This window comes from Durio zibethinus, chromosome 24 (genome assembly GCF_047325235.1).
Source record: "Durio zibethinus cultivar Kanyao isolate XHJ-2024 chromosome 24, ASM4732523v1, whole genome shotgun sequence".
NCBI lineage: Eukaryota > Viridiplantae > Streptophyta > Magnoliopsida > Malvales > Malvaceae > Durio > Durio zibethinus.
Genome location: NC_143185.1, coordinates 15,282,214 through 15,353,008, shown reverse-complemented (window position 1 = coordinate 15,353,008; position 70,795 = coordinate 15,282,214). Strand labels below are relative to the sequence as shown.

The following is a 70,795-nucleotide window of genomic DNA, read 5'->3' as shown; positions in this document are numbered from 1 at the left end:
TTGAGGGTAAAATAAAGATACATTCAAGAGACCAACTTTAAGAAAAGTGAAAACTTCTAACATACCCTTCGGAGATGAGAATTTGGGGTAAAAAATGAATAAAGTTTCAATTGAAATCCCAAAATTTCTAGAAAATAAATAGCTAAATATGAACTCATGTGTTTCCAAGAAAGAGCAAAGAAAAAAAAACATGCACCTTGGGGATAACAATATGAAGCTTTAGTTAGAATCTCAAAAAAAAAAAATGAAACAAGTGAATAAAGTTACTGAAGTTAAAGCTAGATATTTAAAAAAAAAAAAAAAAAAAAGAGAAAAAGCAAAAAAAAAAAAAAGCAAAGAATGCTCCTTAGGGTCTTTGGCTTAATTACCTTGAATAACATATTTTAAGTCTATTTATCTTTTTTTTTTTCATAACCTAAATCTCGGCCTATATTATATACCTTGAAATTTTCATTTTGATCAAATGTGGACACTTGAATTGAAGAGCTATGTCCTTGAAAATTTATATATACTTGTTATTAATTTGGCAAGATGTTACCAAATTCTTCAATATTAGAAAATATAGCTTTAAGATAAAAACTCCAAAATCAAAATTTAGAGCTATAGTCATTCTTGAGGCCCCAAAAGAATTTTAGAGTTCCAAAATTTTATCCAGAATAAAAAAAAAAAGCTTAACGCAAAACCTTTTAAAGGATTAGTACCCATTAAAGACTTTGTATTTAATCAAATGATGAAAATAAAAGAAAATCAACCTTTTTCTCTTCCTAAATCTTGTTCGGAGAGTAATGGCTAGTTTTGATACACATTGAAGTATCACATTTTCAATAAAAGAAAAATCTTTTAGAAAATTATCTCTTTTGTACACCCAAGAAAAATCCTTACAATCCTTGTCGATTTTTCTATGAGATATGCCCACCAGTGAAAAGAATTGAATTGTCAATTACCCCATATCTACAAGTATTTTAAATAGTAATCATCAATTTTTAAGAGATTCAGATATCATCAGCTTTAAATTTTATCATTGATTGCAAATATACTTTATGTAGGGTAATTTTATGATCACTTTTAAAAATTTCAGAGATTATTTAAGCATTTTGTACGGAATACTAAAATCATTTTTTTATAAAAAATAAATATTAAAACCTTGAATAGAGATCTTTTGAAAAAAAAAAGCAAAAAAAATTTTTTCATTTGCATCATGAGAAAGACATTTGACTTACAAATGAAAAATATAAAAAAAAAAAAATTCACTGTTGCATCATTTGCCTGTACATCATGAAAGGGATATTCACATTTGCATCACTTGCATTAGCTTCACTTGCATGTGCATTATGAGAAAGATATTCGCATTCGCATCATAAGAAAGACATTAGCATTTGCATTATGTTATTTGCATAATAGAAAAAGTATTTATAAGGGCATTTACATAAAAAAATATTGGCATTTGCATTCTGAAAAAGTCACATATATCTACATCAAACATTCGCATAGACATTCGCATTCGCATCATTTGATATAAATAGACATTTGTATCATGTTTGTTTTTATCAACTTGTAAATATTAGAAAAAAAAAAGAAAAAAATAGCAAAAAAGAAAAAAAAAGGTAAAAAGAAAAAAGAGAAGTTTGTCATAAAAAGATGAGAAAAAGAGAATATAGTTTGACAAAAGATAAAAATGTCAAAAAAGTTTGAAGAGTTGAAAGAAAATGAATTTGCAAAAAGTGGAAGGGTTGTGGAAAATGAGTGAAAAAAGTGAGATATGATGCAAGATGAGATTTTAAGCCCAATTAAACTGGCACCTAAGACATTCTGTGAGACTTTTGAGCAAAATATTTTAAATTCTCAAAGTTTCAATGCCTCTGATATGATGAGCACTCAAAGATATTGAGATTTGTAAGACCTCTGAGCATCATCTTTAAAACTTTCGGACATAATCTCTAAGTCCTTCGAGTAAGATTTGTAAGTCTTTTGAGTTGAATCTATTTTAGTTTTAAGATTTGTAAAGACATTCGACAAAATATTTTAAATTTTTAAAGTTTCAATGCCTCTGATACAAAAAGCACTCAAAGATGTTGAGATTTGTAAGACCTCTAAACATAATCTTTAAGACCTTCGAACATAATCTCTAAGTCCTCTAGGCAAGATTTATAAGACTTCTGAGCTAAATCTATTTTAGTTTTAAGATTTGTAAGACCTCCAAACAAAATATTTTAAATTTAAAGTTTCATTGCCTCTAGTCAGATGAGCCTTTTGAATTTAAAGTTTCATTGCCTCTAGTCAGAAGAGCTTTTTAAATTTAAAGTTCATTGCCTCTAGTCAAAGGAGCCTTTTAATATTTAAAGTTTATTGCCTTTGGTTAAAAGAGCCTTTTGAATTTAAAATTCGTTGCTTTTGGTGAAAGAAGCTTTTTAACATTTAAAGTTCATTATCTTCGGTCAGAGGAGCCTTTTAACATTTAAAGTTTCGTTGCCTCTAGTTAGAGGAATCTTCTAAATTTAAAGTTTTGTTACCTTTGGTAAAAATGCCTTTTAAATTTAAAGTTTCATAGCCTCTGTTTAGAAGAGCCTTTCAAATTTTTTTATAAAAAAAATTAAAAAAAAAACTTTATGTTCAATGTTTCATTTTTTGTATGTGTTTTTACCCGAACAAAATTGGTGTCTTTTTGTTTTTACTTTATTTCTTATTCTTAGAAATAAGTAAAGAAGGACAGTTGTACGCACCAATTTTGTCCTATTTTAACATAAACATAATTTTGTTTATATTATTATTATATTAATTAATTAATTAATATAAAAAAAGCAGTAAAAGTAAAAAAAAATTGGTTTCAACTTTGACAACTAAAATCAAGCTGTTATAGTAGTTTGTTTTTCTCCCTGACATTGCTTAACTTGGCAACATAAAATTTGGTAACCAAAAGTCATCGAATATGATCCAAAATTTTTTATACAGAGATCCCAAGAGATTTGGGATTTGAATCCCAGAAGCTTTATAAATAGAGCTAATTTCTGCAAAACATGAGAAAAAAATATAGTAAACCAAAACAAAGAGAACAGAGAGAAGAAAAAGAAGGGGAAGCTTAGGGGTTCTGCAAAACAAAAACAATAACACTTCTCTTTGACAGAGGAACTAGCAGCAAACACAAAAAAAATTAGAAACAAAAAAAAATCCTTGAGAATAAAATTTTCAATTTAGGGGGTTTGAGTTTTTTTTTTTTTTTTTGAAAAATCTAGTTTTGAGAGAATGTTTAGAAAACAAAAGGGATCAATTTGGGGTTTTTTGAGAATTTTTGAAAATTTTCAAAAAATTGAAAAAATTTAAATTTTTTGGCAATAGTTGAATTTTTTTACCACCAAAAACTGAAAAGTTGATCGAAATTCAGGAATTTTGAATTTTTTAGCCCCAGTTAAAGTTTTTGGCCATCGGTGCATAGTGACAATAGGTGAAAACTGGATAACTATGACGATCGACAAAAAAGAGTTTAGGTTTTAAAGAGGGAAGCTCTGGGGTAGAGAAAAAGAGGGAAAAGAAGAAAATGAAAAAAAAAAAAAGATTTTGGTCTTTTATAAGTGCCCCAAAACGATGTCGTTTTGGGCATCTGACCCGTGCCCGACCCGCTTAAGATCTGAACATCAACCTGTGCGTCTACCCAACTTGTTTGGTAGGTTTTTCGTTTTCTTTTTCTTTTCTATTTTTTGATTTAATTTTTATTTTATTTATTTTGTGTATATTTTTATGTTATTTTTTATGATATTATTGTTATTTTATATTATTACTAGTAATAATTCTTTTAAAAATAAATAAATAAAATAAAAAATAGATCTAAAATAAAATACAGACCTAAAAAAAATAACATGCAAAATAATAATAATAATAATAATAATAATAATAATAATAATAATAATAACAATAATAATAATAATAACTATTTAAGGAAAATAAAATGTTATTGTAAGCAAAAATGTTATTTAAGTTTTACCAAAGTATTGGGATAATTTAAAATATAATTTTTGCTAAAAAAAACAAAAAAATGATAAATTTTTTAAATGAATCTTTTAAATGTAATTTTTAGATAAAGTTGAAAGAGTTTGATTTTCTTTAATTATTGCAAATAGAAATAATTTTTTAGATTTCACCATAGAGTTGAAATAATTCAAAATTATTTTTACTAGAATAAAAGTTTATTTAAATAATATAAAAATAAAATAAAATAATAATAATTGATGTTTTGAATAAATTTTAAAAAAATATAATTTTAAAAAAAAAAATTAAAGAGTTCGATTTTTTTTAATATAAGTAAAATATTAATATTTTTTAGATTTCACAGATGAGTCAGGATAATCTAAATTTTTTAAATAATATAATAAAAAAGATAAAAATAATAAATAGTTAATAATAACAATAAAATAATCGCAATAATCACAGTAAAACTTAATTAATTAATTAAATCTCTTAATTATCATAAAAAATTATTTTTATTTAGGATTTCATCAAAAAGTTAAGATGATCTTATAACTTGTTTAAAATTTTTAAGATTTTACTAAAGAGTTGAGATAATCCTAAAATTTATTTAATAAATTTTGAGATTTCACCAAAAAGTCAGAATGTTTAAAAAATCATATTATTTTATATAAAAAAATATTATGATAAGATTTCAAAAATTTTGTGACTGATTAAATTTTTCAAAATATTTTTTAAATAATGATTTTCTATAAATTTCACCAAAGCGTTGGAGAATTTATAAAATATGAAATAATAATATTATTAATTTCACAATAGAGAAATTTTTTTATACATAAAATTTAGGAAATTAAATTTAAATATAAAAAATATCGCATCATCAAAATTAAATAATTACACATGTTTAATTGATATTGTTCCTCAGATGGGCGATGTGAGGGTATCAATACCTTCTTTACTCATAACCTTACTTCTAAATCCAATCATGATTTCACAAACCTAAACTTTTTTTAGAAAATCTTAATTAATTTTAATATTTTTATTAAAAGATGAAATCTTTGGGTGGTTAATCACATCTTACAAAAAAATTTTGGTGGCAATTTCAAAAATTTTCAACCAAGTCTAATGATCAAGTACCCCTGGATGAAAAATCGTTATGACATCCATTGTGTTACCCAAAACTCTTTAAAAAAAAAAAAAACCTTTTTCAAGACTACTAATGAGAATGTATTTTTTACAAACTTTATCAGCAACCCAGTTATCCTTCAAATATTCCAGTTTGTAAAATAACTCAAAAAATTTTAGTATCATCACTTCCATAAAAAGATCGTGTTGTTGGTTTTGATGTCATTATCAGTATACTAAGTTTAAAACTTAGTGAAAAATGTATAAAATTTGAAAGTTATTTTAGACATTGGAAAAACTTTCCAAACCTTTTCACCCTAACCATTCAGACAAATTTGTATCAAGAATTCAAACAAAAGTTCATTCAAATTTCATGTGTAGAAAATCATTCAAACTTCCTCCAGAAATGTAACCATCCACTTTGGAAAAACCTTGATTTTTTCATTACCCTTTCCTTAAAAAAAAAAAAGAAAATGCCAACACAACAAAAACTAGCCATTCAGGCATAAACCCAAATCACTTCAAGTTAGCAAGCTAAGAATGTTCATAACTCCAAGCTCAAGGATTAATTGAACCAACTTCTTCTCCATAGGTGTCTGAAGCATTTTATGTCAATAAATATTCAAAACAAGTTCGTGAAAAATTAAGATTGGTGACTAATTATAAGCCACTTAATGTTTTTCTTGCAAATGATAAATTCCCTCTTCCAAACAGAAAATCTTTGTTTGCAAACCTGTCACAAGCAAAAGTCTTCTCTAAGTTTGATCTAAAAGTAAGATTTTGACAATTAGGTATACATTTATATGACAAATACAAAATAACGTTTTGCATCCCTCAATATCATTTTTAATAGATAGTTATGCCTTTTGGTTTAAAAGTTACTCTCTCCCTATTCCAGAAAGTAATGATGAAGATATTTGCTCTCATTCTTGAAAATGCACTGATATTCATTAATGATATCTTACTGTTTTCTCCATATGTCATATTTTATACACAGTTATTGGATTAGTTCAGCAAATTGTTCAATAATATGGAATAATGCTCTCAGAGAAAAAAAAAGATCGTTGGTGCCTCAAAAATTAATTTTTTAGGCATGCATTTGAAAGATGGATAGTACATAGCTCAACCTCACATTGCTAAGACACTTGCAGAATTCTCTTATGAAAATCTCTCCATGAAGTAAGTAGACAATTCCTCAACGTAGTCAACTATATGAGTGAATTCTCTCAGATCTTGCATAAATAACTCATCCTCTCAAACAAATATTGAAGAAAGAACCACCCAAATGGTCCTAGAAGTAGACAAAGTCAGTACAAATGCTGAAGATAAGAGCACAGTCACTTTAAACTTTAAAGATTCCTTCAGTTGGCAAAAAGATATTGCATATAGACACAAGTAATAAATTTTGATCGATAACCTTTTTAGAAGAAAAAGATGAAACCAGATAGATATGTGGTTACAAAAGTAGTAGATTTAAAGATTTAAAACTCCATTATCACTCTACACTAAAAGAGATTTTAGCTATAAAGTATGAAATCTAAAGATTTAAATTTTACCTCATTGGATATCACTTTCTCATGGAACTAGATATGTTAGCTTTTGATCAGATGTTTAATTTTTTTTTAAAAAAAAGATGTTAAATGCATAATTGCTCAGACTCTCTTAATGGTTCTCAAAGTATTCTTTTACCACAACACATATAAAAGGTAAAGATAATGTTTTCCTAAACATGTTATCCAAACCTTCTTCAAATTTCTTAAAAATTATTTTAATAATCTCAATAATGAATCTTTTACCCTCACCTTTTTTTTTTTTCAGCTCATTAAACATTAACAAATCATTTTCTCTACCCTTATCTTTACTAACCAATAAATCAACCTTTCATCCCAGACATAGATTTTAAACCTATGTTTCTAGCAAATAGTCTCTTTCCTGAAATCCAATAAATAATTGTACAAAAAACCATTGAAACTCATGCAAAGATCTCATTTTCACAATGCAGGCTATCCTTATCAGAAAAAGAGCTGACCATGGCCTCAGACCCATTGGACGTTATCCCAAGTATCTTTTTCTTCATCTGTTCCAGATTCCCTATACAGCCAAGCTATTGAAAGAAGCTTTAGTGCTTCTATGGCACTTATGCCAACTTTACACCATCGCCATTGAGTTTAATTCTTTTGAACTCAATTTTGCTACTTTGATCTTAACCACCACTGATTATCTACATGAAAAAGATATTATATTTAGAAAATTCTTGAAATGGTTCATCACTCTAAATAAATGGTTTAACCTCACCAAACACATTCCACAATCCTACTATATCATATTCATGTTTCACAGAGCCTGTTAGATTTATGATGGCTTTGCTATGTTTTAGAAACATTCAGACATTTGTGCATACAACCCATATTCCCTGCACAATCAATCTTCTTATTTTCTCATGAGTACAAACTTTTAATGAAAAGACTGTAAAATAAATCAGACTAAAATCCCTAAAGAACTTTCTCCTTTAAAAAAGAAATCATTGTATTGGTACCCCCAGAGCACATCCAAGAATTATATAGTCACTTTGCCCAATAGACTCATGAACCACCCTTCAACAACCAGTGGAGTGATCTATCCCAAAGACTTGTAAACTTTGATCTTCTTAATCCAGCCATATTAGCCTAACTTTCAGCAAATCCTTATTGGTAAAATTCAAAAAATGTTACGAGAATAAAAAAAAAGATTTGAAAATAGAATGTACAGCCAGCTGCTCCAAAACTATGACAAAAATCTTGAAGACTTTGAAACAGAATTATTTCACTGAATAGATAACTATTTATCCATCTAATGTCTTGAAGATTTTCTAGGATGATCCCGTCAGAAATTCAATCATGGTGTTAAAATGAGAAAAATTTCATGTTCCAATCCAATTATATTTAATTATGTGTGATGATGATTTTCATATTTTCTCCAAAAACTCAAAGACAAAATAATGGCACATCAAGTCAACTTTGGTTTCTACTTTATGTCAGCCTTATGTTGTTTTCAAGTTACGTCTACTTTTCTAAAACTACTTTGATAAAGCAAAAAAAATCTTACCTTTATTTTATTGAAGTTACTTTAAGTCAAGTCAGTTACTTTATGTTAAGTCATGGACCTTATGTCATTATTAAGGTCCTATTAGGTTACTATTTATTTACTTTTTTCTTGTATAAATTTGTAACTCCTTCTCTTGGAAAGAACAAGTTTTAGGCTTCAAGTTTTGAAGTCATAACTTCTCATTTGTAAGAAATTCTCTCTTATAAAATATGTTTAGCTAAAACTCTCATGTCTTTTGGTAATTTTTTCCTTATTCTCTAGTAGTTAGTTTCAAAATGAGAAAGCTTTCTTCTATATTATGATTTGTAATAAGACAAGTTAAGCATGCTCTATAATTGTTACAGTATTGTGGATCTTTTGCATTAAAAGCCTTGTAAAATTATCAAACAAATTATTGATCCACTCTCTCAGCTTAAAAAAAATTACTGTACCAAAATCTTACTGAAATAAATTATCATAGTGAAAGGTACATCTCCATAAAAGTCAGGTCACCAATTCAATATCATACCAAAAGAATGCTTAGTCTTGAATACTAACTAAAATACCTTAATTATATATCTGAACTATGAACTACTTATATTTGATATTATCTTATTAAGATAATTGATCTTCATAGTCAGTTTTATTTTTTATAAGGATAGCTTGCATTGTGAAAATAAGATCTTTTACATGACTTTCAATAGTTTTTTATGCAATTATCTGTTAGATTTCAGGAGGGAGACTATTTACTGGAAACACAAGTTTACTATTTATTGATGGCAAATACTTTTAAATGAATTATTTTTTGCCTTTTTTTCGTACCAACAGCAGACATTTGTGATAGGTTTTTCTACAGCAAAAAGATTGGCTTTGGGGTTAATGGAATCATGAAATGAAGAAAAAGTTGAATAAAAAAAATTACTTACTGCTAATAATATATTCCTTTCCTACTATATCAGAAAAGAAAGTGATGGTATAACTCAATCGGTACATAAAATGATGTATTTTTTTTTTTTATAGATTTATATCTGATGCGTGTACAAATTTTATCCTTTTACTATAATAAATGTATAAATCATTAATATTTTTAATTAGTCCTTGGAAGAGATTTCTATCTGTCATTTTAAAATACACACACTATAAACGTATAAATCATTAATATTCAAATCAAACTTTTTAGCTTCAATTCAATCACTTATAAAGATGAAAAATTATAAATAAATAAAACACCGATAAAACTCATATTGGATTTTACCAACAAAAGTTGTTAAGACATTTTATATATTTTTTTAAATACGATATTTGACAGTTAGTGTTATAAATTTTAATATATTAATTTCGTTTTTTAAAAAATGTCTTTTAAACTTTCATTATATTTTTTATCTTTCCGTTAAAAAAACTGTTAAAAATAATTGGGCCATGTGGCCCAAAAAAGTAATTGGGCCAGATGTTGGAGACCAATACACCCACCAAGTAATCTCTATATTTAGCCCAACCCAAAACAATAACGGCCAGATCAACGCCCAGTTCTATCACAACTTATTGTACTACTACCTTCCTTTTCTCTGGTGGCTTCTTCTTCTTTCTCCGTCCTCCCTCAAGTGGCACGAACCAACCCGTCACAACCCAGTCGCCGCCGTCTGATCATCGTCATCTTAATTACTATCTCTCTTCTGTAAATATAGTTACTGTCATGCAAAAGATCAAAGACATTGAAGATGAGGTTTTTCTTTCCTTCTCTTCTTCTCCTTTATTTTCATTTTTTACTTTTAGTTCGTAGAACAATCTCCTAGTTCCGTTCGGCTGCTCGTAATTACTGATAATTCGGAATGAATTTTTTATATATATTTTTGAGTGCTTGTCTTTTACTTAGCCTAGTAGTTGCTCAATTTTTGAATATCTTTCCGAGTAATTTAAAAGTCGAATTTGTATTATTGATTTTCCAGGTAAAAATGAAGATAGCTTCCAATTGTTCTTATATTTCTCTATTTAAAAATTTAAGCTTTGAATTATTATTTAAGTATTAAGTTTTGCTTTTTTTTTTTTTTAACAAAGGAGTCGCAGCCAGAGAATAGGGGAAGGGATTGTAGATGCTAGGATTTGAATTTTGGACATGTTGAATGCCACTCTGGGTTTCATAATTTGTATTATAGTTATATAGTTTTTCGGGTTAATATGTTGGAAAAAAAATGAATCTCATTCTTGTTGTGCTTTGAATTTTAGCTTTTATAGGTATATTCATTTAAACATTTTTTAGTGGAAATGAATTGATGAATAAGTAAGTCTTAAGAATTTTTTTTTATTTTCTAAAATTTCAAAGCTTTATTCCCAAAAGCCCAAATGTTTCCTTGAAACCTGAGCAACTGCTAAAGTTCTTCGCATTCCGTTTTCCTTTTTTTTTAACAGATGACAAGGACTCAAAAAAAAAAAGCAACAGCTCATCATCTGCGCTTGCTTAAGGTAAACATGTGCTTTTTATTTTTGGAGTTTTGTTTTGGTTCATTTGTGAAATTATATGTCATTGCATTAAAAGCACTGCGATTTGCATTTTCTTTTTGTTGGTGTTCATTTTCATCAATGGAAATTATTTATGTGTTATTGGCTATTTGGTGCTAGACTAAACTTGCAAAGTTGTGAAGAGAATTCCTTACTCCTTCTTCAAAAGGAGGAGGTGGTGCCGGTGAAGGTTTCAATGTTATTAAAAGCGGTGATGCAAGAGTTGGTCTAGTAGGTTTCCCTTCAGTGGGGAAATCTACTCTTCTTAACAAATTGACATGGACATTTTCAGAGGTATGAATGGCTGTTTTTGATGTCATAATGGGGCTTATGCCACCTATGGATGTCTTCTGTTATCACAAATGCTAGAGTTCGATTTTTTATCAAAAAAGTGTTTTACTGCTTTGCAAAAGACTTCTGCAATCTGGTGCTTTTCTTCTCTACAAAAACATGCATTTTAGAAACATTAAAGATTCACAAATTCTGGAAGGGGATAGAGTTAACCCAGTCTGAAAAACTAAGAAATTGTTTGTAATTGAAATCACAAATTCTGGAAGGGGAAAGAGTTAACCCAGTCTGAAATATTAAGAAATTGTTTATAATTGAAATTGTGAAGTATATTATGTTGCTCTAAATCTTCATTTACCATGAAGTACCAATGTCCTACAAATATTGGGTAGATATATGTATGAAGGTCCAACCAAGCAAATATATGGAAAAACTTAGAAATAATTCAATGTACCCTTTTCAAACACATATCCCTATCCGATACACACACCCAAGTCCAGGAACGTACCATTCCTTAGTTGACATTGTATCTAAATTTATTTGTCTGTGTGGTCTTATTGTTCACGTGGTCATCTCTTTAATTGACTGAAAAGAATGTTTAGCGTAATTTTTTTCTTAAATTTTTGTTGGGGGATGACAGTCAGGGGATGGGAGGGGGGAGTATAACATGTTCTCTCTGGAAGCTTCTGCTGAAATACTTCCCAGGAACTTCTGAAGACTGATGAACTTGTATCTTTGTGGTTTGTAGGTTGCTTCCTATGAATTTACTACATTAACTTGTATCCCAGGCGTGATCATGTATAGGGGGGCTAAAATCCAGGTACTATTTTATTTAACAAAGTCTAATTTGAATGTTTATTTTTTGCTGCACTAAGGTTGATTAAATTTTGGTAATAGTATATGAATAATTGATGCTGCCCTTTTTTCATGCATACTATTTTACCCTCCGGAGGGGTGTACAGCATAACATAAGGCAGGATGCAGTGGTTCATTCTATGTTGTTATACTGTTTCTTTAGTTGTGTTTAGACATTCCATAAATTTAAATGATCAAGGTTTGCAAGATTGAAGGATCATGTTGTGAAATACCTTTTAAATTAGTGCTTTTAAATTAGTGCTTTTAAATCAGTGTCTCCTGAAATGCTTTGGTTTTCAATTATTTGCTATTTTCTGATCCCTTAACTATCATGAGATCTATATTATTTGTGTTGAATTTGTTGTTAATCATAATGTGGCACCAGGGTTTTAAATAGTGGTGGTGCCACTATTTTGTGGTTGCACCACCTATCACTACTGATATTGAGGAAAAAAAACGAGAAAATTTCAATCTCAATGGTAGCGGCCGCAATCAGCCATTGCAAAATGGAATAATGGAGAATAGGCGAAATATTAGCCTGTTATTCCCACTACTCAGTTTTTGTCTGAAAATGGCAGGAAAAATTTTGATTTCGGTTGTTCGAAATTGACCAGAGAGAAGCCCAAAAACAGAAAAAAAAATCCTAATTTAATTCACACACCAAAATTTAGAATTTCAGCCTCAACTATCAACATCAACCAGCACAACACAAGTAATTGCTTTGAATTTTGAAGGTGCATAAAATTGCAATTTTTCTTGATTTTGTTTCTCTTGAGCATTCCGTTCTTGAGTGACTGTCTGGCCATCCATGTTCCATGGTTCTGCAGCTAGGGGCAGGGGCTGGCAGGCTACTTGGCTTGCTGGCTGCTAGTGCATAAGCCTGGGGGTCAAACTGTTGATAGGTGAGGACTAGAGCTTTTTGCTTGTGTCGGGGGTTTATGGTTTGAGTGTGAGACAAGATGAGAGAGACAACCATGCAGAGAAGAGAGAAGTAGAGAATTGAGAAGAAAAAAGAGAGGAAGAGTGGAAAACAGTGAGGACGTGAGGGGCTGATGGGAGAAAAGTAAAAGTAAAATGTGTGTGGATTGTGGGTGACTGGGTGGGGAATTGGGTGAGGTTCTGGTGGGGCCTGGGTAAGGGGTTGGAAGTTTATTGTTTTAGTGAGAAATTTTGATTTGGGGAAATGGATAGAAAATTTTTATTGTTTTAGAGGGAATTAATTTAGGGGAAATTTTAAGAGGAAAATTTTGAATTGTGACTAAGCAAACATTGCTGTTTTTGATAATTTCATTTTAGATGTTCACTTTATGACAAATTTGTTTATGATCAAGGAAATTTTATTTTTCACTTTATATTACTTTATTATAATCTCAAAAATATTGTAAATAATTTTTTTATCAAGGAAATAAAAACATGAAATGTCATAAATTATTTTAAAATTAATAAATAAGAGTTTTTATAGTAATTATAATTACTTCATTTTACAGTAAGTTGTGCAAAATTTAAAAATATTAATGACTGCGATGACTGCAATGATCACGATGATCTCCGTTATATCCATAACCGTGATAAATATGACGCAACTGCAATTTAAATCCATGAGTGGCACTACATCGTCTAGGGAATAGAAGAAATCCTCCTTGATTATATAAAAGAACTGTTCCAAATATTTTGACTGATATTTTTTTCCCACTTACTACATCCTGATGCTCAATTACTTGTTGAGCTAACCTTTTTCTTGAAGATAACAAACTAGTTATAATGCCTCTGTTATTATGATTTGCAGTTGTTTGGATCTCCAAGGTATTATCGAGGGTGCTAAAGATGGAAAGGGTAGAGGAAGACAGGTCAGCACTATTAGTTTTGTCTGATATAACAATAACTTATGGGCTGCTTTTGACATTTTTTTTACTTGCATGTTCAAAGTGCTTGTTCTTGATTAATAGTTTTGCATTAGAAAATGCTTAAGCACAATTATATCTTCACTTTAAATAAATCTTTGTTAATCATTCATTTCTATTGTTTAATGTTTATTTATTTTTAGTTTCCATTCTCTTAATCTGCTATTTATGCAATTATTGCTTGTATGCTTAGCATTTAGTTTTAATTTGATTTTACAAGTTAGAATGGTAATTTTTCATTTCTGTTGTTTAATTCTTATTTGTTTTGAGTTTTTATTCTCTTAATCTGCTATTTATATTGTTATTGCTTGTATGCATAGCTTTTAATTTTAATTTGATTTTACAACTTAGAATGGTAATTTTTCATGTTTATGCTATTCCTACCAAAGTATCAGTATCATGAAAGATTATGCATTTGAGCAGAGTGGATATCTTCAATCTGATTTTATTTTTGGACATGATGCTATTAATGTCATAGAATTACAATCACCTTAGTATAATTCTAGGTCAAACCTTTTATGAAAATTGTTTTCGCCTGTAGCATAATTGCTTTAGATGCTACTGGTTTCTGATCTTTCTTGTGATGCTCATCCATTGTTGCAAGTATTTTAAAGAAATGCCATTGTTTATCTAGGTCATCAGCACTGCTAGGACATGTAATTGTATATTAATTGTACTTGACGCAATAAAACCAATAACTCACAAGCATCTCTTTGAGAAAGAGCTTGAAAGATTTGGTATAAGGTAACACTGGTAACTTTCTGTTGCCTCCTTGTGGTTTCACCTTTGATGTTATTTTTGCCTGTCTTGCATTTGCATGTCATTATGTATTCCTTAGCCATTCATAACTTCACTGATCTTACTTGTCATCGAAGTGCTATCAATGTGGATCTAAGGGTATTCTTTTTGCTTGTTTTTTATATTTTTCTTTCTAAGCAAGCTTGAGTTTCTTACCTACTTACTGCCCATTCACATCCTTGATTTTAGTTTTCCCCAACAACAGTCTGTTACTTATCAATGTTCGCCGAATTTAAACTGATCTCCCAATTATGGCACAAAGCAGTTACTTGAGTGAGCGTTATTTTTGGTTCTTCAACATTGAGATCACAGAGCACAGGGAAATTATAATAATGACATTTTAAAACAAATATACATGCCTGTAGAACCTTGATCTTGAGATGGTTCTGCCAATGCTATTAGACTTTATCCTGAAGGACTTCTAGTTCTATACAGTAATGTTTATGTCAAAATAGGGCCAGGTAGGATTCCCTACTTCATTGGAATTTAGTAAAACATGGGTTGCTTGCTCTGACTTTTGAACTGGTGGTGTCATTTATTTTTTTGATGGAGTGATAATAGCTGTGTAGAATATCCTTGACATTAAGGTTTTTCCTTGTCAATATTATTCTTTTAGTTAATTAATATGGTATACATCTAGGAGCATCCACATGTCCTGTTGCTACCATTCTTGAGCTGTATCTGTGTAGTGGTTTGACTCCTTGCCAATGCTTTCGAAAGTGTAGTATTTTTCATTAAGCACCAAATAATCACGAGTTGAGTGGATGTATGATGTGACAAAATAAAAGGAAACAGAATAGGGTCTCCAATTAACTGAAGAGGATCTAAATCTTTTAATATCTTTCTTTATATGCATCTCTTCTTGCTGTCTAACTTTTTTTTTTTTTTAATTGTTGGTTTGTTGGGACAGGTTGAACAAGGAACCGCCTAATTGGACATTTAGAAAGAAAGACAAGGGTGGTATTAATTTCAACTCCATTGTTGCGAATACTCACCTGGACCTTGAAACTGTAAAGCCAATATGTAGCAAGTACAGAATACACAATGCTGATATCACTCTAAGGTATGATGCGAATGCTGATGATCTAATAGATGTCATAGAAGGCAGTAGGATATATATGCCTTGCATCTATATTGTCAAAAAGATCGATCAGATTACACATGAAGAGCTGGAGATATTGGATAAACTTTCTCATTACTGCCCAATCAGGTAGTTTCTGCTCCTGGTCCTTTGGAAAATTGTCCAACCCTCTTGCTAACACTTTTTTCATTCAAAGTCAGCATTATGAATTAGGCCTGCTACATTGAAGTATGTTAGTTCTAAGATGCAATCTTAAATTTTTTTGTTGTGATTTAAACTTCATATAATAGTTGTTCCTTTGGAGCCACTAAAGTGTTTTATAACAAGCACTCAGGATATAGGAACAAACCATATTTAGATTAAACAAAAACCATCAAATTTGTTATCAGATGAACACCTTCAAACAATGACTGCACAATGCCTGTTGTAGCTTTCGGATAACTTAAAGATGAGGATAGTTGTGCTTTTCCTTGCCTGGAGTAGGGTCACCAAACACTGATTTTAGGGCCATAGTTTTTCGGGTTGAGCCAATACTAATAGCTTGAAATAAATTGTAATGACTAGCCTATGCTTGGTTTCTGATTGTGCTCCTAAGAGTCATTTTTACTCCTATTGGATTTCCTAAGTATGATTGAGTGGTTTACTGCAACTATTTTTTCTTGGTCTAATTCCTGATCATTTTTTATATAATTTCTTTTTCTGACTACTCTAAATTGCTCACCTGGAGTGGAACCTAGATGGTCTCCTGGAGAAGGTATGGGAGGATCTTGATTTAACTCGCATATATATATATATATACACGAAGCCAAAGGGGATGAATCCAGACTATGAGGATCCTGTTATCCTGTCATCAAAGAAGAGGACGGTTGAGGACTTCTGCAACTGCATCCACAAAGACATGCTTCAACAATTTAAGTAGTAAGTATCCTCTCCAAATCTTTAATGCAGTATGGCGTCAAGTCATAGGCATTTTCTCTACTTGAATAATTTGCAGGTGCAAGGTGTTTTAGAAGTCTGCCCTGGGATTTTGATTGACAATACCGAGGGAGAAAAAAAACTAAATATCATATATATTTGCATGCCCGCTTATACTTTTTATGAGTGCCCTGCTTATTTTTTAAGATAGCAAATTCCATCCAATTTCTGCTATTAGAAGGTAAAATCTCACAATAATGTCAGAATTTTAGGTTGCACATAATAAAACACTAAGAAGAAATGTGTCGCCTTAATTGCTTTCTTATTTTGGACTACTAGCTTCTAAGTGGGGTGTGTTCCTTTTCCTTTACCCTCTCCAGTAAATCTAGTAACGAATAAAATAACAAGGATGGTTAAGTTTACAGCTCTACGATTTTGGCCATATTTTAACAATCTGTAAGAAGTGTAATACTTGTCAAAGAACATGGTATATCCAAGCATATATCCTTGCTGTTTGCTTGCATTGTTTTGGGACAGGCTAATAGCATAGCTTATGTTGGCATTGTCTTTGACTTTCAGTCTATTGGTTATTTTGGATTAGTCTTTTTTTTTAATTCTTAATCTATCTTTAAACCACTCTACCCTTAATACTTATTTGGCTGAAGAGAACATTACACGCATAAGCTCATTCAAACCCCCAACCTCCAAGTGCCAACCCCAATAACATAGTTGGCTAGATTAGTCTATTGTGTCGGAAGGCATACTGTTTGTTGCAAGTCACTGGTTTCTTGACAAGTGAAATATGCAGCAATAGACTTTTCTATTTGAGATGATATTTTAGAAACTATTTTCTTTTACTTTTTTATCATATTTAGAATGTAAATTTTAGATTTCAAATTAATAAGTTCTGATTCTGGACAAATGTTACAGTGCACTTGCATGGGGATCAAGCATAAAACACAAGCCGCAAAGAGTTGGCAAGGTTTGTTCTAAATACCTGATTTCTCTATTACTCAGATTTAACATCCCCTATCCGACCATTTTCTCCCCATTTCTTTTACCCTTTTTTTTTTTTTTGTTCTATGCTGCTGATTTACATGGATAAATCATACTTCTTATGCCAGGATCATGAACTTGAGGATGAAGATGTCGTTCAGAGTATCAAGAAAGTGTGACTACAGAATATGGAGTTATCAAGGAAATCATCAGTAAGTTCACGTTTTCAATTGTCAGCTACCAGTGAGGAACCTAAGCTGGAAATTAGGTAGAAGAGACAGCTTGATGTGTAATTAAGCCATTTTGTTGTCAAGCTCGTTTGTTCTGATTATCTCATTGCATGTTTTGCTTTGATACGATAACATTCCACCTAAAACCTAGTACAAGATTAAAATGCAATAGAACTTGGTAGCAAAATTTTTGTCGACTTCTGGGAGAATTGGCATTGATGACTTTGATAATTGAATTCCGTTCTTATATTCGTTGTTTCATGTGGTGCATGCAGAACAGAACTATTAGTAGCACCACATCATCTGATTTTGCGAATGGTCAGATTTTTTGGATGATTGTTGTTAGCGTCCGAGTTTGTTTAATATTGCATAAATAAATAAAACTGGAGTTGTCGTGACTGTTTTGTGTGGTTTTGCAGAAACAAAGCAAGGAGAAATACGGAATGTCTTGGTTATTGCCTGATCTCGTTGGTTTATTCTATGGCACTCGTCATCTTTTTGGCTTTTTTCTTCCTTTCGGTATTGAAAGCGGATATATCCATCTGATTCTTAAAATAAAAAAAAATAAAAAAAATCAGAAAAAAAAAAAAAAAATCAGTAATGTTACAACTCCTGTATATACCTTTTATTCTTGAAGAACGGTTTCGGAGGAAGTAATTGGTTAACCAGCTTTTGCCAGTTTTAGTGGCAGTAACAAACCAGCGACGACAATGGTCAAAGCAAATAAAAGATCCTCCTTAGAAAAGGTATGCATTACATTTATTTCTGATTTGGTAGGTAAATGTCACACAACTTTTTTCAATTAATTAAGCTGTCCTTTCACCGTTAAGATTCAAAGAAATGGACCAGAAGATAGGCAGGAAGGAAATGGTCCCCCCATCCTCTCAATTGTTTAGCCACAATACCTTCATTTACCCCAACCAAATTTTCATTCATGTCACATCCTCGGGACATCAGCCTAATCATTTATCTGCTAATTATTTCTAAAATTCACGTTTCAAGACTTCAACTCCCCTTTTTTTTCTCAAAAAGGTCAGCTTGAAATTTTAAAAAAAATTATAGATTCTAATTTCAAACTTTAAATTTATTAAATATCATTCCTTAAAAATAATTACACGAACTAAACTCCTTTTTTACTTCCCCATTAGTTTTGATTCAAATTACATCAGTTCTCATGATATAGCACTCAAGAAAAGAGGACGCTGAATGAACATATCATCTATTGTAAAAAATGAAGAGGTGATGAAGAGAAGCAGAAGAAAAAAGATTAGAAAACAAAAAAAAAAAAAAAAGAAACATACAAGTGAAAGAGAGAGTGCTCTTTTGATACATCGTCGTAACATTTAGCTTTAAAATCATCTATCATCAAGTCCATGAACATTAGGCCTTGACACAACAGTTGAAGCAGCTGAAGATACTCCTCCTTGTCTGTCAAGAGAAACAACAAAAGGCAATGAATTGAAATGACATGAAAACCACCATTCGAGGATTGTTACAACAAAAAGTGAAAAAGGTGAAAAGGAGGTAGAATTAGAGTGGAGCTTCTGTGTTCTTGAGCTATAAGCTTTTGGCACAAATCTCCATCATGCATTCATAGTGATCAACCATTAAAGACATTCGCAACAAATATGTTTTTCTGGATAATGTTGTACCATTATCAGACCCCATAAGCATTCAAACTCACAAAACCATTAAGATCAGTTTTTCCGTAAAATGATTCTAATTGTTCATTGATGCAATTCTAACACTAACTTTGCAAGTTTATTTCTGTCATCGGAGGAACAGAACCACGTGCTCTTAAAGACATGCTCATCACAAATTTGTCAAAGTGAGAAAAGTATGCAGATATCTAGACCACTGCAGATTAGAAATCAACACCCAAATTTAATATTATCGAATTACTATCTTCAACGTTCTTATCTTTAATTTGTTGACCAAAATGATAAAAGAATTGGAAAATTAATCCTACAACTAGGTCAATCAAATCAACTCGGTAAATAAACCAATTTCCTGCTTGGGTTTTATCAGGGCCAAGTTATATGCTATATAGATTAATTGCTACCCTGTCAGAGAGCAAACATCAAAGGAAAGAGTAAATGATCCAACTACGCAACTTCCCCACCACCCCAGCACATGCATGCTACCAAATTTATAGCTTTGTATTATTCTTATCCCTATTTAAAGCTACCAACCAAAAAAAGAAAAGCGATATTTAGAGTACATTATCTTTAAAAAAATCAATAAATAAAGCATTTGGAAATTAAGGTAGTGGAAAGGAATACTACAGTTGGAGAGTGATGGTTCTGAGGATAATGATGGTGATCATCAGCAGGAGCAGAGGTAACACTGATGGCAGTTGGGTTAATGAAGTCTTCTTCATTTCCAAGACTGGCTCTTGAAACTTCCCTCTTATTCTGTTTCCTCATTTCCCTGATTTTGGAGAAGTCAAGGGAATAATCTGGCACCTGTCCCTTCTGGTCCCAGTCCCCAAATTGTGGCACTGATAGCCAAGGTGCATTTTTCTACATACCCCAAAACAATACAATTTAATTAACTCAACCTTAGCAAAACTATCATTGCTTGTTTTAAATGAAATCCCACATTCACAATCTGCAACTGCTTAATTTTATTTGATAGTTCTGAAAATATTCTTAATGGCAACACCCCTCACCATTTGCTTTTAAAAAAAAAAAAAAATCTCGTAACAGTAATGAAGAAACAGGGATGCAAAAGCTGCACTTAGCCGTTTATCATATAGCTGATTTCTTCTCAATTAACTACTTTGAAAGTATGAAACAATTTTTCAGTTTTAACGAAAATGTTTTATTGTGTTTCCAAAGTCAAAACTCTATGGATTCCAACTCTGGAGATCACACGGCAGAGAATTCATCGAGGTGCCATATGGTATAACCAACTGGCACAGCTCTGAAGATAATGCTACAAAATCAACAAAATTTTAATATTACTTATATATAATTGTCCTTCTGTTTCTAGTTTCCCCCTTTTCTTCAACTCACGATTATCGATTTTTCCGTGGAATAAACTTAAGGAATATACATATAGACATAGTGTTAATTTTTTCAAGGAAAGGGAGTTACACAGATCTGATAATTTTTTATAAAAACGATGATTCGGCAAAAGTAATATGAAAATAATACGAAAATCATACCGTTTAAAATCGATAAAAACGTATAAGATTGTGATTAAAACAAATATATATTTGCATTGCATGTTTGATCGCCAATTATAACGAGATAATTTGCTTATTTTATATGTGTTTGACGCAAAATCAAACATGTATAAAATGAAAAAAAAAAAAAAAAAAGATGGCAGCTTTGACTGTTTCGGTCCACAGCTTTGAACAAAGTGACATTATTACTTGGTTGAATGTCTGAAAAAATGAAGTAAAGGGAAAAGAAAAATGAAAAGGAATTTCTGCTTTTGAGACTGGAAAGGTAATCAGAAAGAAAAGCCCACATATACAAAAAATAAAAACCGTATTTAAAAAGAAAATTAATAATCCATGACCATATACTTTGAGCATATAAAATTAAAATAATTTTACATCCATGGCTGAGCTTCTAAATATTGACATCTAAAAAAATTCGTTTGGTTGGAAAGAAGCTGCAAGAATGAGAAGGAAAAAAAATAAAAATTCTCAATCGCCAAAACTCCAACTTCAACGGATTACTATAACCATTGAACTTCATCTCCAAGACTACTTACAAAAAAACTTCCCAAAAGCTTTTCCCCTGAGTTCATTTTCCTCCTTTTTTCTCAATAACATAACAAAGAGCTATAAACCAAAAAAACAAAAAAAAAAAAAGAAAGAGGAAGAAGAAAAGAACTCACCTCCTTACGATCTTCCATGCTTGATACCAAAAGGAAAGGTAATCTTCCAAAGTTTTGAAGAGTTATATCAATTCAAGCTGTTAACTGCTATAATGAAACAGAAACAAATGGCAAGAAAACAGGGTTTTTCTTTTTAAGAGAGAAGAGAAATTGTGTAGGATTGAATGAGCTCTGACAACAAAATGACAGCCGGCGAGTTGGATTTTATTGATGGAAACACTAACCAGCGTGTAATGAAATCAATCACTCTCCTTTTTTTTTTTTATATATATACATTTCAATTCCCTATAATGGGCTTGCTTTTTATTGAAATTATATGGGATGCCACTCACTTGGACACGCTTTACCTACGTGTTTATAGCTTTTTTTCTTGTACTTTGGTTTTCCGTTTTTCCTTAATTTTGGTTAGATTGCTAGCTGTTTCTACGGGAAGAATCCAACATTAATCCGCAATACGGTATTTGGTTATGGAACGGTGTCGTTTCAATAGTTTGAGTTACGTTTTTTTTTTTTTATTTTAATTACCATCACCTTTTGATTGTATGCTACTAGATAAATCAATTGTTAAGATTATTAAATATGTAAAATGTTAGATGTGAAGCTTTGTGATAGACCTATTAAACGAAGAAAAAATTTGTTGATTTGGGAAAATGGAAGTTAGATTCCATCAAAAAGAAATTCAAATTTTGTTATTAGTAGTTTAAAAAAAATGTGATTTAGGTAAAGGAAGTTTGAAAAGTTACAATTTTTGAATTGTAAATATTCAAGTTCAAATTTTTTTATAAAAAATCATAATTTGAAAACAAAAAATTATAAATATTGATATTTTAATTTTAAATTTATTAAATATTATTTTTTAAAATAATTATATAAATTAATTAAATTAAATTCATATTTCAAATTCAATTTACTATATTTATGAAAGTGTCTGTCTTTCTTATAATGATGATGATTATTTAATATTAAAATAAAAATAATAAAAAACTAATCCATAAATATTACCGATATTATAATCCAATTCAAAACCTGACCTCCATGTTTTAGTCATTGGAGTGTCGCTTTAGAGCAAGACTTATAGAATGTAATCAATTAATCCTTGACCAAATTGGCCAACGCCCCTTGATTCTTATTCCCTTAGTAGCCATTCGGATTTCACCTTATAAAAAATTTATCCGATTAGATTCAAACGTTAATTTTAATAAGATTAAATTCGTATAAATTTTTATTAAAATTTTTTTTAATTGTAACTACAAACAAAAAAAAATTTGATCATAATTATAATAAATTTTATGATTATATTTAATTTTACTGTAAATTTTACTGTTCATCTAAATAAAACTTTAGTTAAGAAAATAAAGATGCTAGTAATGTTACGTAGTAACCAACCTAAATGGCAAGGCGTCCCCACAGCAAACGTAAACTAGGCAAGACTAGCTTCGTTATATAAATTTATTGAATAAATTCTTAAATATTTTTAAAAAATTTTGATTAATTTTAAGGTAAATATTTTTATTAAAAAATTTAATAAAATTTTTATCATTAAATAAATATCAATCTAATATATATTATATTACAATATACAAGATTACATAATCAAAATTATTTATATAGATGCCTAGGTGAATAATCTCTTTTAATGACACATAAAATAATATTTATATTATTTTATCTATAAAATAAAATTTTTTAATAAATTATTTAAATTGAATATTTTGGATAATTATTTCAATTGAAATCAAAATCTATCTAAGATTAAAATTTTTACATAAGATTTAAATTTAAATATATTAAATCATAATTTATCTTTTTTTTTAAATTTAATGATAGTTCCAAATATATAAACCTAATAAATTTTGATTTTCTGACAAATAATTCTATTTAATAAATCAATTAAATTTAATATTTTTAGATAATTATTTAAATTCAAATCAAAATCTATAAAAAAAATTGAAAATTATTTAATAGATTATTTAAATTTAATATTTTTAGATAAGTTAATGAATTATTGACTAGAAAATATATATTTTTAAAGTAATAAAAGCTACATCTTTATATGAAAATATGAGACATTTGAATGTTGATAAAAAAGTTATATAAAAATATTTTTTTGCTTTGAAAACAAATATAATGTTTTATTTATGTTCTAATTCAAATATTTTTATATTATATATTTGGTTAATTTATTTGTTTCTCTTTAGTTTATAATTTTTTTTAATTTTGCTTAGATTGATTATAATTAACTTTTTGTATTATATATTTTTTTGTTTTATTCATTTCTTCAATGTTTTTATTCTCTGTTAATTTATTAACATATTTCTTTTTTTTATTGTATATATTTAATCTTGACAAATTAATGTGTAAATTTATATTATTTATTTCTTTTTGCTATATTTTTTATTATTAAATTTTTTTGTCTACAATGGATGATATGATAAGAATGATAATAACTATCATATCTAATTCACAAAAAATACTATCAATTATGTAAAAAATGATTAAAAATAAAAAATATCTCAAAAAAAAAGTTTTAAGCATAACATAAAGAATTATTGTTTTCTTTTTATCTAAAAAAATAACTTTATTTTGTTAACATATATAGAAATAATTATTAGCTCAATATATTTGTGTAATAATTACTTGAAGTTTGTCAAAAATAAGAAATAATAAAAAGCAAATTTTTAGATTCAATTTAGATTCAAATTTGAAAATTCGAACCCAAATAACTAATGTCAAACCTTTAAAAATTAAATTAAAAGCGATCCAGATTTAAAATAATTTTAATCATAAAAAACTTAAAGTTTTCATCAACTCTAATTTTTTTAAATAGTTTATGATTAAAATTATACTTTCTTTTTTTTATTATTGAAAATATTATACTTTTTATTGATTTTTAGATAAAATTATTATTATTAAAAAATTACAATTATATTAAGTTTTATATATAAAAAAATCAATGAATTATAAAGACAAACCAACCACCATATATTTTAATAAATCCAACATAAAATTAAAGTAAAACCCTTGATGGAACTTAAATTCAACAATAAAAAAAAAAAAAAACTAACTTTTTTCTTCCTTAAAGAATTAAGTTTATTAATAATTTAACTTCTAAATCAGCAATCCAAGAAGGAACCTTCAACGGAATCAAATTTGAGCCACCGAAAGAAACAATGCTCACTCAAATCCCATTCCATTACTGTTATTTTTACCCAACTCATCAACCTCAACCTTAAGAATTTTTTCCAATGAAAGTTTTGGTTTCTACTGTTTTGACCCAAATGCCGTAAACATTTTTATTTCCCCTTTTCATCACTTGTGCGTTCGCTCATACTCATCTTAATCTTATTAGTCTTTCCTAGACTTTTTTTTATGATTTTTGGACTAAATGTTGGGATCACTCTCATATTAAATAATTAAAGTCTATTATCAATGAATTGTTAATTTAATAATATTATAGTAGATTGTGATAGAATAGGATAAAATAATATTATGAATAAAATTATATTAAATAATATTATTTTATTTGATATTTGATGTATATAAAGATTAAAATATGATAATTTATTTATTGATCAAAATTATTATTTCATAAAATTTATACAATTTAAATTTTTGATATAATTTTTAAATGTATAACAAAACAATTAAATTTAATTCAATAGATTAAAAATAATTATCTCTACTTTGAAATAATTGAATTATCTTACACTAAGAGAATAATTAATTTTTTTTATAATTTTCTCTTTCTTTAATACAAATAAAATATTATATAAAATAATTATTATCTTATCTTATCTTATTCATCATATTATGCATGAAAGATGATTTAAAAGTTCTAAATTCAAATTTCAATTATAATAAAAAATTTTAAAAAGTCTTAAATTTTTAAAATGTTGAGATATTTTTTTGAAAATTAAAAGCAATTAAAAAATAAAATAATAAATAATAACAACTTAGCTCTTTTTGAGCTTTTTTTTCTCATTGTAAAAAAATGTTTAAAAAGTTTTCCATCTTGATTTGAACAGGTTAATTTGGTCTAGACTCTAGTGTCTAACAGAACAGTAATCGTTGCATCAAAGTATAATTGATACTGACCTGTACATAAAAAATATACTTATAACAGTATGTAGTATTTTAATAAAAGAATTGTAACGCTAACGGTACGATATATCTTTTTTTATATTTGAATTTTATAATTAATTATTAAAATTTAATATTTAATATTCTATCAATTGATTGCAAAAATTATTGATAATTTGTTCTATGTCAACAAACTTATTTTATTTACAATGCCGAAAAATAAAATGCAGGGAAAAAAAAGTAAATGCTTTGCTGTCAACAAATCATCGTTACAACCCAGATGACATGTTAATTTTGATTGAAACCCATTAAAATAACCAAAAACAATGACAGAATTTTTAAAATATATATTATATGTTAGGAGGGTAATATCACGTATCTACTCTATTATTTTACTTTGCTCTCGATAATTCTATTTATCATTATTTAATTTACAATATAATTTTTCTAGCACATCTTTATTAGATCGAACTTTCAACAGCACGCATAATCTACTATTTTTACGAGTTTTGGAACTACATTTTAGAAAAGCAAGAAAATCCAGATCACCAGCAAGTATTTTTTTTAATTGCCAACTTTGCCCTCTATTCTTGGGACAAGCAACTCCTTAGCAATAATTTTTTTTAGAAGGCGTTTGGTTGCTCAACTTTCTTTATATATATACATATATATATATATATATATATATATATATATATATATATATATACTGGCTAGTGGACATTCTTGGCAGTATTACTGGACGGCTTTTTTTTTTTTTTTTAAAGGTTAAGAATGAGGTAACAAACTAATAGTAGCAAGGTAATGTCTAAACTCGAGAAAACCCAAACCTACTTAGCTTTCTGAAAGCTTGACTTAGTGAAGATTTAGATTTTATCGTATTTTTAACGTGATATAATTGAATTTATTATATTATTAATTAAATTTAAATATTAATTTTAATAAAATTTATTTAGTATAAAATTTTTCATAAATTTTTTAATTATAATTATAATAAAATTTTTTAATTATAATTATAATAATTATATTATTATTTTTAATTTTACTGAAATTAATTTTATCATCTATCCAAATAAATTTTTGATTTAATAGACTCAAAATTTTTAAAATTTTAAAAAATAATTAAAATAATTAAAATATTGATATTTTAGTATTTTTAAATTAAAAATTTTACTAATAATTTAATATTTCAAATCGAGCTAAACCTGAGTTTGGGCTCTAAAACCTTGCTCAAGCCGTGAAAGATCACATATCGCAATTAGTGTTGTAAATTATATTTCATAATTCGGGATATTAGCGATCAAAGTACTTATGAGTTTCTTAAACTCATCTTGATAAATATTCAAATTCCACTTATTTTCTGTAGGGTCAAAATTAAACCCTAATTACATGAGTAATGATTCAACTAAGGTTTGAGTTTTATAATACTCAACTTTCATAATTTTTGGAGCTTTTTAATTTCTAAATATTGTATCTATAAATAAAAATATAATATTTATTTGTTTTTATTTGTTGATAAAAAGGAGTATTTTTTTTTTTTTTATGGTATACCATTTTTTACGTAGAAATATAAGTGGTTGGATTAAATGAATAGGCTTTAGCCTTTAGGCCCATTTCTGTGATACTTTTGGTTTGCTTATTGTGAGACTAGGTCCGTTTGGTGCAGAGTTAGGCTGTCAACATTTGTTTTGTTCAATTTGAATCCATTACAATAATTCCTGTTTTAATTTTTAATGATGATGTTTCTTTTGTATAATTCCGGCCCGAGTTCTTTTAAGTTTTTTACTTGAGCTTTTTTTAAATAATTCTAACAATTTGTTTAAGAATTTATATTTTATATATTATCAATACATAAAATTTATCCATTATTAATAAATTATGAATTCATATTTAATGCATTAATAATATATAAATATTATATATTATCAATTAATTATATACGATAATATTTTATTATTGAGTAAAATAAAAAAATGATTAGGTTTTTAAAAATAATTATAAGTAAGGCTATCATATAATTTATTAATTTTTATTTTTAAGAATTTGATTACCTTCTCTTTTAATGATCAATGAAATATAGTCATGTGATTATACATTTTCATACATCAAATTTGAACTCGTGAATTATATCACATCGCATCATTAATGAATAAACATAAAAAAATTTATTTGATATATTTATTGTAAAGTTTTTTTAATTTCATAAATTGAGTTAAGATGATAACACATATTTTTATTTTTTTAAAATTAAATTTTTATTTTTATTTTTTAAATATATATTAAAAGATATGTGTCATTGTATTAATCACGTTTATGGAGTTAAAAAAACTCCATTGTTAGTATATTTGATCATTTTTCTAAACATAAATTTTTACAAATATTGACACTAAAAGTTATTATTTGATATATTATCAATATAAATTTTTAATTTCACAAATGATATTAAAAATATTTACATATGTCTCATTTCTATTTTTAATTAAATTTTTTTATTGTTTTAGGTATACTTTAAGGGTGTGTTGTTATTTTAATTCTACTTATAAATTTTAAAAACTCTATTATTAATATATTTGATCATATTTCTAAACATAAATATATGAAAACTTAATTTAAAAAAAAAAATTTAATTAATGAAATGGTATCATATGATTTTATAATATATATAAAATTTATGTACTAACAATATATTAAATATAAAATTTTCTTTTTAAATCCGCTTCATGTATTTAAGAGTTTATTTTTAGAATACATACCATAATAATGTTTGCTTATATTACTTACCACATTAATTGATAACAATTTTTTTTCATGTTCAAGCATTGATTACTTTTCGTTAAATTGAATTGACTTAGAAAACAATTAACAATTATACACAGTGAATCATGAATTCATGACAGATTATGTTACATTATGCTATTTTAAGTAATAATTTAACGAATAAAATTATATTTATCATTTAATTGTTAAATCCTTCAATTTCAAAATTAATATACTACAAATTTAAATTTATGTAAATTCCAAAGCCGAATTTTATTTTAGTTCCATCTTGATTTTATTATAGTTTTTAGTCACAATTAAAACTGAATTAGACCAAGGAAAGTTTATCTTTGTAATTAGATCTGATAATTTAAAATATAATATAATAATACAATACATATATTATATGAAAATAAAATATAAAAATAACATAGCTTAAAATTTTAATAATAATTATATATCGTTTTACAAAATAAAAAAAATATATTTTATATTGATATAAATTATGACAAATAATTTTATATAAAATAAAATATAAATACATAAATTTTAATATTTTATATCATATAAATATATAAATCACATAATTTACATGTGATATGATCGTATGTTTAATTTTTGTTGTCCCAAAAAATTTAAACAAAATTTAGACTAAGGATAATAGTTTTTTAATATGTACGTGTGATTTTAAATTTTTTTTAAAAATAATTAACATTCAATTATTTTAAAAAATATAAAATATAATAAAAATAAGATATAAATGTGAATATACGATATGATTTAAAATAATAATAATTATATATAAATTTATAAAAAATAATTTATATTTTTATATTGATATAAATTATAATATTTAATTTTTGTGTATAATATAAAATTAATATATAAATTTTAATATTTTGTATTATAAAAAAAAACAAGAATAATGAGATATAATTTCAAGTCTAAAAATCAAGAAAAAAAATGAAAGTTGAAGAGCACTTATAATATTATCCTGATTGGATACGTGGACTGCGTAGAATCAGACATTAGACTGCACGTGGCAATAAGTGGCAAGCGGAGTCTCTTCTCTCCTGATGTCTGGCTAACAGAAGCCACAAAACTGGCATAATCTCTCTCGATTGTTGTTTCTCTCTCTCTCTCTCTTCTCGTGGCCCACAATTTTTATTTTTTTATTTTATTTTTTCAAAACAACAAAACGTACAAATTCTTGGGAAAAGAATATTATTACTCAAAACTTTTCCATTTTATTTTTTTTACTTATGTTTGATATTATAGGAAAAAATAAAAAAGTTTTTGAATTTTATTTTTTATTTTTATCACATAAATGTTTATATTTTGAACACATTTATTTATGAAAAATTAATTTAATTAATTTATATAATTATTTTTAAAAATTTATTTAAGTTTTTCACATATCATAAATTATAACTTTTTATAAAAATTTGAAAGCAAATGAAAAAAATGTTAATTTAAAAAATTTCAATTATATTCTTAAAATTAGAAATTTGATTTTTATTTCGATGGACTACAAGCTACATTAACACCGGAAGGAACAAATATTTAATTTTTTATAATTATATTAAAAACTTATTGTCAAAGAAAATAAAGCCTATATCTTAAAGAATAAATAAAATTACACCAAAAATAATACTACTAATAATAGCAAATCAAACTAAAAATAAAATAATTTATAAACAAAATTTACTAAAAAAAAAAAACTGAGAAAGTTGCTATCAGGCGGAGAAATTTGCAATATTTCCTTGGCAAAATTTTTATTTTCAATGAATATGATGTTATTGATGTTTGTATATTTATTATTTATGAGAAAAAAAATTGATTTTAGAAAATTTCAATTATTATTATTTTTAAAAAATTAAGATTTCTTTTTTTTTTTTTTTTTTTTCCCCTTTTGGGTGGACTACAAACATCCCTAGAAAGGTAGAAGCCCGCCTTCACCCATCTCTCTCTCTTTCTTACTTCTGAGCTGAGACTTTGTATTCTATTTCTCACTGAGAAACTCCCTCAGTGCCCTTCTTCGGTAATCTTCTATCTGTTTTTTTTGTTTTCTTGCATTTTTCCACACTTTCCTACACTTTCCCAATATCCAAACATGGTGCTCTCCACAAAACTCCACCGTTTAGACCTTCGTTCAACGTTCTTTACCTCTCTACGATCCTCTTTTACTCCAAATTCCGCCTCTCTTCTCTCCCCCAAAACCCTTAAATTTAGACCCACTAAAATAACTGCCCAAGTTTCCACTCTCAGCGTTGAAACCTCCGTTAAAGACCGTCAAAACGACATTGAATCATTGTTTTCCACCAACACAGTCGAAGAAATTGATCGAAAGCGTGCCAAAAATCAATCCAACACCGGTGCTTCGGGTATTTCCACCGGTATTAAGCTTGAAAACATTAGCAAGAGCTATAAAGGAGTAACGGTTTTGAAAAATGTGAGTTGGGAAGTGAAAAAAGGCGAGAAAGTTGGATTGGTTGGAGTAAATGGAGCAGGGAAAACAACCCAATTAAGAATTATAACGGGACAAGAAGAACCAGATTCGGGGAACGTTATAAAGGCCAAACCGAACATGAAAGTTGCGTTTTTGAATCAAGAATTTGAGGTTTCGATGAGTAGGACGGTAAGGGAGGAGTTTAAGAGTGCTTTTAAAGAGGAAATGGAGATTTCTGAGAGGTTGGAGAGGGTTCAAAAAGCGATAGAAGGGGCTACGGAGGATTTGGAGTTGATGGGAAGGCTTTTGGATGAGTTCGATTTGTTGCAGATGAGAGCTCAGGCTGTGGATTTGGATGAGGTTGATGCTAAGGTTAGTAAGCTGATGCCAGAGCTCGGGTTTTCCCCTGAGGATTCGGATAGGTTAGTCGCAAGTTTTAGTAGCGGGTGGCAGATGAGGATGTCACTTGGGAAGATATTGTTGCAGGTAAAGGTGTTATGCAAAAATGTTCTATTGTTCATGGTTGCATAGGTTGGGATTTAAAATTCGGTCGCAGTTTTTTGTGGCGTGGCGTTTATATATAATATGAACATAACGGATAAGATAACGCTAGTCGCATTTATGTTGTGAATTTTTTAAAATTTTCACAATTTATCATAAAATGAAGTAAAAGAATAGTTTGACATAATAATATTTATTTATGATGTTTAAAGTAATTTATGATATTTTAATCTTACATTTATAGATAAAAATAATTTTTTTCACATATTTTAGTTATAACTCAAAATTAATATCTTATAAAATTCATAGATGTATTAAAAAAAAGCACAAATAATGGTTCTAGCGTCTCATTGTGGCTGTAATTTTTCCTTATACCACTCTTCGCGAACGTGATACACTGTTATTTGTGTGAATGATGATTCACACCTCCATTATGGGGAGTAAAGGTGGCGGAGGGTGGTGCTATTGCCAAATGGCGGCTGTTATACCGTGTTGCGGATGCTATTTAAATCCATAACTGGTATGGTTTCTATTTTGTTTCTCGAGAAAAAGTTGGAGCAATGAATTTCTTGAGCCTTATTTATGAGTGATAAAGAGATATAGAAGTTTACTTGTAGAATTACATAGAAGATTGATAATTAACCTATATATATATATGAGGAGGGATCTACTTACACTGTTACACTTTGTTTTTGATTATTGGATTTGGATCAAAATAAATATTTTAACTCTTAGCAATTTTGATCCAAGAGTCAAAAATAGTGTAACACTTACACTGGTGTAACTGGATCTTTACTCTCTCTTTATAAATAGTAATGTTAAAAATAAGATTGTTTACTTTTGTAGAAGTGATAGTTGTGAATTGTGATTGGAGGTTGGTTGTTAATATCCACTATCAGCAGCTGAAATCACTTTAGCACATGTTGATAAAGAGTTTAAACTTTGAATTGACTAACAAAATATTTAGCTTGTGAGATATTCTTGATGATATAGAAGTTGTTAATTCATGGTGCATGTTTATGATATCCAGCAGAATATATTGGCTTTGCAAGCTGTTTGTTGATGAACATGTAAATTTGCAGGAGCCTGATTTATTGCTTTTGGATGAGCCAACAAATCACCTCGACCTTGATACTATTGAGTGGCTTGAAGGATATCTCAACGAGCAAGATGTGCCAATGGTCATTATATCTCATGATAGAGCTTTTCTAGATCAGTTGTGTACAAAGATTGTGGAGACTGATATGGGTGTTTCCAGGACATTTGAAGGTAATTATTCTCAGTATGTTGAGGCAAAGGCAGCTTGGGTTGAAACTCAGTATGCCGGATGGGAAAAGCAGCAGAAGGAAATTGAGCAGACAAAAGACTTGATAAACAGATTAGGTGCAGGGGCAAATTCTGGCCGTGCTTCTTCTGCTGAAAAGGTAAGTATAAGGGGCATTTAGTTCTTCAAGGAATGCTAGCTGTCCACTTTGGTCATTGTTCTGTAATGGAAGATGTGTAGTTTTACACCATCGTATTTATCCAGTAAATATACATTTAATGATGATGAAATGAAGTTACTACCAGATTGCAAACTTGCTTGACTGATGTTATTCTTTCAAATGGATGGCTAAGTTTTCATTAGATTTTAGTCTATAAAATTAATTACAGAAGGAAGTTACCTAGAATGCGGGTTTAGTTTGTTGAACTGGAACCAGAAAGTAAGACGTCATCATATTGAATGGTGGTACATTGGGGATAGTTTCTTTTCCCCCCTTTTTAAGTAGATTCATCTAGAATTCTAGGTTAGTTATAATTCATTAGGAAATTGTTGAAATTCAGTTGGTAGTTTTATATTATTCACCTAAGGTTGTTTGCTGTTTCTTCTTTTCTTATAAAGTTTTGTAATCACTTTTATCAAAGATTTCTCTATTCTGGATCACATGATCTGAATGAAATTTGTGAGGATGAAACCTTTGTATTTTTCCCGATAGATGGTTAATTTGCTTAAACAGTATTACCTAGGTATAGTGGTATACCACATTGATTAACTTTTCTTGTCTTTCTTCTTCCTTCCTAATTTAGTTTCATAAAGACTATTTCTTGTAAGTTTGCCTCATGAATGTTCTGTCTTCCTAGAATTAGTTCTCGATATTGCCATTGAAACTTTCTTTGGAGAACAAGGTTGGTGTTGCCTGAATTTTTCATCTTTTGTTTTCAATCTTTTGATTTTGATGGTGTTTGCTACTTAGATAGTTTAAGGGTCCGCAGATTTTGTGCTTGTACCTAGATTAATCCTTTAAACTCCGAGCTTTCTTCTGGTTACTTAATTTCTTCTTCTCCTTTCTGATTGGTAACAGAAGCTGGAGAGACTTCAAGAAGAGGGTCAAATAGAGAAGCCATTTGAACGGAAACAAATGAAGATCAGGTTTCCTGAGCGTGGAAGAAGTGGCAGATCTGTTGTCACTATAAAGAATCTGGAATTTGGTTACGAGGATGAGGTGAGTTGAGATGTTTGGTGGTTTGAGAAAGATGGTTTGGACTTTTTTTTAATCTTCTCATTTATGATAAAAATGTGGTTTGTGTATCAGTTGCTATTTAACAGGGCAAATCTTACAATTGAAAGGGGAGAGAAAATTGCCATTATTGGTCCAAATGGTTGTGGAAAGAGTACTTTACTGAGACTGATAATGGGTTTAGAGAAGCTGAGAGGAGGTGAAGTGCTGCTTGGGGAGCATAATGTTCTTCCGAATTATTTTGAGCAGAATCAGGTTGTTAGCCTCTGTGAATAAATGTTATTTGTATCTGACTTACTTCTCATTTTGCTGCTTAGTTGCTAAGCTCCCCTTTTTGAGCTAAAAAAGTGCGAAGCACTGACTGAATTTAATGAACAATTCTTTCAGGCTGAGGCTCTTGATTTGGATAAAACAGTGCTTCAGACCGTGGAAGAGGTTGCAGAGGACTGGAGAACTGACGATATTAAGGGACTTCTTGGTCGTTACAACTTCAAAGCTGATATGCTCGACAGAAAGGTTTCCCTTTTGAGTGGTGGTGAGAAGGTAATTGTGCTCTCTGTAGAAATTTATATGTTGGATGCTGTTTTTGCTTTTATGGATTTCATTAAAAAATTTTGTGCTTGGAATCTATTCCATTTAATACTCCAATATTTTTGGGGCATGGTTTTCTGGTGGGCTGATAATAGTATGTTGATTTATTCACAACATGTTGGACAATTTGGCAAATTTTAGGGTACTTATTTAAAGTTTGTAGGTTGCTTGACTTCGTATTGAATTCAAATGTTTAACATTATGCATGCTGGTGAATTATGATACCAGACTAACCTAATATGATTCTCTTTAATGTCTTTTGATCTCTATGTTTAATTCTCCCCTAGCAAACTTTTTCTTTTTAATGTTTTGTGAATTAATGGCTCTTGCATGTTGTTTGTCATGTTTTGCTAACTCCTTGTTTGTTTTAAAGGAGTGAATTTGAACGTTGTCTTTTCCTGTTTCATTTAGGCACGTCTTGCTTTTTGCAAATTCATGGTAAAACCGTCAACCCTACTAGTTTTGGATGAACCAACTAATCACCTGGATATTCCCTCGAAAGAAATGCTAGAGGTTTGGGTTTTTCTCGCCTCTATTCATTTTTTTTTTAATAAAACTTTTAGCATTTAGCTTTATCACTCCATAATTCTGCAATCTCTCATTATTCTATCAGGAGGCAATTCGAGAGTACAGTGGCACCGTCATTACTGTTTCTCATGACCGATACTTTATTAGGCAAATAGTTAACAGAGTAGTGGAAGTAAAAGACGGCCATTTGCAGGACTATATTGGTGATTACAATGTGAGTACGGTTCTCTACTTTTCATGCTTTATGTTCCCCTTAACTGCCTTGAGTGTCCACTTTCATTGCTCTTATCCCTTCCCATTCCGTTACGCATTCCTTGTCTGTTATATATTGATGAACTGGAGTGTTAGCTTGGTTAAGCTTACAATCTGGTAAAATAATAAATGTTCTTCATAATCCATGAGTTCATTCAAAATTGAAACATTCAGATGCTCATTTCTGCCAAGTTTATTGGTGGTATTTACCTGAAATATGTTGTTCAATGAGTGCTTTCTTCCATGATTAACTGCTGGTATGAATGTCAAATGAACAGTATTATCTGGAGAAGAACGTTGAGGCAAGGGAGAAGGAGCTTGAGCGTGAGGCAGAGCTAGAAGAGAAAGCTCCCAAAGTGAAAGCCAAATCTAAGATGTCAAAGGTAAAGCAATACCCTTGCGATTCTTAGCTTTCTAAACTGGTGACATGGTGTACATAACAGCAACCTTTCTCTGTACCTTGTTTTTAACAGGCCGAGAAGGAAGCTCGAAAGAAACAAAAAATGCAGGCGTTTCAGGCTGCTAAACACAAGTCCAAAGGGCTGAAGAATGCCAAGAGATGGAAATGAAACATTCAATCCATACTACACATACATTGATTGAAGATGTTAAATCAAATTTTAACAGTGTAAAGTGGCTGGGATGTCAATTGACCATCAGCACCATCTGTATATTAGAATCTCGATAGAAATACAGTTCTAAATTGAAGCTCATATATGAGTTAAGATACTTCCCAGCCGTTTGTAATTTATGCTTCCTTAAAATGGATTGCAGGGTGGAATTCACTAGATAAAGTTGTTAAGCAAAGGCTGATCTAGATTCATGCATGCCCAATATAATGTTAAAACTTACAATTGAACTGAAAATTTGAAACTACTTCGATTCTGGGTGCTTAAAAGTGAAAAAAAAAATAATAATGGAGAGGCTGTTGACAAACACTAATTTTTCAGTGCATGACTTTATCATTGCTAAAATCATGTCCTTTTTATGTAAGTTTTACTTATTATTTTATTTTGAATTCAAGTTTGATGAGAGATCGTGGTAAAATAATTTTTTATAAAATCATGAAATCCGATATAAATCATTAAATCTGCATGAATTAGTTGAGACGATAGAAGATTATATTAGGCAAATAAAAATTTCTTGTCCCTTAAAAAAATTTATTATTAATAATGTATTTGATTGAAAGTGATGTTAATTCAATTAATAAAATAAGTTAAAAAATTAAATAAAGAAATAATAACATAAAATTAGGAATAATGTATTTTTATATCTAAAAAGAATTGCCAATACATCTGACATAACATTTTTTAATTTACATTTTGCAAAATCTAGTGCCACATAATCCAGCCTATGCAAATTTCAGTTCGTTAATAATATAAGCAAAACGTAGTCGTTTGGTTTCATCCAAACAAACTTTAAAAAAAAGACGTACCTCTATTGCAGACCAGAAACAGAGAAGTCGAGAAAAGCAAGCAAAGCATCCGCCGTTTGAGCAGGGAGTTGAGCCACCACTCCAAATTTCAAAATCAAAAACACCCAAACTTTTAAAACAAGCAGCTCCATTTGGCAAGAAAGTTCTTTTTTTTTTTGTTGCATTAACTTATTGATTTTACTTAGAGGTATGCCGAGAAATTTTTTTCTCTTCGGTTTTCTTATAATTGGATTACTCATTTTTGTTAATTTTCGTCATGTTTATTTTTTTTTTTTAAACTGAGATAGTGATATGAGTGAAGTGATGCTAGGCTTGCCAGGGCCGTGGGCTGAGGATAACCGTGAGCCCTCTGATCATCATACTACAAAAATTGGTGGACTTCCCGTAATTTTCTTTCTCTTTTCGTCTTCAAATGGTTTCTATCTTCTTTTTTTTTTGGGTTATTTATTTCTATTTTTATGAACTTGCAAAAGTTACCCTTCACTTTGTTTGTTCAACAGGATTGGCCTCTTCCTATAGAGGCTTTAAAGTTAAACCCCACCCTCATTCACTGCACTCAATGTGGAAGTAAACTCTGTCTTGTTGCTCAGGTGCTTATTTATTCTACTCTAATGCTTTTTCTTCACGTTATTGCCAAAAAAAAAAAAAAAATCAATATGGGAATCCAATAATTTATATTATTTTTCTAAATTCCTGTTCAGGTTTATAGGTTTATGCTCCTGTTTCAAGTGAAACTTTAAAGATAGAAGAGCGTCTTCTTCTTGTTTTTGGTTGTGTGACACCAAATTGTGGTAGCTCTCCTCTCAGGTTCATTCTCTGAATTGTTTGTTTGACCACAATTTATCGATGAAATATAATTATTTAACTGTATAAGTGCTGTGTTCTCTTTTACTACAAGAATAATGACTCTTTACATCTATACTTTGTTTTATGAAATATAACTATATAGTTGGCGAGCTCTTCGAATTCAGAAAGTGGAAAATGATGCACAGGAATCATCCTCCACTGCTACTGAGGATAAAACTCCTGCGGCTGCATCTCCTATTTCTGTTTCAAAAATGAACTGGTGGGAGAATTTGAGTGATAAGGATGATGAAGATGTGGATCTGGAGGACTTAAGTAGAGCATTTTCTAAAGTAGCAAGCTTGAGTTCTCAGCCCAAGAAGACAAATACCAACCGGAATTCTGAAAGAGCTGTGAAGCATTCTTCTCCTTTAACAGCACAAACAAGAGGTGTGGATACTGAGACGCCAGGTGAGGTTGCCCCTTTTGTGATGTGTTGCTTAGAATTCCTTTATATATATAATCTTATGTGATAGCTTTTACTCTATTCTATGTATTTTATAACCAAGTACCATTGCTGTTAATAAGTCACATAACAACCAAGTTCTTCTCTACACTGCTGCAAGCACTGCATTCTCATTCGTTCTGTTTAATATGGAAAGCAGCAACTCGGTTTTCTTAATACTTTTTGGTCTGGAGAGTTGCATTGTGATTTCAAAGTTGCTTCAAAATGCCATATAAATTTCTTCCTCATATTGTTTGTATACTAATTTTGTTGTGTTTAAAGGCTTGATCGACTCATTTTGTTCCTTTATAGCAGTGATGCCGTGCTTCTACATTTATAGTCAGGTGGAGCCATCATCAAAGAATTTTGCTTCTATGTGTTCAAATTACTCGTCACTTTCTGTCAAGGAGAAAGAAGGTGATGTTGATGATCATGGACAAGAAGAAACATGGGAAGCTGAAAATTATGAATATGATAAGGCTTTGAATGCTGACAGGACTTACCTCAAGTTCAAGAAACAATTGGATGCATCTCCAGAGCAATGTTTCAGGTCATTTAGGGTTATTTGTCGAATGTCTAAGCTGACATCCCTTGCTTAAATTGGCATATATAGACTTCCTCCCATTTCTGTACCATCACTACTATTAATGCAAGGGGTTGACAAAGGATGGAATGATGCATATTGTTCTTTATTATATTTTCATGATTTCATCATTTCTAGGCCTTAGTTAAACTCCAAAAGTTAATCAACAACAGAATAATGAATGTACCCAAAAAGAATAAACAAGGAAGCAAACATTTTTTCATCACCCAGATTACTACAGGGAGATTTATTTAGTTAACATTGATTCTATTAGTAATTTGAGTTAGGCACTGTTACTCTCAGTATCATTTTCCCACCGCAATTACAAGGAACAAAAAAAAAAAAAAGAAAGAGAAATAATATTGATATTGTTTATTTAACTTCTTGATGTCTCAAATAGAGAGTGAATAAATGTTTCTCACAGTCCTTTATGTTCTCAGATATGCATTTGGTGGGAAACCTCTTCTGGCTACAGCAGAGGTGGGAAATGCTGGGAAGTGCAGGCTTTGTGGTGCTTCAAGGCACTTTGAAATGCAGCTTATGCCTCCATTAATATATTTTCTGCAAGAAGAAGCTGATGCTTGTCATAAAGGTTCACTAGAGAATTGGAACTGGCTGATGCTTGCTGTCTATACATGTTCCAAGGTGAGTTGTCAACTCTTTGATTAATCTAACTGAACCCAATAAGGAAGATGGGGAAGATATATGGGTAGAATTGGGTCCTTTAACTCCCGTTTCATCTTCTTATTCTCCCTCTCTGGCCTCCCTTCAAAATGAGAAAAAAACAAAAGAAAAAATGACTTGTTTGTTGTTACCATGTTCTTTTAACTCAAAGAATATGTTTCACTAGAATCGACCTCAATGATTAAAGCGCTGCTGGGCTCATAACTTTAGTACAATTGCTGCTGTGCTTTCTAAACTGATAATTGTTCCTTGGGGTCCTAAGCTTACCACTTAGCATTTTGCTTATGTGAAACCTGGCAGATTACTTGTACTTTCCTTTTTCCAAGTGAAAAGGCTTTCCATCTTGTGCTCATCTTTGTGTTATGTATTTCTTTACAGAGCTGTTCTAAGTCATTTGATAAAGAGAAGTCCACCCATGGTGTTTGGTTTGCAGTAGAGGAGACTGTTATCATGCAATTTGAGAAACCCTTAAATGAGTGTGCTCAACACTACTTCTCATGATTTATGATGTTTGGCAAATATTTAAGTGTGAATTGTAAATTAGAATTTTTTTTTTTTTTAATCTGTGTTGTGCGGCTTCTATGTATAAAGAGATGAGCCAACATTATACGTTGTCCACAAGGATCCTGAGAGTTTACTGATACAGAGGATAGTTTGCCAGATTTTTGTGTCCTTGACAACTCAATAGTGCGCATTTGCGTGTTTTTCCTTTCTGGGAGAAAGAAAAATAAATCCAGAATGGTCTGAACGTCATATTGTCTCCAAGAAAGTATTCTGCAGTGGTAGAAGATTGATAAGGGATGTTAAAGTTTTTAGAACTCCATTTGCTTTGGTGGTGGATTTTTTAACTGATCTTTCTGCTATTGCTAACATTATGATCCTTGGTTTGCTTCACTTTAAATTCTTCTGTTTTTCTGAGATGGTTTTCAACTAGATAGCTCAAACACTTGAGCTTATCATATGTACAAGGTTTGCAGAAGGATAATATTTCATTTTGATTCAAAATTTCCAATTGCTAGTTTGTTCGAGAGGTATCCAGCTTATAGAAAATAGAGAAAAAGAACTGCCTTTATCTTTCTTTTTTGATGTGTTCACAGGGCTAAGTCCTCCTTAGAGCCCACTTTAGAGGGATTTAACTCCATTTGGAAATATCCTTGCTTGGGCATTGGATTAAGACGCTTCTCACAATGAGAAAGAGGAAATTATTTCAACTTCATAGATAGCTAGGCTTGAAATCTATGAAATGCAATTGATTATGTTAAAAATGTGTGATTTTTTTTTATTAATACTACAGACTCTTAGGTATTGAACATTGATTATTGTCGTTAAGAATTCAACATTGTACTAAGAGACCTGGTTGAACAATTATCTTTACTCCCATCATATAAAAAACGTATGAATTTTACTTTATGTAATCAAATTTTTTGAACTTTGACTCTTAATATCATGAGCAAGAGTTATCATTAGAAGAACAACAATCTCACAGTAAAAATATCATTGCAAAATCAGCAGAATGCAAAGCTAAAGCTAAAGCCTTTTTCCAAACATGCGATTGTCATACCTTTTTCCAAACTTTTGACATGGGCAGATAGAAAATATAATGACCCCAACAGAGATTTGTTGATTAGACACAGGGCATTGAACTTCCTCTTAATGGTCTCAGTGTCATAAGCCTGTTCAAATACAGTCAATAAGTGTTGGTAGAAATGTAGCGACCGCTACTCAAATTTCTTGATAAGTGATAGGTCATTTAACATTCTCTCAATGGCATCATCATCGTGAGCCCGTCCTTTAGTCTGCATAGCAAAGACAATTCATTACTAGAGGCTAAAGAAACATTAACAATTTATCTTAATTTTAAAAAACTTGCTAGATAGTTAGAAGATCACAATAAAAATTCTAGAAATCAAATTGTCATCAAAAGAACTAGAGGGCTGGGATAGCTTCCGAGAGTCATTTTCCTTGTTTTGTTGTATCAGAGATAGAGAGAGACCATTAAAATCTGTCAACTTATGCGCTAGAAAATGCATGTGAAAAAAGAAAGCACAATCTAAATAGCATCTTATTAGTCTCTTGTTTTGCTGCATCAGGGTAGAAGAAAGAGAGAGATAACATATAAATCATTCTCAACTTATACAGCATAAATGCATGCAAAGGATGAACAATCAATTTTAATTTGTAGATTACCCAATGACTATTCAAACAATGAAAAGAAAAATGGACATAAAAGAGGTAGAGTTACAGAGAAAAGTGTGCTTAACATTTTATACCTTGATGGAAGGCACCATAGCAATTGCTTCCTCCACAGTTTCAGGACATAGGTTACCAAGAACACAAAGCTGCAAAAGTAGCACAATATAAAGAGTATTTCCACATGATAATAAACATGCTACTTCTAAGTTTACCGCTTTCTAGTGTATAGACCCTCACCTCGAATTCAGCTAACTGATATCTACTCAGAATTCTGAATTTCAGTTAAGGTTCACATTAGAGAGGCAGGTTACATAATTAAAGAAAAGAAATAACCCCATCCCAAGCATTACCTACAATGTCACAAGAGGAAATAGTATTTGTCTATATTAATCAGATCCCAGCAAGTAAATTGATCAGTCAAGACTTCCTTTGACTAACATCAAAAAGATAATAATATATAGGAGCCAAGAAGGGCCCGAAAAGCTAGTGCAGAGGAGTAAATATATAGAGGCACATATGCTTAAAAATAAAGTCCATTTATCATTTTAAGAAATGTAGAGGATACTCTCGAGCTTGTCTAACAGCATCTGGATTTTTATAACGGCTAAAGCGCTTAACATACTGCAGCGACTTCTCAAATACCCTGTGAAACACACACACAAAAAAAAAATCATTCACCACATCAACTGAGAGGAAAAATAGCAATAAAGGCATGCAAATTTCTGTAAATACCACAGCCCATCAGAGAATCCATCTTATACAGTTAGGTTCTGTTTGGTGCTCCGGAATATGAATGTAATAGATCAGATATAATTGATAAGTAAATTGTCTTTGTTTTATCTTATTTTGGCTCATGCATAATAAAAGCGTGCTTGCTTTGTTCTAAACAAACCTAGAATTTATCCACCACTCCCCCTCTTATAGGATTATATAATCATCTATACAGTTTATCTAACAAGCCCTCAGGTCCGTAGAGACAATGAAAAAACAAGTTATATCCTATCCAATCCAATAATACGCACCAAACAAGCCCTCAGGCTAACATATTTATACAACAAATTCAATAACCGAAAAAAATGCAAAAATTCTAGGAAACATGAAGTCTTATCCCAGGTCCGAAATTTATGGCCAAAAAAGTAGCTAATCGTTTTTAAAATCATGTCAATTAAATTAAACAGAAACCCCAGTAGCCAATTACACAGAGATTATCTAATAAGAAAAGAAAAAAGACCCAAGAAACAATTAAGTGTTCTTATGAAACTCACTGGGAAACCTGATTCATGGGGTCATCAGACATTTGCTGAAGCTGCTCATACTTATGCTCAAGAATTAAAGCCACTTCACAATTCATCAAACATTTCGCCTTCAAAAACTCTATCCAAACAAAAATTTACTCATTTAGCTTGTGGGTTTTAATAATTTTAGCCAATTGGAAAGAAAAGGAGAAAAATAAATAAAAAGAAAATGGGTTTTTTTTTACCTTCACCAATTTTGAGCTCGGCAGCGTTTTCTTCCTCTTCGCCAGACATAACTAGACAAGTGGGGTTTTGTCAGAAAGCAATTTGGTTTTATGATATCATAAACGGCGATGATCAAAGAAATAATAGGACGGATTTTCTTACTTCTTACCTGGTTGACTCCAATGAGAGCTGAGAGGCAGAAACCTAAATTTGATTTTCAGTTAGAATCAAACTAATGTATGTACTTGTGTTCTGTCCTAAAATGTAAAATAAAATACAAAGTCCTTGGGCTTTATACTTTTCTTCCCCAGTCAACTGACCCGACCCGACCCATTTCTTTTTTTGACCTTTTTAAGTTATTAAAATATTAAATACTCCCAGCCTTTATGAATTTTTATCTTCTTATTGTAATTCATTGTATCAATTATTAATTGTTTATAATAATTTGAGCCTTTATTTGAATGCAAACTTTAACATCGTTATCTCTTTTTGTCAATAAAAGTAGAATTACCATGTTACAAAAATGATATGAAATAAATGTTATATGCGATATTTTCAAGCATGTCTCAAAATAAAAAATTTATTTTTATTTTTTCAATTTTTGACATATCATTTGGAAATTACATTTTTTTTTTTTTTTACATATGTTCAAAAATGTCATGTGACAATAATTATTAAGCATCAATAATTTTTTATTGATAATTTTAAATGTGATATAATGATATGATATGAAATAATATAAAAAAAATTTATATAACTAAAGTTTTAGTATAAATTATAAATGAATTTGATAAAAATAAAAAAATATATATTTTATATTTGATATATCGATATAAATTTGATATTATAATAATATTTTATATATATTTAACACGATCCGAATATAAAATAAATACATAAATTATTAAATTTATGTCATCTCATGTAATAATTTTATCTGACAAAATTAATTAATGGTGATAGGATTTTTATTCAAATAAATCTTAATTGATTGTAAAAATAATTAATTAAAAGTTAAATTTATTCCAATAAAAAAGATAAAAATTTATACGATAAACGCCATCATTCTCAAATACCAGTGAATAAAAAAACTTAGTGTTTTTCTAGGATTAATGATTTTGTTTGATATAAATAATAGGTCATGGATTTATTTGAATAAAAAATAAAATATAAAAATTTATTTATAAATAATGAAAAGTTCATAGACTCATTTACTATTTTAACCCTCTGCATTTATATCTGTTCATTTGAGTGGACTCATTCATTTAGTATTTTAAACTTTAGTATTTATTTTAATATTTAATATATAGTGAATTAACATATAATTTAATAATTAAAAATAATTTTAAAATTAATTAAATTTGTATTATTTTGTAGTTAAAACCTCGAATAGAAAAAAAAGATTTTTTATTTAAAATTACCTTAATAAATAATATTTGAAGGGTTTTGATAAAAAATTAATACTTGTGGTATTAATGTATTTTTTGTTAAATCTTAGAAGGGAACAGAACGTTGTGACGTTTCTCAAACTAAAAAAATTAAACGTATTTTTATCAAACTTCAAAATAAGTTTCAGGTTCGAGAATAATTAGACGCGTATTACCCTTTATTCGTGAGTTAAAAACATTTAGACGGGAATTATTTTTCTCAAATGAATTAAATAAAAATAGAAAAATTAAAAGAAAGTTAAAAATAAAAAAAAAATTATTTATCTAGAAAAAACAATCATCCCACCTTTTGAAATGTTCAGAAACGGATGCCTAAGAGCAAGGTGGCAACGCCACGTTACTTGTATTTGGCAAAAAGTGTGTAAACTTGAAACCACCCCTAACTACAAAGCTTAAAGCAAATGCGAATACTACTTTCTTTTACTTGATTATTTCTATTCTATTTTTGCAAATTTAAGAATGAATAAATCTAGAAGAAGCTCCACTCTGTTTCTTTGGTTCATCATTCTCTCGCATCAAATTCCATCAGTAGTTTGTAATGAAGAGAAACCATCTTTCTTCCAAGTTGTATCAAGCACCATTTCATTGTTGAAGAAATCTCAAAAAAGTTCCTGGGAAAAGATTAAGACCATTATCCATGAATTCCAGTTGCAGTTTACCCCTCCAAATCTAGAGTAAGATTGCATGACAATGTTATGTTTTTGTTATTACATACATTGATTTCAATGTTGAATGTACATTCTCCATTGACATGTTTTGTTCCTTGTCTTACCAGTTTTAGAAGCACGGACACAGAAAAAGCTACGGGTTCTCATAGTGTAGGAGAGAATATGAAAGAAGCAGTGAAGAAAAGCATTGAAACAAGTAAAGTAACGGTTGAAGAAACCGCCAAATCTGCTGCAGAAGCTGTCGACAAGACTGCTGAGAAGGTGAAAGAGAGTATCTCTGATAATGAAGAATCTCATGATGAACTTTAAACTAAATCAGAAACCGTATCAGTAGAGTAATTTAGGTGTGTTTTCTGTAAGTCCGATTTTTGTTACATGATCTTTTATGTTTGCATATGTTACAGCAATTAGACTACAATGACGTACCATCAATGGCGAAACAAAGTTGTTTGATCTGAATTTATTTAACAGAAGAACACGTAAGAGACTTCATAATTCAAAGTTTACAGCTCAAGGAAACCGCACGTGTTCTATGTTTTAAAATGATGAATTTAAAAGCCCATAGCCTTTAACCACCATTGTTAAACAAAAACTCCGTTATGAAAATCATGCAAAATATTCAACTTAAAATTGACTGCAAGAAGGATCACCATTGAGAGACCAAGTAGTGAAACTGAGATAGCAGTCACCATAACTATGAAGAATGAGATGCAGATAGTCTAAGACATTCACTCTGACACCTTCGAAGGCAAATGTCATTCCAGTTGGGTACCTGATGTTGGTTGACGCAAACAGTACGTGCACAAGCATCAGAGCAAGCATCGAGCTCAGACACACCACAGACAGTTACACAAGTGTCAGGAATTGGATCCTTTGAAAATGCCCCAACTTTTTTCAACATTCTCTTTGATGTGCAGACTCTCTCACAAACAAAAATATCATCCGAGCTCTTCTCCCTTCCCCTGGCACTCTTAATTCTCTGTTCTTCAGCATGCTTTTTCTTCATTCTAAAAGCTTGCCCTGCGATAACTGCTGGGATGGCAGCCCCGAGAAGGGACCACCACACATCCACCATCACAAATTGCCCTTTCTCCTTTCCCTACTTCCTCTTCAGCACTCTTCAATGAAAGAGGAAAATACAGCACATGAACTATTTTTATTCATTTCTTGACTGAACAGCTAGCAGTTAAATTAAATTTAGCCGATTCACTTTTACTTTTAACACATAATTAAAAATTCCAGTAGCAAATGCAATCAAATCTACTTACAACAAGGAGCAGCCAATGACACCAAAAGAAAAAGGAGACTTTTAAAGGTAAATAAGTGACAAATACTTACAATCCGCAGTTAGAAGGCTGGATTTTTGGCTCCCTACCATTTAAAATTCCAGCATGTCTAGCAAACAATACACTAAAACATTATGCATTCAACTTAGCTTTAGTACAAGAAGACAAGTGCCACTTTCATCATATTATCTATGAATATCAGAGAGATAAAATCACAGAGAGAATATACGCAATGCTCCCACTATCGGCTTTAGAACCTACACATTTAACCTCTCAATAACAACCATTTTCCACTTGATTTTCCCAAAAAAGATAATCAAGCTACCCATCTTCCATTCGAAAGTTCGAAAGATTTTAAACAAAACTAAAAAAAATCCAAACAAGGTACATTACGGCCCGATTATAGCCAACAGCCATAAAAAGCCTCAGAAACCCATTTACATAAATTTTTATACATAACAATCAAATGGCTAATTCCATTTTCATCATACTACAAAACACATTCTTAATTTTGTGAACAAAAAACCACAGCTTTCTTAAACAATCGCATAAATTCAATTCCCAAAATTAAATTTCTTATTCTTCAAAAACAAAAAACTGAAACTCTTTCAGAGAGAATAAAATATCAAAAAGCATTCAACTTTAACAACGATCCTATTTTTTAACAATTATTTACCAAATATCCATTTCATTAAAGGAACAAAAGCATATCATCATGCAGTAACATAAACCCATTATTGAAATGATATAGTTAGGTATAAAACAAGTGAAATAAACACAAATCAAAAGCCCAAAAATAAGTTAAAAATCATAAAATTTAGATAAAGAGGGAAAAAAAAGAAGAGAAATCCAGATTTCGAGTTATAAATCGTATTACAAGGAAGATACACCGAATGCTGCTGCTAATCCTACAGGTTTAATTTCTACCAAATGAGGGGAAAAAAGACAAAAAAAAGTTTAGGGTTTTAGAGAAGAGAAAAGAAAGACAGAGGGGGCTGACCTTTGGGGCGGACCTTTTGAGGGTACGCGTTGGCTTTCGACCGTGGAAAAGGCTTGTTTTCAGTGTATTATTTACGGCGGAAGGGAAACAAAATTTTTTTTTTTTTAAATAAATTGAACGAGAAGTTTTGCTCATAAAATTACTATTTTTTAAAAGTGATATTTTATTGATTTGAATTTAAATTTTAATGTTTATAAATTTTTTTTATATTGAAGCTAAGATCCCTTTCATAAAAAAATAAAAATTTGAAAATATTAACTATTAATTAGGAGAATGTGAATGTTAATAAATAGGGTTAAAAACTGACACTTATTGCATTTTTTACTCTATTAAATAAAATTTTAAAATCACTCTCAGTATATTTAATTTTTTTAATAAAATTTCAGTCCAAACTAAAATTTAATGGGATTTAACTAAGGGATAATAATAATTAACGGCAATTATGGGATAATAATTAACAGTACCACTATTTTTTTAATCGTTAGATTAAACTTAAAATATTATTTTGATTATATATATATATTATTTAAGATATGCTCTGACCTTGTAACGGGATAACCCCTACTCAAACTCTTTTGTTAAAGAAAAAAAAAATACAAAAAGATGGTTACTTATTCACAGTGAAAGTTCTTATTTTCCATTCCTCAAACTGAAAGTAAAATCATGGGGGTGCCGCGGGGTGGGGGGGAATATGAAAGAAAAAGAAGGTTTGATTGAAAAGAATCGCCTATATTTTGGTGGGAGGCAAACAATCAATAATTATACATCCAGTTAAACTGTAAAACCCAGAAACCCTTTCCTTACAACTTTTGTTTATGGCCAAGGATATAAAAGAATTGACATGCCAGTTTTACAAGCAAAACGAATAAGGGGTAAAAATATGGAGCAACGAATAATACGGCCAACACAAAATTTCCCCTCCCGGCAATGGTGATTGTTTTGTAGCAAACATTGGAAATGATATTGCATCAGACATTGATATCTGAGCGCTTTGATCTGATGGTGCTGCTGATTTCTTGGGGGCCAGTAAAGGAGAATCTTGGGAGGCTGTAATTCTCAGTCACTGAAACTGGCTGTTGAGGGTAAAGCGTGGGAGGTGGAGTCAGATTGCGCTGAGCTGGTAGGGGAGGAAGCATGTTGTAATTGTAAGGGTCACCGCTCAAACTGCAAACAACAGAAAATTTAAGTAGGAAGCATCCTTTCATATAGGGCACCGCAAACATGAAGATAGAGAGAGAGAGAGAGAAGAAGAAGAAGAAGAAGAACAATAGTCTTCCTCACATAAAAGTTTCCCAAGGTAACTCCGTAGCCTGACTTACCTTTTACGCTTGTACAAATAGAACTGATCATCATCACTGGAATTTTCATCTAAACGTTGAGAAGTTCTCTGAACAGGAGTTATGGACCATGTGTTTGCAGTTGGTAAGTCATCTGGAAAATATCTTCTCCTAATCAACTGAAACGAGTACAACATAAGTTTAACAACAGCTAACTTGAAACAAATTGAGAGCTAGAATACCACACAAAGTAAGCGATGAGGACAGTAATACCATACGAAAAAATTTCATTACACCTTCCTTGTCATATCTAGCATCTTTGGCAGCCTGTAGACATCAAGCAAAATGTTAAGACATCTACAATTAGCAAAAGCCATAACTAATTTTGTTAACTCAGGTTTGCCATGCTCAGCAAAAGCATAGAATCTTCACCAACCCCAACTCTTTGCTAAAGTTTTAAACAGTACATCGTGATTGATTTATCAGTGGTGCCATCTTAGCTCATTTTGGCTTGCAGAAACCAACTTCATGAAGTAAAGTATCTTCCATAAAAGATATTTTCCAAGAAAAGAAAATACTACTATTGTTTGGACTCAAGAACAAACATTTATTAGTATTCCTTGTACAAAGGAAAATCTTTCTTTGCCACCACCTTTGCAACTCAAACTCACATGGAATGTAACTTATGTTGGAATAGCCAACCCCATTTACTCAATACTCGATGACTCTGACCTCAATTCACAGTTCCTAATTCAGATAACAAAGATTTCATAAACAAAAAGTAAGAACATTATTTGTTCTGCATGCGTGACAAAAGCCAAGAAATTTGTCCCTTTCTTGCCACTGCATCGATGCAGATTCATAATCAAAACTAACCCCATTCACAGCCCCAACAACCAGCCACCAAAATCATCCCAGATCTTAACAAATCAACCAAACATCATGGTAAATTAAATAGAAAATCTGAACAAGTGTGTGTGCTAACTGAAGACCATTTGTTGAGATTTGATATTAGTTTGACAAAGGTTTGAAACTGTTAGTGTTGAAATGGAAGGGAGCAAGTGAGAGAGATAAGTAAGAGCAGAACAGGGGAGAAAAATGACAAAAGGACAAGACGCTCTGTCACCAGCAACAGGAGCAGCTATCTCTGCAGGAAGAAAAAATCTAGATTTAGATCTTTCAGCAAGGCAGAGAAAGAAGAATTAAGCGGAGAGGGGTTTGCATTGTTGAAGTAGGTGACCGGTACCTGCAATGTGATGACTTAGCATCGAGAGGGAGGTAATTTGATGGAGGATGGAAATATGCTAGTTGAGGGATTATATTATCTAGGACATTATTTTTAATTTTAGGGTTTGATTGTAATCTTTACATATATTTAGGTTATTTTATGTTAATTAATATTTTATTTCTTGACCAAGTACTAGGATTTTAGGGTTATATTTGATATTTTGTGATTTAGCAGGGTTTCAGGATTAGTAATAAATGCCTATGTTATTTAATTAGGTTTTGGTTAATGAACATTTGAGATTATGAGATATTGATTATTGAGATTTTCCCCCTCTATTGATTCTTTCTAGTTTTCTCCATTAATTCTATTTTTCCCCCATTTCTTCTATTCCTCCCTAATTGCTGCTGTCTATCTCTGATTTTCCCTCTAAATTTCTATTTCTATCTCATTCCCCTACTTGTTCTACAACATAATTAGTCAGAAAAGGTTGACATACAAGTGAGCGATTTTTTTTTTCTTTAACAGTGCAATTGCTGGGTGAGGAAACTAACTTCCTGGCCTCAAATCTGGAAGATGTTTTCATCACTTTGCTTTGCTATTTTGTTTTGTAAGTGAAACTTGTTTCTGTTCACTTTTTTTGTGTGTCTACCAAACACCAAAAAATGCAAAGAATGACTTTAAATAAAACATCCAAAGGCTCAGTGTTTCCTAAATTTTGAATGCAAAATTTTACCCGTAACAGCTTGGCTGTGTTCTTTGGTTAAGTGAAATCTTAGCATTTATAATAATAATAAAAAAAAATGAATGCATATATCCATGTTAATAACAAAGCATAACAAATAATGAAAGGCATCAATAATGGAATCTCAAAATTATCTTAGACATTTGAATTCAAAGAAAAAGAAAATTAACAATAGAATGGTGAACATTTCATGCTAAAGAATTTGAGAGTTCCTAAAAATTGTCATGTACATGTAGTATGTTGCTAAAATAATTAAGAAGTAGAATGCACAGCATTCAACAAAATTAGAGCAAAACTGGAAATAACAACGCCAGTAAACAGTAGGTAATGGACAACTACCACTGTGAAATTACTAAATTACAAGGATTTATGGATCAACAAAACCATAAATTTCAAAGAACAGGTGTCACTTATCCAAGAGAGAGAGTCGCAAATTGAAAAGCAAGAAAATTGCGGACAATTAATGAAAACTGTTGCACTTCATCTTTCTTCACGCAGCAATTTGAGACATAAATTAATCAAGTAAAAGAAAAACTATCCTATTTGACTTAAATTTTACAAAATATGAACTGAAACGTATCATCTCCCTTCTTTTAAACTGACATGTTGTCTACAGGATTCTAATTTTATTGCAACTACAATCTACATGAAATAGATCAATTACACTGAAACACCCAAGTTTCCCCCATAAATTTCTGCAAGCATATAACAAGGAAAGAATAAAATAAGAAAATTTACTCTAACCAACATATAAGCAACTCAGTGCATAAGTTAAAATGCTTACTGCAATAAGGCCTCCACCACCAGGAAAACTCTCAGTCAGTGGAAGCTCCTCACTAGATGGAAGCAAACCCTGCTTCTCAACCCACTGACGAGCTACATCGACAAGATTTCCACTGCTACCTCTTGTACCCTCTTTAGCAGCAATATCAGCTTTGTTACCAATAACAATATATGGGACAGGAAGTCCCCCAGGACCTCCAGAACCTAGAGGAGCTGAAAATGTCCCAGTTGCGGCAATCTCAGCTGCCCACTTCTGCAGGCTTGCTTTTGTTCTCCTTTGGGAAAGATCATGAACAAAAATAACACCTGCACAAAATTTCAAGGCAGAATCATGAGAGAAAATCACAGGGCACAGGGCTTGCAGTAATTACAAAAGGCTATTATGGGAAGACGAAGCAAGAAAAAGTTTCCAGGCAAAGATGATTAGGTGCACATCAGTAGGATGGTAATGATGGCATGCTGATAATATTTAAGACCATTGAGTCAAAATTGCAATAGGTGCAATCAGCTTGTATTGCAAACATCTCTATTGAATAAATTCATTTATTTTGGTATTTTGCAAATTTGCATTCAAGTTACAAACTAACAGGGATTCTATACAGAAGAAACAACAATTTTCCAAAGCATCTTTTACACCTATAGATCTGTAGAATCAAGTGCAGCTTAAAAATTAAATATATTTTAGCTATGAACAAAAACAAGGGAATCAAACAGCTGCAGCTGTCTACGTTTCATTTATGGAATAACAGGCTATGGGAAAACTGATATAGTGCAACTAATGACAGTAGCCATCACTTCATATATATGCATGTCATTGAATCAAGGCACTGTTCAGAATATCAACCAAGAAATAGCCATGGTCCTCAACCTGTTCCCCATTCAACTGAAAATTTAATTTCAAGCTAGTACTAAATAGAACATGCCCACAGCAACCCATCCAATACTTCGAAAAAGAACAAGAAAGATTGTGGATTACTGGACTTACAAACTAAGCATCAGAAAGTTTTTGTACCAACAATTATCAAAAACTTAAACACATTTGCTCAAGCAAAGATCAAGTACTCACCATTAATTTTTGAATAAAAAAGAGACCGGCAATCTTTGTATCGCTCATGTCCTGACACATCCCAGAGTTCAATGAAGAAATCTCTCTCAGCATCCCCTTTTAAGCTACTTGAAGAGCTACCAGGACTACCATATGTGGTATGCTGGGTAGAATTGTGGGGGCTACTTGGTGAATGAACTCAAATAATAACTTTATTTAAAACAACAAAGGAGTACTAAGTCTTACCTTCACACCAACTGTACATCCAATAGTTTGAGGAGGGTGACCAGTGGAAGAGCCTTTGACAATCAGATGAATAAGAGAAGTTTTCCCCACACCTGCCAAAAGACTAAGATTTCAAGCTAAAGTCTGGCATCTAATAAAATGTTGAAAATAAACATTTTTTATATTTAATTAAGCATGAAAGTAAACAAATCAAAACAGCAGATCAAGAGTCTGCTTACTGCCCAATAATAGCACAACACTGTCAGAAACACTCAGCAGTAAAAAAAAAAAAAATACTATGACGTCCACAGGAAATATCATAGGAACATGAAACCAATGAATCCGTTGTATAGATTTGTTCTCTTGATACAGAAAGTAATAAAACAGTCGTCTACAAATTACTGAAGTGCTGCCACCAAGGCCATGCCAATTTTCCTTCTAGTAACTTGAAGTGTAACATTAGCTCAAGTGTTAAGGGTGGGATGGGGTATGGATAGAGATCCCAGGTTCAAGCCATGGAGCTCCCTCTTGTACCAATAAAAAAATTGAACTTTACCAAGTTAGCTCTTAAAATTAATGGTTTACCTAATAAACCAACTAAGATTTCTACCTTCTTCCCATTTCTGTCAAATCTTAATACATCACCCCATGTCTTTCTCCAATGGCTTCAAATTTGTTTCTTATACATACATATCACACACTACATCTCCTCAACCAAAAACTGAGAAAGTCAGGCAATTATTTCACACCATAAACTTCATATCTCATTTCTACCATTAATATAATGAATGGCCATTAATCAAGTTCTCAAATTTTTTATGCGCAAACAAAAACATTTGTTACGTTAAGTCCTTTTATCCTTACGTTCTGGTAGGTAATCCAAACGTTCATCTTTGTCCAGCATAGTTACACTTCAGTAAGCTTAAAACTGAACATTCATAAATTTAACCAAACCCTAATCAGCAACAGCTAAACTATGGTTTTGTACACCAAGATATTTATCAAGCATGTTCCTTCTCGTATAGTAACAATTATAATAATTTTATAGCATACAAACTCATTAAATTCCCTAAGCAGGCACTCCATACATAAAAGCATACAGCAAAAAGCAGAAAATTTTGCAAAGACAAACACAATTTATGAATACAAAAAATTCTGTGATTAAAAAGAAAGTAAAATTCGATACCTGAATCACCAACAACAAGAACTCTAATCTGCCCACAAGGAGGTCCTCCATTAAGCTCTTTGTTCTCCCTCTCACGTTCCCTCCAAAACATGTTTTTTCTCTTTTCTTCTCTCACAACCCAAAAAAAAGAAAAATCTACTACAAAAAAAAAGAAAAAGAAAAATCTACTAAAAAAGAAAAAAAAACCCAACTCAACTTTACAAACGATAGCAAGATTAATCAAGTAACATCAAAGAGGCACAAATTCAAAGAAGAGTAACAATTTCTCAAAATGGGTACCCAAAATTTCAAACCAATATCCATCTCACACCAAAATCCACCCAAGATCTACACCTAAATCCACCATCCCAAACTCATCATTTCTGAATCAAATTGGATCTAACAAAAAGACCTTCTTCAAATGGGTATCTTTAGAATGGAAACACAAGAAGTGGGTTTCTCTTTAAATTTCTCTTTAGAGCATCCAAATCTCAATCGATTAAACCTGAGTTTAAAAATATATTTTCCAGAAAAAAAAAATCCAACGTTTTTAGTGGGGTTTATCGGAAGATTAGATAAAGAGAAATCAATCAGATAAAAAAGAAACAAGTTAAAGCAGGGATGCAGAAATGGTTTTCTGATGGGTTGAGTATGGTGTTTCCTTTTTGTCATGCGCTTGAAGTAGAATGTTCCAATCACGCGTTAAGATGCGCGTCAAATGTATAAGATGTGTCAATTCCCCTTTTTTTTTTTTTTCTTTTTCCCAGATAAGATTTGTCAATTTCAGGAGAGTTAAGTGTATGAATGGCACCTCAAGAATAAATGATTCTTCAATTAAATTTGCAGATTTGCAAGCAAAAAAAAAAAAAAAAAACCAATAAAAATGGAAACAAAAAAGTAGTTTCCCTCAATAAACTTCCAACTTCCAAGGACCAACAGCAAGGCAAAATAGGCTTTTTCTTTTTTTTAAAAAAAGAAAAAAAAGAAAAAAAAGACATGGTCAATAATGGTTGGATCGGGCCGGACCATTTTCCAGTTTCCAACCCAAACCTGAAACCTCAATTTTGGAGCAACTCCAACGTTATCCATGTCAAGTCAATCTGATTATTATTTTTAATTGAATTATTTTTTATAAAATTATAAGTATAATAAAAATTATAATTGTGAAAATATTAAAATTTTATTGTTTTAGTTTTTCTTTGGAAAATTATCATTTTATGTGATAAACACAAAATATATATTTTTTATTTTTATCAATACATGTTAGATTTTTATTAAAATTTTAATTTCCTTGACTTATATATATTTTATAATTTTTGTATTACATCATCGTCTTATACATAAAATTGACAGATGCAATAATTTTATTAAAAAAAAGTATATTCTTTATATATTAATATACCAATAAAAAGTAGATCTGATAACAAAGATGGAAATTAAAATTATAATATTAAAAACAACAAAGACGACTTAAAGTCAATTCACTAGCTTGGCCCAGTCCCATTTTATTGTCCCTAAAGTGGGTTTGAAGGAGGTGGATCCCCTCTTCTAGGGGCTGAGTTATAACTGTTCAGCCCAAAAAACATAGTGAAAAATTAGGTCAACTAATCTCTCTCAAGAGCATTTATATGTATAATACACATATATATCATGAAAAATATCTTTCAAGTAGATGGCTATGTTAAGCTACATGGTAAGGAGAAGACGATGAAGAAGAATGTAAAAGTATTTTTTTTTTCCTTTTCATGTAGAAGAAGAAGAGGGAGGAGAAGCTGGTAAGGTCCAAGCATTAGGAGCCATAAGAGGCTTTTGATTATAGCAAAGCATATATGGGCTATCATGATTGTGAACACCTTCATAGGTAGTTATCACATAACTTCTATCATCTCTGTCCCTTTCTATCCTCTTCTTCACATTACATCCTTCACTTGAACATTTATAATAGTTCCTGCATACATTAAATAATTATTCACATCATGATCAACCAAGAGGACAATTGGGGAACACATAATTAACATTTAAATTCATAGCTATATTTATAAATTTACTTTTTTTTTTAAAATATAGATGATTCCAGATCATATAATAAAATGATAAAATGTAGTCATTTCTCATTCTATAAATGATCTCACTCGTATCTATCTAAAAATTCAAACTTGAAACTTTTAAATTATTAGAATATGAAATTTTAACCTCTAAGATGTTCCATGGATTGGCCAACTATAAATTTATATAAAGGCAAAGAAGCAAATATAAAAGCACATACTTCCATGCTTGTAATGAAAATATTTGAGGTTTGATCGATATTAACTATATATTTGATTAAAGTTTTATGTATTTGAATTTTCCTAAAATCCTCCAATTATCATAACTAAGTTCCAACATGGCAACACACTATATTTGTGTTTTTAGAGAGTTTTTTGTTGGGAAGTAGTATTTGTTTATGATTTATTGTGTATGATTCATATTGCAACAAAGCTTTTGCTTTTAAGTGGTCCTGCAAGCATTATGAATTTAAGTTTGATACTGTCCAGTAGTATTTTCACTGTTCCATATTTTTCCATCGATGCCTCAAACAGACTCCAATTTCATTCATACACAGCTTAATTTGTTACTCCGGAGAAGCCGAAAGCAACTATCCCTACCACTTGCTCTTATTATGTATAGTTTTAGCTTAGTTTCAATTGATTTTAAGGTTAGATGTTTAATATGATATTAAAACTTACACGAAATGAAAATTTATTAAAATGTTATTATCTCACGTGTAATAAATATTTAATTTTTTATAGTTTTATATTTAAATTGAAATTCTTCACTTACTGTTAATTGATTTTAGATTGAATGTTTAATATGGTGTCGGAGTCAATTTTTTTTATATTTTTTTTCAAATTTATCGCATGATAGTTTTTTTTTATTTCTATCTATACATGATAGCATGATGAAAGCCTATTAAAATGATATTATCACATATACAATAAATTTATAAATTTTTATAATTTTATATTCAAATTAAATTTCTTCACTTATTATCAATTGATTTTAGGTAAGATGATTTACAATTTACAATTCCATAAGCGAGTTGGAGCCTCAGACACCAACCCTCTTGCTCTTTAAGTCTCAGCAAAATAAGCCTCTGGACCTCAGGCACCCATCATGCACTTAAACAATATTAGAGCCTCGGACACCCACTAACTAGCTCTTAAGTCTTAACAAAATAAGCCTATGGACCCCAGGCACCCAACATGTACTTAAACAATATTAGGCCTTCGAGCAAGAGGTTCAACCGGCAGTTTTCTTAATAATATCAAAGTTTCATGACAGACTCCCGAGGAAACTATATTCAAATAACCTAAAGATATCATTAATTTAACCCGTGCATGATCTTTTGGCACCATATGCATCAGAAAAGAAAGAAAGAAAGCGATGGAATATATAGAAGGAAGAATTGCAGAGACCCCAAAATGCAAAGATATTTATACACGCGAGACAGAGAGAGAGAGAGAGTGCTAGGAAAATGCATGGCTATGGTTTCTTTTTGGGCAAAACAGGTAGAAAGGAAGAGTCAAAATACAGTCTAATTTTACACTTTGCACATATACATACACGCTAGCTAGTACTGTGCTCACGATGATAACGCAGCAGCCCTCTGTGTATGTACGTTGAGTGATCGATGCCTCCTGCAATTGCAGTCTTCATCGATGATGGCAATTTGGTTGTAATTTGTTTTAATGAGGTGTCCCACTTCCCCCCCCCCCCCCCCCTCCAAACCCTTTCCGATACAATTTGCTACTATCCTACTCTATGATGTGACGGGTTTGATTCATCGGTATATGTTAAATTATATGGCAAGGTTTTTTCCTAAAACTAAAACTCGCTCCACTTTAGGACAGGAAAGAAATGATGGAAAGGGAAATGCTTAAGGTATTGTTCCCAATATGAGTTATGAATCTAGTTGAATTGGATTTAATATTTATAATTGACGCAAAATAAATGAGAAAGACAAAGAGATGGTACACTAGAATAATATCATAATCCAACATGCAACCCATTAATTAAGATCCAAATTCATTGTTTGGAGACATAGATTGTCTGGATATAGTTTAATATAATTATTTCAAATGATCAGGGGAAAGAAACCTGAGAAATATAAAATTTTTATGAAGTTAATTATCAAGTTGGAAATATAATATAAAAACCACCATAGATTTATGCAAATTAAGTTATGGGGTCGGCTCAATATTGAAACCATAATGAGAAGTATTTGTTCCACCTTCCAACCTCAGTGAAAGTGAATTATTCACATCATATATGTTATTATTTCATGCAAGAAGATAAACCCAAATTCAAAGTAAAATTTTTCTTCTTACTTTGCACTGATAATTACCAAATTACCTTGGATTGGGGCTGGTCTTGACGAGCTTTTTCCCATATTTCCTCCATTTATATCCATCATTGATGACTTCTATCTCTGATTTCGTTCTAAATGCAACTCGATGTCCCAGTTCCAACTTGTTTTTCTTCTCTTCACTTTTGGATTTTCTACAAGTTTTCAAGCAAAAAAAAAAAAAACCCATTATTTCTTAAACAAAAATAAGTCAATGATAAACATTACTTTTACTTAATTTACTTCTTTTTTATGGGTTTTCAAGAAGAAAATAAAAAAAGCAAAAGAAAAATCCAAGCGGTTGGGGAGGGGGGGGTTTATATCACTTGCATGTTAGTATTTTTTGATGTTGCACCACTAACTACATTAGCGCCGCCTATGCCCTTCTCCGATGACGCCATACTTTGCGACAAATTGTCTTCCTCGAAGAAGCCATCATCGAGAATGAGATAATCCGAGAGCTCGAGCTCCGCCACCGGATCAGAGTTTCCAGAGAAGCAGGTGTAATTAGGGTTAGGGTTCGAGTTCTTATGAGAGAAGTCCATTTCTAAGGAAGATGGACTTTGGTCATCGATAGTGTGTAGGAAGGGTAACTTGTAAGGCATAGATGCAACCGTTTTATACATTTTTTTTATATAAATATCTATAATTTAAGAATTATCTTTGTTTTTGCTGTTTCATGGACGCTTTCCTGGGGGGAATTGACGAAGCTACTTCGATGTGCCACGTGTTAGGTTCGGTTGAGTGACGTCATGAGAGTGACGTATGGGCGCAACTTTAGTGCGTTGGAATTGGGGACCACTTGTAATGTAATTTAATTTTAACTACTCAATCTGTCGCTTTTGGTGGGCGGGAACCATTGCCTGTGGATGAAAACCATTGTGCCTATGCTACTTACACCACAAATTTTTGTCTATACCTGTGGCTATTCACGTGGCGCTTCTTGATTGGATTACATTCATCGTGATCATGAAACGGTCAAAATTCTTGTTGCACTTTGAATTTGAAATTTAAACAGCATCCAGTCATTGGTCCTTTCTCCTTTTATGGAACCGTAAAATAGTATTTATACTGTTACAAAAGCTTTTCTTAGATTAGACATATCACATGTTAAATAACACTAACTAAATTAAACATTTATTCAAAAATTAAAGGAAAATAAAAGACAGTAGGTATTTTTAAGGATACAAAAAGTCTTATTTTTCCTTAAATGTTGAATTTAAATTTAAATGTTTTTAAATTTTTACTGCGCCTGTGTTTTTTGTTTTCAAATAAGATAATGGCACTTTCTATTTTTTTTTCCTTTTTTAACTTTAATGTTAATAATAAAACATTTATAATTTTAATATTTTACCTACATAAGAAATATGCAAAGATCTAGTAGTAATTAAGTAATTTTGGAATTGTAATAAAAATAATTTAATTTTAGACTTCATCTCATATTCGAAAGCAAAAAAAAAAAAAAAACTTATTATTAATATCCTAAATTTTATATTTTTTATTATCTTTATTATTTTTAAAATTTTTTTATAAAAAAAATCACAACCTACAATGTAAAAATTGAAAAAAAAATTTAAATATAATAAATATCATGTTTCTAAAGAACTGTGTAAATTAATTAATTAAATTTTTAATTATTTTTTCAGCTATTTACAAAACCATACATGAGTGAGAAGTGGAGGTACTGTTTGACCACTTGACCAAGTAAGATGCGAATAATTCAGTTCTTAAATTTAAAAGCCAATTTTATTAGATGTGAAAGCAGTAAATATATTGTATGAAAGTGGAAGATAAATAATTTTACTATAAGTATTTTATCTACTTTACTTTTAGTCTTTTGTGCGAATTAGAAGGACTAATTTGTAAAACTTTTCAATTTTATTTAAATAATTATTACGGATCGCATTAGACCTTGAAATTTTGTCTAAAAGTTTCTAATTTGTATGGTAAATAATATTAAACATTTAGACGCTATAAATACTCATTCCATTTCTTTCTTTTACTTTAAAGAAAAAAATTTGAGGAGCAAAAGGGAAGTATGAATTTGTAAATATGTTAATGGATTCTTTCACTTACGAAGTATTAAGTACAAGCAAACATAAAAAAAAAAAAAAAAAAAAACAAAACAAAACAAAGAATATAAGTTGTACGTAGTTGAAATTTTACTAGCTAAATAAAAAAAAAATAATTTAAACATAACATTTTCACCTATTTTTCATGTCCTAATTTTGATGAGTTACAAATTTAGAAGATTATTTATATATATATATATTTAATTTTTCTTTCTAAACAAACCAATAAAAAATATATATATATTTATTTATTTATCTTTCTACTTTACTCGACGTTGAATTTTCATTTGTTTATATTTCTATCATTTCTACAAAGCAAAGCTTAAATAGTAAACTCCTTACAACACCCCAACATCATTATGTTCTTTATTAAACAAGATAATTACATAGGAAAAAATGTGGGTCATTAATATAGTAATAAGATGTTGATATTTATTTTTGAATGATTTTCTTTAATATATTTGTTTCTTCTTTTCTTTCCTTTTGGTTTGAATGAAGGGCAATTGAAAACAAAAAGAAGATGAAGACAAGATCTTTACTAACGGTACTAAATCACGTGTTTATGTTTCTCTTTAAGCTAACACAAAAACATATTAATAAGGAAAAAATAACAAGGATATAAGGGGAGAAAGTCTTATACAATATTAAGGATTAAAATTCTTTAATGCATAATAAACCCATATATAATATATCCAGAAAGTACAAATAAATATAAATTAAAAACAAAACTAACATAATTTATTTATTTTTATTATTTAGGTCAAGCATGATGAACTTTTATTATAATTTTATAGTTGTGGCATTTTAGCATATTTAATTCTACAAAAGATTTTTAATTTTATGATTAATTTTACATATGTTTAAATTAAGAACCCTAATTTTTAAAAAGTTAAGTACAGAAAATTGATACAATAATAAAAAACTTAAATTGTTATAATAAAAAGTTCGTGCAAGTTTAATAAAATAAACTCAATTGAAATCTTAAAGAGAAATTGAAGAACATTTGATTAAGATTTAAGAATTTCTTGGATCAATTAATATGTCATTGAAACTTGTATTTAAAAGTTGAGAGTTCAAAAGAGTTTAAACACATATTACCTTTAGCCATTTGTAATAGGATTGGAGTTTAAGAGAAAATTAAAATTTTAAAAAATAAAATAAAAAACTCTTAAAAAATTTTGTCTTTACTTTATGGTTGGATAGGCAAACTTTTTATCAAATTTTTTAAAAGTAAAATAGGTTAATTTAAATCACTTAGGTAGACAAATTAATTTTACATATAGTAAAGTATTGTTATTGATCATTTTCTTATTAATTAGTGAGAAATATATAATTTTAATGTTTTTAATTAACATAAAATTATAAAATATCTATGTAAAATATTTATATTTAACCTTTGGTGTAGAGAGATTAAAATTTTCAACTTATTTAAACATCAAGTTGCACATGAATATGAAAAAGTTTTAGAAATTTCATAGGAGTAAAAACAAAATTTAGAAGGTTGGGGATGGGACCGCCATCTAGTTCCATCAGTGGGAACTAACCTTTTCTACAGTCTTTCTCTTTGAAAAAAAAATTACTGCCTTCCTGTTTTTTAGATTTTTTTTTTATAAAAAAACTCAAAATTTTTCCTGTTATAAACATCTAGTACTCTCAAATTTTTAATTTTTTAATTAATTTTTCATATTTCTGCAGCTTTTTTATCTTAAAATCTTTAATATGATACTACAAATGTAAAATAGAAACTATATTTAAGTTATTTTTTTAATATTTTTTATTGTTAAAATCCATTTTTTTGCTTAATTTCCGTGATAAATCAAACATGAAGAAACAAAAACTGAAGTTACGTTTGTTTGATGTTTTTACCTTTTATTATTTATCGATTTTTAACTTTTTTTTTTTATGTTTTTCACTTTTTATTAAAAATATAAAAAATTTGGAACCAAATGGCGCTTAGATAAAAACAAGAAAGAATATTTATATGTGCCATATAGTTTTGGGTGCATTTGGAAATGACTTGTCGTAGCGATCTAACAAACTTTTCCCACTAACCAAGTTAAAGACAGTCGCAGCAGCAATATTTAAAATGATTTTTTTTCTTTGTTTTATGCCAATCAAGAATAAAAAATTTCATTACTAAATTCCAACAATGCAAAGCTGATATAACATAGAACTAGCATAACTAACTCATGATAACAGACAAAAACGAGAGAAGGTGAGGGCACATCTTTTGTGTTCAAAATTATAACCATCCTTACTTTATACATTCGATTCAACTGGTTGGTTCATTTTCTCAAAAATTAAAAAAAAAAATGGTTGGTTTATGATTTTCCGCTTAAAAAGCATAATTAAAATTTTTTTCTCGAATAAAAAAAGAATTATAAGAATACACTCTACAATATTTCACGGAATTTTAGTTTAATTTTAATACAATTTAATGATAAATGTATGTATATATCTCGATATTAGAACGATATTAAAATAAGTGAGTTTTAAGTTCTATTTTTTTTTCTTAATATTTTAAGGTTAATTGTACATCTGCTTTGATTGCTTTATTACAATTGTAGACCACCAATTCATAGTAAAAAAAAAAAAAAAGAATTTAAGATTCTAAGGTCAAAGGAGCACAAGTGTCCAATGGGTCAACAACTCGTGACATGAAGAGGCAGTAACAAGGAAATCCTAAGAAGTAGACCATTTTCAACATATTATTTATTTATATCATGCATGCTTTGTCTTTGAATTGTTTGTGGTGGTAAAGGCACGTGAGAAAGTGCAAGGAAATGTCTTTAAGACATTGACCTGATCAAAACTTTATAATTGTCTCCTTTGATTCATTCTTTTATTTATTATATATTTTGGTATTTGAATTGAAGGGGGTATTGGAATTGGCAACAAGTTGGTAGGAAGCTTCATTTGACAGCAGCAGCCACTATTTTCTAGACAATTTATTTTTCGAAGATTTTACTACTTTGTCACTTACTGATTTCGACCCTCCGAATTAAGATTAAGATTTATTGGCTATTGCTTTGGTTAAACCATTCCTTTCTTCATATGTCGTTGCCAGGCAAGTTCCAATTTACAATTTGGTGGGTATTGTTTGATTTTGATTTTATCCTTTCTCTCCATTCGATTCAATTTATATATCTATATATATATATATTATGAATACACAATTATAATTTTTTATGTTAAATTTACAATTACACTTATACATATATATATATATATATGCATAATGTTTCTAATAAAATATATAATTAATTTTACACTATACTCTTCTCATATCTATAATATTAATTTAACTAAACAAAAGTATTATAATATTTATTATTATTACCATCTGTATATGATGAATAAAAATTAAATATGATTATTTGACTATAAAAGATAAAATATATTCTTTAAATCTCAAGAAAAAAATTAGTTGTAACATTAAAATTTCCTTTTTTAGTGTAAAAGAGATGACTATTTTAAGATTAAAAAATAAGTTATAAGTGTTAAGATTTGGAAATTAAATTTGTTAAATATTATCTCTTTAAAGTGGTTATAAAAATCAATTAAACTTTTGATTTCACTTTACTTTTTTAATTATTCATAAATTATGCAATCATTTTAATATCTCACCTGATTAGAAGTCTACCTCCCCAAGATGGTAAGAAGCATTATTCTTATATTAATTTGGCCTGGCTTCATAATCTTCGTTTATAAGACTGCTTAGAAAAAAAAAAAAAAAAAACAAAATAAGACTGTTAAGGCTATGTATATGTTTGTCTTATCTTCTCAATCTTATCTCAGTCAATCCTTAATTAGATTAAACAAATTAGAGTAATCCACGCTCAGAGTGAAGTGTTACTTTTTTCTAGAAAAGCCTAATAGTCCATAAGAAATTAAGCAAAACGGATCAGAGAAAAGTCAGTAACTGAAACACGATAACCAAACAAGTAACATATATCTTTTAATGATTATTGGACTCCCCCACACACTCCAACTCCAAGAACGCAATTTCCTGGAATTGGTGTTTGCTCACACGCACCTTCCATATATATATATATATATATGTGATTCAGGATTTATTAAAGCCACACTACTTCAAATAGTTATAGTACTGCACGTGCATCTACTTTTAATTCAGCAATTCTGATAGCATTATCACCATCATCCAGGGGTACATGGTAGTTTCTTGATGTGGGCTATGGCGGCTAAGAGCAATTGGGACATGAAATGAAGATTGACTTGTCTCTAACTTTTCAAGCTTTTTGCTGTTCTGACGTTGAAAGAAACTAGAAATGCAAATGTTTAAGCTATATATAAAGTTTCAAATGTCCATTTCAGTAAAAAAAAAAAAAAAAGGCGGCATAAAACTTGTAACCATGAAATCACTAAGAAAGAAGCTCATAAAGGACAAAAAGCATGTTTAAACAGGAAAAAATCTTCATAATAGTCAATGGTCCTCCATTATAGGTGGATTAAATGTATCAAAGATATGGATGGGACGTGAAAAAAGTTGAATATTGATATGAAATGGTAAAAAAAAAAATCAGAAAAAATCTCAGATTTGAATTTAAATATCGATATATAAATATATATCGGTAAGAACATAAGAATGGGTCAATTTTTATTGTATAGCGTTAGTCAATGGATTAAAAATGGAAGTAAAAAAAGCATCATAGTTGTAAAATCTCTTCATGTTGATAACTAATTGTGCTTTGTGCATGCTTAATGGTTTAATGGCAGAGAAAAGTAGTATTCTTGACTTCATTTTGGTCATTCCATTTATAATTTTGATGCTAACATAACATCCCCTTCTGTCTTCCATTATGTAAAGTGCTTTTCCTCTTTATACCTATACTTTTCTCTTTACACATTTTAACTGTTATTTTCATTCCCCCTCATTTTTCTTTGCTGATAGTTGAATGGTGTGCTTGATTTGACTCTTGCCGTCAGGAAGAATGGAATCAATTTCCTGTAATTGCTAAATATATGTATATAATCCAGCTGTTGATGGTGCACTTGACTTTGATACATTTTTGACACATTCAGCTCATCTGCGTGAGCATTTGGAAAAGAAGGCAATTTGATGCTACGTAAAAGGAGACACAAATTCCAAATAAATTAATCTCATTTTATCTGTGGTGTCATATTTATGTTAAATCAGACTGGATGATCCAATGGACAAAAACAAATTAATTACCCAGAAAATTCAAAGTTTGAAAATTACCAACAATTTCTAACAATCCGTCACATGATTTTGGTTCCCATATGTTTGTGAAGCTTCCCGGATACATGCACAGCGACATTTTAAGTCACCCAAATAACGAGGCAAGCCAGCCAAAATTTCAGCGTTCTTTCTGATTGTGTTTGTGCGTGGGACAGCTTTTTACCACACGTTGCCTGCCACGATATCTGAATCAATAGATAAGAAATGGGAATTTATAGTCATGAATAATGTGTGTGATTAGGACCTTTGTCCCTTGAAAAAGTTCCGTGACTAAATTTTTTACGGAGATATTTTAAAAATATGTTATAATATATAAATAAATATTTAATTTTATATTTATAAGATATTTTTGTAAAATAAAATTATAAAAATTTTAATTAAAATAAATAATATTTGAAAAATTAAATGCGAATATTTATAAATAATATTAAAATGATTATTAGTTGAATGTGAATTAAATTTTATATTATGAATGCCACCTTTAAAAATTTAAGAGAGTTAAATTCTATTCTATGAAATTATTTTTAAAATTTTAATATTTGATATGATTTTGATTATGTGTGTATTTTTTATTAGATTTGATGAAAACGTCAAATTTTAATAAAAAAATTTGTGATACCATAATTTTATGACGAGATGTTATAATCTATTATGATATATAAATAAAAATCTTAATTCATGTTTTTAAAATATCTTTTGTAAAATAAAATTATAAAATTTATAATTAAAATAAATAATACTTAACAAGTTAGACATCAATAATAGCTCTGGCTATCCTCCAAAACCCTCTGTGATCAATATTGAACTTTCAATCTTCCTAATTATTATTTGATGCATGATTTTTTTATTTAAAAAACAGAATTAGAATTCCATTCTCCAAATAAAAATGAAATTATAAATTAACGGCTTTGAGAGATATGTGTCAACAAACACTTGAAACTGTCTGATGGTTAAGAATTAATCGTTTATATTTTAACTGTTGTATGCTTCTATGTATTTATAATTACCTGAAATGGGCAATTGTCTTTTTGCCATGGTGTTGAAAGAAAGAATTATCTGTGAGATAGATTTTATTTTGGGTTTCAAGAACAAAAGATTAAAGCCATAGTTGATGATGAGCAAGAGCAACCAAAATGATCTCTTATTCCCAACAGTGTATACCTGAATCCTTAAATAAAATATTGAACGTGGATCTCCAGGATTAACTCTTAAGCGTTCAAATAGATTGACGCTTAATTAGCAAACGGCTAAGAAACGTTTAAATTTAAGATTTTAAATTTAAGTTTTATTGTGTGTGAATTTAATTTAATTAATTTAATGTTAAATTTAATTAATTATGTTATTGTCTATCGATTAATTTATATATTTGATTATTCAATGATTTTTTATATACATGAATGTAATACTTATAGACACCTAATTGATAGCTATGGGCGTTGATGATTGTTAGGCTGTCAATGGGTGGTTTGGCTGGTAGTGAAGGGTGATCGGCTGGTGGAGGTTGGGAGAGGAGTCGTGTGGGTGCTAGGTGTTTTGGTCAAACAGGTACCGTGGAATTGCTAATATTTCTTTATGCCTAATCTACTTTCAAATTTCATTGTGCTTTTCTTATATCAAAAAAATTTTAATAGGTTTTAATTAATTTTAAAATTTTATCAAAAAAGTAAATATTTTAAATGATCAATTATATCTAACAAAAAAATTTAATAATAACTTTTTCAATTTTAATTTAATTTTTAAAAATTTGTCTAAGGAAATTCAAAATCATTATGATAATATTTAATTATAATTGTAACTTATAATTAAAAAAAAAATCACCAAATTGATTGCCATACTCAACTACCAAGACAATTGTTATGCTAGTAAATTACACTACGAACATCGAAGCTTGCATCGAAACACCAACTTCGACGCTCCTTCATGGAGACAGAAAGGAAAGCAAAAGCCTTTTCATTTAGCAAAAGGAATGGGAATGGTTTTTGACCGCGGGATATATTGGTTTTGATGATGTAAAGTGGCACCTACCCTCTGCCGTCAAGTGAGAGGAGGTCTTCTAACCAAGGCACCAATTTAAATATGGACATTACACAAATACAGCAGTTAAAGTAATCGATCCTATAATATGATTGTCAAGAGACTAATTATATGCTATGCTCTAGTAATTCCTACCTCCTAATTTCTATGTTTTCCACAGGGATGCGTTTGGCATATTGGTGTGGTGTAGTGGCAACTCTCACCATTGCACTGCTGCATCCCTTTTTTTCCTTTGAACCCGTATGGGTCTGACCAAAACTAATGGTTGCAATGAATCCAATGAAATATAAGCTACGGATTTCATTTAAGGGATGCGTTGTGATGAGGAGGGTCGTAGCTATAAAATACAACCATTTAATTAAAAAAAATTCATCCTTCGTAACAAACAAAGTTAAAAATAATAATATGTTTATTTCGTATGTTTATTGATTGAGTGTTGAACTTTTAATTTTAACAATAAAGATTCAAATTTTGACAACTTTAATCATAAAAAAAAAAAGCTAAAAGTGAGATTATTGGGTTCTTCGGCCAACTTTTGTTGGAAATTTGGGAGGCCATATTATTTTAAGGCAAGTCCTTTTTGTGTAGAGTTTTTAGAGCAAGTCAATAATCCAACGGAAGCATTATAAGAATGAACTCAAAATATCTTTCTAAAAGGGAATGGCCGAATGGGTTGGGCTCAAGGTGTCATATATGATTATAATTTTGCTGGCTCATCATAATGGGCTGACAAGTTTCTTTTAGACCGGAACATGTCTTCTTACGTTTCTCCCTCAGCCCTCAGGTACTCAATAAATAAAGAAGAAATCCATTGAAGAAGAAAAACCAATGAATTAAGAAAAAAACTATATAGCATTAATTTATGAGAAGACTAGGTGAAGCTTATGCTAAAAACAATTGAAAAAAAAAATTTAATGGAGGATTAAAATCAAATTTGATAGAACTTGTTAGGTACATTGTAGGGAAAGATCTAACATTGTTCATAGTTAAAGATTGGATTGCGACTTAAAAATAAAAGTTTGCCGTTCCCTCATCGAGACTTTTTTTTTTTTTCGAAAGACAAATTTGTGATGCAAAGCAATCGGATTCCTTAGCGCACGATACTTCATAACTGTGTGCAATTCAACAATTTTTTTCCGTCAATAGATGAAAATGTAAGAACCCATGTAAAATCAAGTGAACATTAACAAATTACATTGATGATCATGATTAATGAGAGAAACGTGAATATTTATTTTTGGAAAGTAGGGTGGCTTATACAATGTAAAATTTTCGAGGGCAACCATATAAAGTCGAGTTTGATTATAGCGATATGAATTCATAATAAAAATTTATAAGGATTTGTTGTGATGTATTATATGTAAAAGTTTAAATTCATACTTATGAAATATTTTTTGTGGACAAAAATATAAGATTTTTGTATAAAAATAGATAACATTTTATTGATTGGATGTGATATTTTAAATCGGTATCAAAGCAATCATTAGTAGCAAATGTGAGAGCTAAGTGTTATATCTCAACTTTAAAATTTTAATGTATGGAGTTAAATGCTACACAATAAAAGATACTTTTAAAATCTTAATATTTGATAAAATTTTGATACTGTATGATATCTTATCATCTATATATAAAAGTATAAACTTCAAAAATGTTAAAAATGAATGACATAAATACTCTTATGAATTTTAAGAAATAACAAATTTATTTTTAAATTTCTAACATTATTTATTTGTTTAATAAATATTATTTGTCATTAAATATATAGCTTTTATTAGTTAATTATTTAAATTTAAATCCAAAAATGTTAAAAATGAATAACTTAAATACTCTTATAAATTTTAAAAAATAACAAATTTACCTTTCAATTTTTAGCATTTATTTATTTATTTAATAAAGATTATTTACCATTAAATATATAGTTTTTATTTGTTAGTTATTTAAATTTAAATTAATTAAAAATTTACAATAAAATTTAGGATAAATTACATAATTGGTCACTTAACTATTGCAATTTGTTTAAAATTGTCACTAAAGTATTAAAATTTTCAAATAGTCATTAATGTTTGAATAAATATTTTTTTGGGTCACTATACCATTAAAATTGTAATGTTTATCTGATGTGGCTTAACTCATAAAAAATGGTTTACTTACATGGCAAACAAAAGACCAAATGGCATGACCAAATCAAAAAATAATACATGTAAGATTTAGGGATTTTGCTTAAGAGAAAACAAATTTAGGTTTGGGGTTTTAGAAAGTGGATTTTCTTTGAACAGATACAATAGAAATTAGGGTTAGGAAATTTTGCGATTTAGAAAGGAAATTTAGGATTTTGCGATTTAGGGCAGCGATCGAGGATTATGTTGTCATGTTTTGGAGAAGATTTAGGGTTTAGGTTATTTTGTTATTTTGTTTTCAAGTTTACAATTTTAGTTGGTGTGTTAAAGTTTATTTTAGGTTTAGACAAGTAATGGACAAAATGTGGCATCAAGTGATAGAAGACCATATGCTTTTTTACGGTATGAATAAAATTTATTTATTTAAGCATTTCCTTTTCTGACCATACATGAATCCACTAGTTTTGTTTCTGTCTATACATGAATGAACTAGTTTTGTTTTAAATATTAAATATAGCTATTGTGGACACCATTTTCTTATAGTTGTTTCTACCTATACATGAATGAACTGGTTTTATTTTGTTTCTTATTATTGTTATGGACACCTTTTTTTGCCAAGTCATTTATTATTGTGCATTGTGCTGTGATGAGTGTGCTATGTGGTTATTGTTTGCTTGTCGTGTATTGGGGAGGCATGTGAAGCCATGTTTGGGTTTAAATGCTTTTTGAGGTATGTAAAGGCTATTATTGTATTATATATATAACTTTATGATATATTTTACTGAAAATTAAAGTGTTTAAACTATTAGGGTTTATGTCTAAATTAAAATAACCTTCTAATTAAAATTTTAAAATTTGATAATTTTTCAAAGCTTAACTCAAACTATTTCTCAATTGTTATTCATCATGGTGTTCAATTTCTGTGTGCTCCTAATATGATTTATATTAGAAAAAGAGTTAATTACTTTAATTTATGCCACATAAACGCTATGTCAATGATTGAAATGAATGATATGATTGAGAAATTAGGCTACATAAGTAATATGAGATGTTATTAAAAATTTTCTATGGGAGCATTTAGTGCTAATTCTATTAGGCCTCTTAGAACAAATGTTGACGTTGTCAATATAGTTACGAATATATCTAGAATCATTACATTCATGTGTACTTAAAAAATAAGTCTATCATTGATGAACATAATGTAGATGCTAGTTCTGTTGAGGGAGTACGGGTAGATATTGCTT

General features: G+C 29.8%; 8 protein-coding genes and 1 pseudogene across 11 annotated transcripts; 4 read left to right on the top strand and 5 right to left on the bottom strand.

Annotated features, from left to right (window-relative positions):
* Positions 1-9,655: 9,655 nt before the first annotated feature.
* LOC111316391 (developmentally-regulated G protein 3-like) lies at positions 9,656-15,530 on the top strand (annotated as a pseudogene). Its single transcript, XR_016333057.1, has 6 exons — positions 9,656-9,868; positions 10,552-10,605; positions 10,762-10,935; positions 11,678-11,749; positions 13,571-13,631; positions 15,394-15,530. The product of XR_016333057.1 is annotated as a developmentally-regulated G protein 3-like (transcript).
* Positions 15,531-16,252: 722 nt separating this feature from the next.
* LOC149511955 (developmentally-regulated G protein 3-like) lies at positions 16,253-17,687 on the top strand. The gene is made up of 3 exons (XM_089753361.1): positions 16,253-16,482; positions 17,410-17,461; positions 17,604-17,687. Exons 1-3 carry the CDS (start codon positions 16,379-16,381, stop codon positions 17,652-17,654), a joined length of 207 nt encoding a protein of 68 aa, XP_089609487.1. The 5' UTR covers positions 16,253-16,378; the 3' UTR covers positions 17,655-17,687.
* A 1,129-nt stretch (positions 17,688-18,816) lies between these two features.
* On the bottom strand, positions 18,817-21,831 carry LOC111316920 (uncharacterized). The gene is made up of 3 exons (XM_022919160.2): positions 21,558-21,831; positions 19,991-20,227; positions 18,817-19,133 (listed from the first exon to the last, which is right to left on the bottom strand). The coding sequence occupies exons 1-3, from the start codon at positions 21,573-21,575 to the stop codon at positions 19,086-19,088; spliced, it is 303 nt and encodes a 100-aa protein (XP_022774895.1). The 5' UTR covers positions 21,576-21,831; the 3' UTR covers positions 18,817-19,085.
* An 8,525-nt stretch (positions 21,832-30,356) lies between these two features.
* Positions 30,357-36,020, top strand: LOC111316919 (ABC transporter F family member 5-like). Its single transcript, XM_022919159.2, has 9 exons — positions 30,357-31,329; positions 32,427-32,768; positions 33,687-33,827; positions 33,918-34,097; positions 34,230-34,385; positions 34,845-34,946; positions 35,047-35,175; positions 35,492-35,596; positions 35,687-36,020. The coding sequence occupies exons 1-9, from the start codon at positions 30,508-30,510 to the stop codon at positions 35,780-35,782; spliced, it is 2,073 nt and encodes a 690-aa protein (XP_022774894.2). The 5' UTR covers positions 30,357-30,507; the 3' UTR covers positions 35,783-36,020.
* A 510-nt stretch (positions 36,021-36,530) lies between these two features.
* Positions 36,531-40,077, top strand: LOC111316918 (putative uS5 assembly chaperone tsr401). Its single transcript, XM_022919158.2, has 7 exons — positions 36,531-37,032; positions 37,149-37,238; positions 37,358-37,455; positions 37,598-37,902; positions 38,252-38,486; positions 38,960-39,164; positions 39,582-40,077. The coding sequence occupies exons 1-7, from the start codon at positions 36,940-36,942 to the stop codon at positions 39,702-39,704; spliced, it is 1,149 nt and encodes a 382-aa protein (XP_022774893.1). The 5' UTR covers positions 36,531-36,939; the 3' UTR covers positions 39,705-40,077.
* Positions 40,078-40,588: 511 nt separating this feature from the next.
* On the bottom strand, positions 40,589-43,136 carry LOC111316917 (DNA-directed RNA polymerase II subunit 4). Of its 2 annotated transcripts, none has more exons than XM_022919156.2 (7): positions 43,026-43,136; positions 42,877-42,927; positions 42,662-42,770; positions 41,962-42,039; positions 41,634-41,667; positions 41,474-41,542; positions 40,589-40,999 (listed from the first exon to the last, which is right to left on the bottom strand). In XM_022919156.2, the coding sequence occupies exons 2-7, from the start codon at positions 42,923-42,925 to the stop codon at positions 40,922-40,924; spliced, it is 417 nt and encodes a 138-aa protein (XP_022774891.2). In that variant the 5' UTR covers positions 42,926-42,927; positions 43,026-43,136; the 3' UTR covers positions 40,589-40,921. The 2 variants fall into 2 exon arrangements, with proteins under 2 accessions (XP_022774891.2, XP_022774892.2); XM_022919157.2 differs by having other exon boundaries at positions 43,019-43,121.
* Positions 43,137-44,542: 1,406 nt separating this feature from the next.
* LOC111316916 (uncharacterized protein At5g64816-like) lies at positions 44,543-46,047 on the bottom strand. The gene is made up of 2 exons (XM_022919155.2): positions 45,745-46,047; positions 44,543-44,915 (listed from the first exon to the last, which is right to left on the bottom strand). Exons 1-2 carry the CDS (start codon positions 46,045-46,047, stop codon positions 44,904-44,906), a joined length of 315 nt encoding a protein of 104 aa, XP_022774890.1. The 3' UTR covers positions 44,543-44,903.
* LOC111316915 (small GTPase LIP1-like) lies at positions 45,405-54,362 on the bottom strand. 2 transcript variants are annotated; one of them, XM_022919150.2, is made up of 9 exons: positions 53,745-54,362; positions 52,580-52,671; positions 52,355-52,496; positions 51,290-51,594; positions 48,809-48,862; positions 48,578-48,714; positions 47,259-48,422; positions 46,311-46,367; positions 45,405-46,090 (listed from the first exon to the last, which is right to left on the bottom strand). In XM_022919150.2, exons 1-7 carry the CDS (start codon positions 53,833-53,835, stop codon positions 48,227-48,229), a joined length of 1,017 nt encoding a protein of 338 aa, XP_022774885.1. In that variant the 5' UTR covers positions 53,836-54,362; the 3' UTR covers positions 45,405-46,090; positions 46,311-46,367; positions 47,259-48,226. The 2 variants fall into 2 exon arrangements, with proteins under 2 accessions (XP_022774885.1, XP_089610141.1); XM_089754015.1 differs by lacking the exon at positions 52,355-52,496 and having other exon boundaries at positions 52,580-52,682.
* Positions 54,363-55,141: 779 nt separating this feature from the next.
* On the bottom strand, positions 55,142-58,727 carry LOC111316105 (putative WRKY transcription factor 51). Its single transcript, XM_022918119.2, has 3 exons — positions 58,438-58,727; positions 58,116-58,262; positions 55,142-55,671 (listed from the first exon to the last, which is right to left on the bottom strand). The coding sequence occupies exons 1-3, from the start codon at positions 58,710-58,712 to the stop codon at positions 55,467-55,469; spliced, it is 627 nt and encodes a 208-aa protein (XP_022773854.2). The 5' UTR covers positions 58,713-58,727; the 3' UTR covers positions 55,142-55,466.
* Positions 58,728-70,795: the final 12,068 nt, after the last annotated feature.

Coding starts and splice junctions, on each gene's coding strand:
- LOC149511955 (XM_089753361.1), top strand. CDS start 16,379: ATGAATCCAGACTATGAGGATCCTGTTATCCTGTCATCAAAGAAGAGG. Junction 16,483..17,409: donor ATGCTTCAACAATTTAAGTA/GTAAGTATCCTC, acceptor CAAATGTTACAG/TGCACTTGCATGGGGATCAA. Junction 17,462..17,603: donor AGCCGCAAAGAGTTGGCAAG/GTTTGTTCTAAA, acceptor TTCTTATGCCAG/GATCATGAACTTGAGGATGA.
- LOC111316919 (XM_022919159.2), top strand. CDS start 30,508: ATGGTGCTCTCCACAAAACTCCACCGTTTAGACCTTCGTTCAACGTTC. Junction 31,330..32,426: donor TTGGGAAGATATTGTTGCAG/GTAAAGGTGTTA, acceptor GTAAATTTGCAG/GAGCCTGATTTATTGCTTTT. Junction 33,828..33,917: donor AATTTGGTTACGAGGATGAG/GTGAGTTGAGAT, acceptor TTTGTGTATCAG/TTGCTATTTAACAGGGCAAA.
- LOC111316920 (XM_022919160.2), bottom strand. Junction 19,134..19,990: donor AGAACCATCACTCTCCAACT/GTAGTATTCCTT, acceptor TTCTCTTGACAG/ACAAGGAGGAGTATCTTCAG.
- LOC111316918 (XM_022919158.2), top strand. CDS start 36,940: ATGAGTGAAGTGATGCTAGGCTTGCCAGGGCCGTGGGCTGAGGATAAC. Junction 37,033..37,148: donor CAAAAATTGGTGGACTTCCC/GTAATTTTCTTT, acceptor TTTGTTCAACAG/GATTGGCCTCTTCCTATAGA. Junction 37,903..38,251: donor TGTGGATACTGAGACGCCAG/GTGAGGTTGCCC, acceptor CCTTTATAGCAG/TGATGCCGTGCTTCTACATT.
- LOC111316916 (XM_022919155.2), bottom strand. CDS start 46,047: ATGGTGGATGTGTGGTGGTCCCTTCTCGGGGCTGCCATCCCAGCAGTT.
- LOC111316105 (XM_022918119.2), bottom strand. CDS start 58,712: ATGCCTTACAAGTTACCCTTCCTACACACTATCGATGACCAAAGTCCA. Junction 58,263..58,437: donor ACATCAAAAAATACTAACAT/GCAAGTGATATA, acceptor GAAAACTTGTAG/AAAATCCAAAAGTGAAGAGA. Junction 55,672..58,115: donor AAGACCAGCCCCAATCCAAG/GTAATTTGGTAA, acceptor TAATGTATGCAG/GAACTATTATAAATGTTCAA.
- LOC111316917 (XM_022919156.2), bottom strand. CDS start 42,925: ATGTCTGGCGAAGAGGAAGAAAACGCTGCCGAGCTCAAAATTGGTGAA. Junction 42,040..42,661: donor CCCATGAATCAGGTTTCCCA/GTGAGTTTCATA, acceptor TGTGTTTCACAG/GGTATTTGAGAAGTCGCTGC. Junction 41,668..41,961: donor GCTGTTAGACAAGCTCGAGA/GTATCCTCTACA, acceptor ACTGAAATTCAG/AATTCTGAGTAGATATCAGT.
- LOC111316915 (XM_022919150.2), bottom strand. CDS start 53,835: ATGTTTTGGAGGGAACGTGAGAGGGAGAACAAAGAGCTTAATGGAGGA. Junction 48,715..48,808: donor TAATGAAATTTTTTCGTATG/GTATTACTGTCC, acceptor TACTCGTTTCAG/TTGATTAGGAGAAGATATTT. Junction 48,423..48,577: donor TATTTGTACAAGCGTAAAAG/GTAAGTCAGGCT, acceptor TGTTGTTTGCAG/TTTGAGCGGTGACCCTTACA.